The 60948-nt window shown below is 37.4% G+C and overlaps 1 protein-coding gene across 1 annotated transcript; it reads left to right on the top strand.

Moving 5' to 3' along the window:
- Positions 1–2839: 2839 nt before the first annotated feature.
- Positions 2840–58168, top strand: PALMD (palmdelphin). The gene is made up of 9 exons (XM_060090177.1): positions 2840–3072; positions 3594–3639; positions 27434–27514; positions 32624–32748; positions 50083–50197; positions 50335–50368; positions 50490–50603; positions 52508–53602; positions 57819–58168. Exons 1-9 carry the CDS (start codon positions 3026–3028, stop codon positions 57860–57862), a joined length of 1701 nt encoding a protein of 566 aa, XP_059946160.1. The 5' UTR covers positions 2840–3025; the 3' UTR covers positions 57863–58168.
- Positions 58169–60948: the final 2780 nt, after the last annotated feature.

The following is a 60948-nucleotide window of genomic DNA, read 5'->3' on the forward strand; positions in this document are numbered from 1 at the left end:
TCCAATTGTCTATTCAACATTTCCACATGATAACTAATCCACTTGTCCAACACTCAGCACTTGGTATCCACCCTCTTCCTCAAAAAAAATTATTTCACAACTTCTGTATCTCAATTGATGGCAACTTCCATTTGCTCAGTCCAAGGGTCTTAGAGTTATCATGAATCCTCTTTTTCTCTCAAACTCCGTATCCAATCTCAGGAAATACTGTGAGTTCTACTTTAAAATATATCCAGTTTAACCAGTTCCCACTACCCTCATTGTACCACTTTGGCTCAAGCTACCATCATTTCTCAGCTGAATTACTGCTGTAGCATCCTACCTAGTTCCCCTACTTCCATCCTTGCAAAACATGCTAGGTCATGTTACTTCTCTGCTCAGAACACCTCAATGGCTTCTTACCCCACACAGAGTAAAAGCCAAAGTCCTTACAATGGCCTAACAAGACCCGTTCATGGACCAAGACTAGTTGCAATTCCAATCACATCTCCTGTTATGCTTCCCTTCAGTCCCAGCTGTCTAACCATACTGGCCTTGCTCCTAAAACATGCTACATAAGAGTCCACCCAAGGCCCTTTGCACAGGCTTTCCCTGATCGGCTCTTCCCACTGATATCCTCATGGCTAAGTCTCACCCCTCCTTCAAGGCCTTGTTCAAATGCTCCTCTCTCATTGAGGCTACCTTAAGGGCCCAATTCTAAACTGCAACTTGCCACCCATTAGAGATCTTTATTCTCCTCCCTTGCTGTATTTTCTTTCCACAGCATTTATCACTGTGGCTGTCATGAGAATGTGCTGCTCAGACATCCAACTATGGGAATAAAATCGACCAGTGGTCCCAGCTGTTGTACTCTGAAATCCATCCCTGTATTTGCATCAAGACCGTGCCTCTCAGGGGTTACTCCCAGCCATTGATTGAGTCTAGCAGGAATGCTAAAATAGGCTCATTCCTCAGAGACACAGGACCTCTCTGGTAGCTGACTTTGGCTCCAGCACTCTCTGATGGCCTTGCCGATCCTCCTTACACTGCACTGCAGGTTGGGCTGTTTTCACCCAACTTTCCCTCCCTCTTGCCTTCAGTCTGGTCAAATATGCACCATGGTCTGACCACTCTCCCAGACCTTCCCAGCTCCAGCCCTTGCTGCCTACCTCCCCATTTTCTCCCATACTGTCATTCTCCTAATAAAATCAAACACATTTAATCCATCTTGGCATTTGTTTTTCAAAAGGACTCAGACCAACATAGTCATCTTCTCACCTCCTATATTTTGCTTGTTTATTATATTTATCTTTTACTGCCTACTAGAATATAAGTTCCAGCAGAGCAGGAATTTTGTTTAGCCATGTATCTCAAACATCTAGCACAGTACCTGACACATCATAGGTGCTCAACAAATATGTGCAGAATAAATGGATAACAAATGCTGAAAATTAGCAATTATTAGTATTATCATCTAAATAAATGAATAAACACATGATGATCCCAGTCAGTTATTACAGTTTTGCTCCCTCCTAAATTCCCTGATTCTCTTATTTAATCTAGTCCTCCCCTTACACTAGAAAACACTTGGGCTTTCCCATTACAGAAATGAGATTTAAGAGGTAAATTGGTTTTAGGAAAAGATCCAGACTAATAATTGGATGGCTGCCATCTGTTCTGAGCAGCAACTATGCAATTCTGACTGAGATGTTTATCACTACCACTCTCTTGTCTTTAATTTCAGCCAGGATCTGCAGATAAACAAAATCAAAAAGTTTAAAGGTTTGATCTTTTAAGCTTAAATATCCATCCAATAGCAATCAAGCTTGGCCCACACCTGGTCAATTCTCCCATTCTCTAGTCTCCCTAAATGTCTCTTGAGGATGTATGAGTAAAGACAAACTACACTCATGTACGACTTCAGACTGTGGAAACTGGTGAGTTTCACCTTAGGGTTCTATGGTAGGGTGACTTTAAATGACAATATGGGGAAATCTTTTCTCACTAGGGCCACAAAGCTTACCCGGAGGAGATCCCCACAGAGTTCTAACTAAGGGGTTTATACCCAGCTCTAAGTGTTCTGGGAGCTAGATGGAGGAGGAGGCTGGGGGCCCAACTCTTTCTCATAACAACTGATGTAACCTTCAGCCTGTGTTTCACCTTGCCCTGTTTCTTGGGCAGAACTGATGAATGGCTATTAGAAAGTCCAGGTTCCAATCCTGGCATTGCTACTTATTACCTGTGTGACAAATTACCTCTCTGAGCCTCAGTTCCCTCATTTTTAAAATAGGGCTAATATCTGCCAGCACCTTGTAAGATAAATCCAATGTAAAGCATTTGCCTATAGAGAGTACTGAACAAATGCTAGCCATTATTATTACTGATATCAATAATGCAAAGGAAATTAGAACATCTGTTCAATGTTTGGGGTATCCTTTTAATCTCTTCAACTGAATGTTGATATGAAGGTGCTTGATAGCATCTAAACATGTAACAATGAGGTAGATGGTAATTAGGATTTATTACATCAAAATTTAATTAAAGAAATGGTGGGGAAAAGAAAACAAAGTCAGTCATAAAGCTTCCCAGACTCTGCTTTGACCTAAGAGTTTCACTGGGCTTGACTTCTTCTTTCTAAAGGGCCAGGAAATACTCACATGGTGTTGGACTACATGAGTTACAGAATGTCTCATCACACTTTCAAAGTCTCATTCCTTTCTCTTGCATAACTGGTGAGGTCAAGATGGGCAACTTCCTGAGTGTCATTGCTGAATAGGATCCAAGAAAGAACTGCATTCCATAGAAATCCAAGACAAGAAATAAGGGAGGGTGGTACTTGACATTTAAACCACACTGAACACAGCTGGTGGACCAAGTTCTTAACAGAGTCACGTTAATGCCTTTGAGTTCTCCACGACCTAAAGATTCCAAAATTTGAAACAAACTGCTGAAGTAGGAGGGGAAGGGAAAGGCAAGGGCAGCCTGATGTAAATTTACCACTATATTAAATTCTAAAGTTACTCTAGAATTTTGTATTCTTATCTAAATGCAATTAAAGGAAGAAAGGCAAGCAAGTGACTTGACCCAGTCAAGGTAAGGCTTTGTCTTTGCAACTCTGGAGGACAGTACAGGTAAACAACTTTGTACAAATACACACAGACCCACAGATGCAGAGATTTGGTTGTGTGTGGCTAGAGCAGAGGCTGATTAAGCATTCAGTGCATGGGCTTCTAGTGCTACTCCTAGAAAAGAATGAATTGGGTAAGGAACAGTTAATAAGAAAATGTGCCTTGCTAACTGTGCACATTACAACAAAGAGCTGGCAGCTCCTGAAGGAAAAGGGCTTGTACGGCTGCCGTTCAAACTTGTCAGTCAGCCCGTGCTAGCAGCCTCAGCGTCTGCTTCCCCAGCATATCCTCATTACATGTGTCTGGCCTGATCTGTACATCTGCTCAGAGACGCTCCTGCCGAGCCGGGGATTTCTGCTTTTCTCCACCGCTGCCAAAGCGGATTTCTCCCTGCTTCTCTGTCACCTCCACTCCTCTCCCCAAGGAGGCTCCTGCTTTATGGTAGTTTTGGACTTCCCTCACTGGCTGCCTATCCTTGACTTCTAGAATGGAAGAAGCTGAGCTGGTGAAGGAGAGACTCCAGGCCATCACAGTAAGTTTTGCATACAGTTATAACTCATGGAGAAGGTTGTTCATACGAACAACAGACGCGTTGCTATCTGCCCCAGCCGCTGAGCCCCATAAGTGGAAAAACAGAACTGTCACCTTTCATGGACGACGGGTCTCTGCCACTCTCTTAACCCTGGTGACCCTCTGTAACTCTTGGTTTTCCGAACCTGAGTACAGGGCAAATGTTCTTGATTTCCACAAAAACTGTGCCTATGTTTTAAATAGCAGTCAGAAGCTTTTAAAGCAGATTGGTTAACCTTCTATGTACCTTAAAAAAATGCAGATTTTCCTTAAATTTATATTCGACAAACAATAGATCAAAAAACAGATTCCTAACTTGGAAACTTTTTTAAACAATTAATTCACCAAAAAGTTAAAATATTTTAAAAGGAGGAGAGAAAAAGAAATAAAACAAATGACTTGAAACTTTTTATTTGTAGTTGTGGAAGTGTGTCCAGAAAGCCTAACAAAATTAAAATGAATGTTGTCGTACTTAAGCTAAGCATTAAACAAGAGAAAAGTAGGTAAAAGCATGTATCAGATTAATTCTAAGATATCAGTTTCCAGCAGAGTCACAAACTGAATAAGATCCTGATAAAGGAATGCAATGCATGCAATGCAATGGATTTGGAAAATATTTCGTTAATACCGGGAAGGAGGATAGTGCATTTTTTATGTTTGTTCTGGGAAAGAGTCAAAGTGTGAAATGAATTACTTTCCTTAAATGATCCAGCTTTTTTTTTTTTAATTTTCCAAAATCCTCTATTTGGCAGTAACCTGGAAATCACTTATCATTAGCTATAATTTATAATTTTTTTAAAGAAAAAACACTTTGGAAATCAACATCCCAATTTTTCAGCATTTTCTGCCACTGAAATTAACCGTCAGGAGTACTTTTTAAAAACTGATGCATAATATCACAGATGCAGATTTATTAATTTCAATGTATATTGGACATTACTATCTATAAAAATAACTCTTCATTGCCTTGTGAAAAGAAAACTGATGCAAAATCAGGGTGGGTAGAAAGATATTACTCTTTGCTCTTCAAAGTCCCACAGCATAAATTATTACTATGCTAAGCCCAATTTAGAATTTTTATTAGAAGGATACAATGGTTCATTTCCACCCAGAAAGATGCAATAACTTGAAATATTTTCTCAGCCAATGGTTAGGAACCAAAAATCCACAGATAAAATTGGCACTTTTCCATAAGACAGTGTTCTCGAAATGTCCAACTTCTAATTAGTACATTTTCCTTTCAGAAAACCTTGGTTTGGATTATTGTTTGTTTTGCTTTGTTCTTTTTTGTTGTTAAACTCAGCCACCATTTCAGCTGTCCTGCTTTAAGGGACAGGAACTGGCCCTGCTCTGTTGTTTTTGGCGTGGGCCTTTTAGGTTACAGCTGTTGTCTAAAGGTTACTGTATTAGACTGTGTGAGTTGTGTGGGCACAAGCTCCGCTTTTCCTGATGCTTCCATATCCTAATTAACTAAATTAAATCATGTATCCAATGAAATCCACAAGTAGCCCCTTGTTCCACATTTTCCTTTTTGAATCACAGCCCACACTTGCTTCCACCCTTTTTACACCCAGTGCACCTTACAACTCGTACTAAAGAAGCATGTGTTCTAAAGGTATGACTGCATACAGTTATTCAGGAAAACTGGAATTTTCACTGAGGGCTCCAAATGCAAATAGAGCTAGAACAAAAGTCATAATGCCTTAAATGCCTTACAAGCAGACAAGAGAATAAATAGGTTCCTGAATATACTGGTGTGTGTTGTTATGATCATTTAAAAAATAAAATAAAATAACAACTACTTTTTGGAATATTTCATTAGCTTAACCATATCCCATTAGAAAGAATTAAGCAAATCTCCAAAGTAAAATCACAAAGTAATTCTATTTTGGAAGTAAGATACTTGTATAAAGATTGTAGAGAAAAAATTGAGAAGAGTTTGTGGGAGCAAATCTCCAATAGTGTATACCTCACCAGACTAAGTCCAGTCACATTGGTCACCACCTAAAAGGAAAAAATGGAGCAGTGGTGTGTCCATGGAAACCACACATCCACTCATCTCCCTCCTGGACACCCTGGGAAATGCCAGCTTTCTCCACCCTTGCCTTACGCAGGAAGCCACCTCAGCTATTGCCCTTCCCCCTGGGGAAATGAAAACACACAGTGTCCAGAGAGTTTGCAGGGATTGTTTCACTTTTGGAAGTACTTAAAATCTTCAAAATCTCTGACCTAGACTAAAACTCAGAGACAATATCCTCATTTTAACTGTTTTCCTATTTCCCTACACTGAAATAATTTTTGTATACTTTAAGAACAAAATCATAAGACAATTGCCCAATGTAACCCAACACAGCAACTCATAGGCACTTTGTTAGAAAAAATAAAAAACCTGTGACAGTCTAAGGAAGATCTATTTGATTATTATACTAAAATTCATCCCTCCAATTCCTGGCTGTGAAATGAAATAATCTTCACTGTTATATTTATTCCACATGATTTTGAGCGTCCAAAAAGTCATTATTTCCACTGCAAGGAATTTAAAAAACAAATGTATATGCCTATAACTTGACAGAATCAAGTGCCAGTCTTATTGTTCCTCTTTTTAAAAAATCAGATTAAGCATAGTAAGTAGATGGAATGTGACACCAGGCTCTCAAACTGAAAACTAAATTACTGTGATGGTGCCATTCATTTCTCATATCAGTAAGTTGAATTTTAGATTAGTCAGAAGTCCTTCTCAAAGACTTTAAGAGGGGGAATTCCCTGGCGGCCCAGTGGTGAGGACTCTGTGTTTTCACTGCTGAGGGGGCGGATTCGATCCCTGGTTGGGCAACTAAGATCCCGTAAGCCACAGGGCGAGGCCAAAAAAAAAAAAAAAAAAAAGACTTAAAGAAAATAAAGACAAAATTATGAAAGTACACAGAAATGATTGTTTAAAAGAAGGCACCTCATTTGGGTATACCAAATATGGGTTATATTTTGTACACTTACTCTCATGTTTCTCCTTCATTACTTTATCCATGTACAGGCATACCTTGGAGATACTGCAGGTTTGGTTCTAGGCCACTGCAATAAAGCAAATATCACAAAAAAGTGAGTCACACAAATGTTTTAGTTTCCCAGTAGAGATAAAACTTATGTTTGGACTGTATAACATAATGCAATAGTATTATGTCTAAAAAATAATGTACATACCTTAATTAAAAAAGACTTTATTGCTAAAAAATGCTAACCATCATTAGTCTTCAGCGAGTTGTAATCTTTTTGCCATAGTAACATCAAAGATCACTGATCGCAGACAAAGAAATACTGTATGTTTTCACTTATATGTGAAATCTAAAAAATAAAACAAACAAACAATTATAGCAAAACAGAAGCAGACTCACAGACACAGAGGAAAAACTAGTGGTTACCAGAGTAGGGGGAGGGGTGAGAGGCAAAATAGGCAAAGGGGATTAAAGGTACAAACTATTAGGTATAAAATAAATAAGTTACAAGGAGGTAATGTATGGCACAGGGAATACAGTCAGTATTTTATAATAAATTTGTATGGAGTGCAATCTATAAAAATATTGAATTGCTAGGTTGTGCACCTGAAACTAATATAATATTGTAAGTCAACTATACTTCAATTAAAAAAAAAGACTGCTCACAATGAAAAAAAAACAAACAAAAAGATCACTGATCACAGATCACCATAACAAATATAATAATAATGAAAAAGTTTGAAGCATTGTAACAATCAGCAAAATGTAAAAGTGATCAAATGTTGTTGAAAAAATGGCGCCAATAGACTTGCTCCGCGTCCGGTTGTCACAAACCTTCAAACTGTAAAAAAAAAAGAAAAAAGCAGTATCTATGGAACGAAATAAAAGTGAAGCACAATAAAATGAGGTACACCTGTACCAACTCTTCACTTACTAAATTAATGGTCAAAGTATATCTTAGCCAAAGAGTTTAGTTTCCAACTCTAAGTGGAAAACAGGGTACTTCAAACTAATTAAATATTACATTGATTAAAAAGTCTCCTGAGGTTTAAGTTAGTACATAGTGTTTTAACAAATAGCTGATTTTGCTACAAAAGGAGAGCTACTGAAGTAGGGTAGCGATTTGAAATGCGCTTTGAATATCACTGGAACTGACAATACCAATGTCTCCAGTGTTCTTGGGAAGGGTGAGATGAAGGACTGAAAGAGTTATCCCTACAGAGTTCCTCTCTGGAAGCAAACGTGGTCCACACCAAAGAATGATGAAAAGGCGCAGGTAAATTTCCCTCAGAAATAGCAAGATACCCTGTGACCAGTAATATCCTATACTGCTCACATCCTCCTCCAACAAGGAACATGTTTTCTTATCTCCACGCCGATGGTGACATTAGAAAATACTGTTACTAAATAACATGGGGAGACTCAGACTGGAAAACTCTTAGATCTTAAACTGGCTAGAGACCATAGATTCACAAAAATAGTACTGTTTGGGGTGAGGGGGGTGAGCTCAGAAGAATTCTGAGAACTAGAATCAATGTACAGAGAACAAACCAGCTGAGGAGAAAGGGGGTAAGAATAAAGCTGATATTTTTACTCTTTTCCAAGCTTAACCTTTAATGTTAGAAATGCATGTTATCCACTCATTCTCTCATTCCCTTTATTCAATTCATGGTTATTGAGCACTTACTGTGTGCCAAACCTCATGCATTCATATTAAAATAAGTGAAGAAAAGGGAATCAGGAGCATCAGGAGTGGTATGGGATGGGTTGCAATTTGCAGTAGCATGGTCAGGATGGGCCTCATGGAGAGGGTGACATTTGATCATAGATGAAGGAGGTGAGCTTGGTCAAAAGTTAGACAACAGCAATAATCACAAGGACAAGCACCTGCCTAGGACTGACTCCATTTGGTAATAAGCCACTTAAAGGCCTGATGCTGGAATCTGAGCAACAGATTTGCAGGCCAAACCTGCTCATGATGCAGAATTATCAAGAGCTCTCACATTTCCCCGGATCCACTCCCTATTTTGTTCCACTCCCAAGGAATTTTTTCTAGACTTGTAAACATAGGAATGTAGGCGGTTGAAATCTCTTTACATAAAACAGAAATCTACCCAATACAAAAGACCACTATTAAAACAATAACATAAATACACACATCTATTAATAGTTACTTCCTCAGTACATGTTTCCTCTCACTAGACACCCCACCTCATCTCGTTCTCTTTTTTTTTCAATATCTGGGATCTTCTAACAGTTAATAAAACAGTTAATGACCTCAAAGCAGGACCTGCTACATAATTTGTGAGGCCCTGTACACGATGAACACGTGGGGATCCCTGTTCAAAAAGTGTTCAGAATTTCAAGGTGGTAACAGCAGAAGTTTAAAAGCATTCAGACTAAGCACTGGGCCCTTCTGAGCATGGTGCCCTCATGTATGACTTCACAGGTCACATGTCCAAGAAGCCCAGGCTGCTGGCCAGGTACATTTTTTTCCCTGTTCATTCTTCCTGTACAAATGAGAGCGTGAAAACAAGTGCAAGCCAGCCTGGATCTTGACAGAAGTTAGACCTTAACATGTGTTTGGATCGCTGTGTTATTTAGAGCTCTAAGGACTCCTTAAAGTAATAATGACTAAAAGGAAGCATAATGAACCATTGTTCCACTGTACCTCGTGGTTAAGACAAAGTTATGGGAAGAGTTCCCAATTTGTCATGAGCATCACAAGACATTCACATAAAGATGGTATGTGGAGATACAGGAATCTCCTAAGTAAAGATGTCCTGTGCCACTATATTCAAACAATAAAGCCTCCGCACAGTTTTCCACAGTGCTATACTGAGATTACATGTTTCTTCCAGAGAGGGAAAGGTTTCTTCAAACAAAAGTACTATGCCACATTTCTTTGCCAAACATAATAGCCCACCCACAAAGGAGACCATGTGATGAGGTATAATAATTTTGATAGCTTATTAAGGAAACTGCCTTTTGATAACCAGGGGTGGTTTTTCCAGTGTGCTGCAGAGTGATAATGCTACTTTGCAAAGCCCTCTACTGACAAGGATCCCCATGAACTTTCTCAACATTACTAGATGGTGAAAAGGAAAAGCTGTGATTAAAACAAACCAGAGAGTTAGTCTAACAAGAGTCTAAACAAGTACAGCATAGTTCAGGCTAAAACCAAAACAGAGCTTCCACTTCCTAATCTAAAGTCTCAAACTACCTAGCTTCTCTTGAAATAAAATAAGAATATTTTAATTTTTTATTTATTTAAATGGCAGTGGTGTCATTCTGGGGAGCTCAAGAAGTTTCCTCACCAGGAACCCTGTGACATGTCTATTTTCCTAAAACACCATAGGAGCAGTTTGAGTGAGATCTGAACTTACGGTTTTTATGTAAAACCCCAGTGAATGGATTCACTCTAACCATTTCAGACATAGAGCCAGGTTATTTTCTGAACCTCTGGCTTCTGTCTTAAGCATCAAGTTTTCAATGTGTAACTGCATCAGTGATTGATATGGGGTGATACAACATGTTAAAAGGAGCTACAAGAGCTACTCAAAATCAATCTATGCTAACAAATATAGATATAAAGACATATTCTAAGCACAAGAATTCTGCAATTAAAAATAATAATAACACCAAACTCCCAGTCCATCCCTCCCCCATCCCCCTCTCCCTTGGTAACCACAAGTCTGTTCTCTGTCCATGAGTCTGTTTCTGTTTTGTAAATAAGTTCATTTGTGTCATATTTTAGATTCCACAAATAAGTGATATCCTATGGTATTTGTCTTTCTCTTTCTGACTTACTTTACTTAGTATGATAATATCTAGGTCCATCCATGCTGCTGCAAATGGCATTATTTCATTCCTTTTTATGGCTGAGTAATACTCCAAGGTATATATGTACCACATCTTCTTTATCCTTTCATCTATTGATGGACATTTAGGCTGTTTCCATGTCTTGGCTACTGTGAATAGTGCTGCTATGAACATAGGGGTGCATTATCTCTTTGAATTATAGTTTAGGAGTTTGGGGTTAGTAGATGCAAACTATTACATATAGAATGGATAAACAACAAGGTCCTACTATACAGCACAGGGAACTATATTCAACATCCTGAGATAAACCATAATGGAAAAGAATATTAAAATGAATATATATATATATATAGATATATAAACTGAATCACTTTTCTGTACAGAAGAAATTAACATAACATTATAAATCAACTGTACTTCAATTTTTTTTGTACTTCAATTTTTTTTAAAAAGATGGAAAAAATAATAACAGTTTGGGGTTTACATATACACATTATTATATATAAAATAGATAACCAACAAGGACCTATTCAGTTATATATATATATATATATATATATATATATATATATATATATATATATATATATATATATATATATATATATATATATAACTGAATCACTTTGCTGTACACTTGAAACGAACACATTGTAAATTATACTTCAATTTAAAAAAATAATAATAATAACCTATTCTTGCGTAGCATTTAGACTTTAAAAATAAAAACTTTCACATTCATTATCTGATTTGTCCAAACAGTCCTATGAGTATTTTCAAAAGCAGATGTTGCCATCCCCATTTTATAGGTGAAAAACCTAAGACCAAGGAAAGCTAAGGGATTAGTTAAATAGTAGAAAATGGCAGAGTCTCTGCTCATAACATCACAATAAATTCTAGTAACCTCACCCTTGTTCAGAACTTCCTCTGTTGTTCACTCTTAATAAAGTTTGAAGTGAAGCAAGGAGAAGAATCTATGGAGGTTCTGCTTCATGTAGTCCCCTTTTTTAACCCAAACCAGTCCTTCACACCCTGCAGTCTCCTCTCCTCTTCCCCAGGCTGATAGGAGTAGAAGTGGGAAAGGAAAGAATGTGATGCCTTTGCAGAAGCATTTGTTATTGCTTTAACAGGATTGGGACAGAATCATTTTTTGGAGCATCCCATATTCTAAGCCTCGGTTACCTTCTCCCCATCCCACTTCCATTACATAGTCTCTTCCCTTCCAGCCAGGATTTCTTAAGGCAAAGACATTGTTGCATCTCTCACAGCCCCCCAACACTGAGCTCCACACTAGCTGGAGCCCAAAAAACCCATCACGAATAAGTGAATGAGTGAATACCATCAAGCTGAAAGGAGGGAGACAGCTAATGATTGTCTGCCCAGCTAACAGATTTTTTTTTTTACTGAAGACATAGCCAAGTTTACCATCACCCTTTGATTATTCAAGAGTTTGTTCTGTGTTTGTTGTTTATCCTTGTTTTGTTTTGTCACAATTCATTAGAACAAACAGGAAAGTGTAGACAAAGGAATAAAAGAGTAGAACATAAACCAGATTCTATTTAGAGATCCGTCAGAATTTGTTGTAAAGCTGGGAAAGAAGACTAAATTTACTAAATAAAATGAGGTTTAGAAAATTTGTGCTTTTTAATTCACCCCATAAGTAGTAGTGATAACTACATCCAATTCCCATGGCTAACATAAGAATTAGGGTTTTTCAAAGCTAAATTCAGAAATAATCATAGGACCAGGAGAAAACTGAGGGATTTCTTCATCCACATTCCCATCCCCATTACATCATGCTCAAGTGATGCTCACCCAGTTTCTCCTTGAGCACTTCCAATATCAGGTGGATTAATACCTCCCAAAATACCCTATTCCATTTGAGAACAACTCTCTGTGTTAAGAGTTCTGACATAATGTGCCAGAATCTAGTTTCTTTTAACTGCTTCCCAATCATGACTCTAGCCATTGAAGCTGTACAGCTTTATTTTCTTGCCTTCAATCATTCCTCATATCACAGGCTCATTCTAGACACTCTTTTAAATGTCAGTGTCACTCTTAAAATTTGGTGCTGAGAGTTGAACAGAACACTCTGACCAGTACAGAGACCTTACTGCTATAATTTCCCTTGTTTGGCTAATCGTATTTCTACAGATATATTTGGGAAGTGATAAGGAGTAGTGTAAGGAACATTATCTTTGGAATTATAGAAAATTAGGCTCAATACCAATTCCAACACTAGACCAACTTCATGACTTGGGGAAGCTGATAAACTCTCTGGTCCTCACTTCAGTGTCTCTAAAATTAATAATGAATTAACTTGAAAGCTCAGTATTCAGATACACAATGAATATATAAAGATCAATAGTTTTCTGAAAAACAATAATTAGTCAGAAATTGTAATGTGAAAACATCCCATTCCTGATAGCTACATTTTTTTTAAACTGTTGAAACCTAAAAATAATCCTATTTAGAAAATGTGCAGAATTTATATGAAGAAACCTTTATGTTTTTATACCTACTAAGGAACTGTGCAGGATATATATAGTGAAACTTTACTAAGTGATATAATATATATGTCTAGAGAAGAACACCATTCCTTGAGGTAAAGTTTGAATACAAAAAAAGCTGTCATATATTTTCAAATTTATTTTAAGTTTAATGCAATTCCAATCAAAATCTCTAACAAGGCATTCTTGTTCACTTCTGATGGCACCATGAAATTGTTAAAACAGGATAATTTGGCAATTGGTAAAAGAAAACTCAAAAACTGTTTTACCCTTTGACCAAGAATTTCCTTAACAAGGAAATTTATACTAAGAGAAATAAGAGATGCATACAAGATGGATTCCTAAGATGTTCATAGCATAACAAAATCATTTCTTATAGTATATAGTACAAAAGTGGAAGCAAATTCAACGTCCAAAAATAGAGACTTAGAGAAAAGCAACAAAGGAAAACTTGCCCAATAAAATGTTAAATTATCTCATTGGTGCTACATAGTACGAAAACCTATAACTAAAGACACTATACAAATAACCTAGAGCCAGGCCCTAATGTACATTTTTTTGTGTGTAAATGATAAAAGTTAGTAAATGATAAAATTAGTAAACAAAAACGTAAACCAATAAGAAAGAATTATTTGACAAAACTTCAGACTTAGTTTAAAATTTGGGAAAAAAATATTAGACCCTCAGCATTTACCATAAATCAAAATTAAGTAGGCTGGATTTAAGAGTCTTTTTTAACTCTTTAGGAAACTGGAAGAAAATATGGGTGAATAATTACTGTATCTCAGATAGTAAAAGATATTAAAAACATAAAAGCAATAGGAAAAAACTTTCAGTACTCCTAGGAACACCATAAATAAAATTTAAAGGCAAATAGGAAAAATTATTTACAACTAGTATGGCAAACAAAAGGTTACTATTCCTAATTCAAAGAGTTCTTACAAATTGTTGATTAACTAATTAATAGGCTTTACCCAAAAATAGGTAGCCATCACAAACAGGAAATTTTTAAAAATAAATAATACAAATAGCCAAGAAAATTATGAAAAATATTTGACCACACTAATATCAGAAATCTGATTAAGACATCAAAATAAGACACTATTTTTGCTCTACTTATATTGCTAAAGGATCTTTTACTTATAATATTCCTAATTAGAGTGAGGTAATGGACACTGTTTTGCAGAAATATAAGTTAAAATAACTTTTCATTGAAGTCCTTTTACCAATCTGCATCAAGAATTTTTAAAACATCCCTACCCCTTGATGAGCTAACTAAATTCTAGGGACCAATAGTGAGGAAATAGTCAGACAAAAGTGGTCAAAATTTTATAAATAAGGAACTTTATCATACAACTACTTATAACAGCAAAAGATTCAAAACAACCTAAAAGGCAGAAAAAGGGAGACTGATTAAGCAAATTACAATATTCTGAATAAAATTCAATATTTTTATTAATAAAATTCAATTAAATGAGAAATGCTCATGACACAATATTAAGTGCAAAAGGTGGAATGCAAAACTGTGTGTATGGGCCTCCTTGCGTGGTTTACACATGTGTGTTTATATAAATTTGCATATCTGTGTTTTGGGTATACTGAAAAAATATTGTAATAAAATGCACCAAAATGTACATAGTAGTTATTTCTAAAGTAGTGGGAGTATAGGAGATTTTTATATTTTTCTTTAAAGTCATCTAGATTTTTCAACTGTTCTACAATTAACATATCCTATAAGTTTCATAGTGTACATTTATTAATAATAAAATTAATCATTAATTTGGGTCCATTTGTCCTACCAGACAAGATGTTTGAAATCTTGGCTTGGTCATCTTCTATTTCATTGGTTCCCAAACCTGGCTGTTCATTAACGTCTCCTGGAGCAGCTTCTAGCAACAAGTCTTCCAGTGCACACCCACTTCACTCTTGAAATTCTGGTTCAGAAAATTAGCTCAGTATGTTTATATTTACTTTTTTATTGGGCTTAGTTTCTTTTTTTTGTTTTTTTTTATACAGCAGGTTCTTATTAGTCATCAATTTTATACACATCAGTGTATACATGTCAATCCCAATCGCCCAATTCAGCACACCACCATCCCCACCCCACCGCAGTTTTCCCCCCTTGGTGACCATATGTTTGTTCTCTACATCTATGTCTCAACTTCTGCCCTGCAAACCGGTTCATCTGTACCCTTTTTCTAGGTTCCACATACAATCATTAATATACGATATTTGTTTTTCTCTTTCTGACTTACTTCACTCTGTATGACAGTCTCTAGATCCATCCATGTCTCAACAAATGACTCAGTTTCGTCCCTTTTTATGGCTGAGTAATATTCCATTGTATATATGTACCACAACTTCTTTATCCATTTGTCTGTCGATGAGCATTTAGGTTGTTTCCATGACCTGCCTAACGTAAAAAGTGCTCCAATGAACATTGGGATGCACCTGTCTTTTTGAATTATGGTTTTCTCTCGGTATATGCTCAGGAGTGGGATTACTGGATCATATGGTAATTCTATTTTTAGGTCTTTAAGGAACCTCCATACTGTTTGCCATAGTGGCTCTATCAATTTACATTCCCACCAACAGTGCAAGAGGGTTCCCTTTTCTCCACACCCTCTCCAGCATTTGTTGTTTGAAGATTTTCTGATGATGCCCATTCTAACTGGTGTGAGGTGATACCTCACTGTACTTTTGATTTGCATTTCTCTAATAATTAGTGATGTTGAGCAGCTTTTCATGTGCTTCCTGGCCATCTGTATGTCTTCTTTGGAGAAATGTCTATTTAGGTCCTCTGCCCAATTTTGGATTGGGTTGTTTGTTTCTTTAATATTGAGCTGCATGAGCTCTTTTTTTTTTTTTTTTTTTTTTTTTTTTTGCTGTACGTGGGCCTCTCACTGCTGTGGCCTCTCCCATTGCAGAGCACAGGCTCCAGATGCGCAGGCTCAACGCCATGGCCCACGGGCCCAGCCACTCCGCGGCATGTGGGATCTTCCTGGACCGGGGCATGAACCCATGTCCCCTGCATCGGCAGGCAGATTTTCAACCACTGCGCCACCAGGGAAGCCCCTGCATGAGCAATTCATATATTTTGGAGATTAATCCTTTGTCCATTGATTCGTTTGAAAATATTTTCTCCCATTCTGAGGGTTGTCTTTCCATCTTGTTTATGGTGTCCTTTGCTGTGCAATAGCTTTGAAGTTGCATTAGGTCTCATTTGTTTATTTTTGTTTTTATTTCCAGTACTCTAGGAGGTGGATCAAAAAAGGTCTTGCTGTGACTTATGTCAAAGAGTGTTCTTCCTATGTTTTCCTCTAAGAGTTTTATATCGTCCTGTCTCACATTTAGGTCTCTAATCCATTTTGAGTTTATTTTTGTGTATGGTGTTAGAGAGTGTTCTAATTTCATTCTTTTATGTGTAGCTGTCCAGTTTTCCCAGCACCACTTATTGAAGAGACTGTCTTTTCTCCATTGTATATCTTTGCCTCCTTTGTCATAGATTAGTTGACCATAGGTGCATGGGTTTATCTCTGGGTTTTCTATCTTGTTCCATTGATCTATGTTTCTGTTTTTGTGCCAGTGCCATATTGTCTTGATGACCGTAGCTTTGTAGTATAGTCTGAAGTCAGGGAGTCTGATTCTTCCAGCTCCATTTTTTTCCCTCAAGACTGCTTTGCCTATTCGGGGTCTTTTGTGTCTCCATACAGATTTTAAGATTATTTGTTCTAGTTCCATAAAACATGCCAATGGTAATTTGATAGGGATTGGGTTGAATCTGTAGATTGCTTTGGGTAGTATAGTCATTTTCACAATATTGATTCTTCCAATCCAAGAACATGGTATATCTCTCCATCTGTTGGTATCATCTTTAATTTCTTTCATCAGTGTCTTATAGTTTTCTGCATACAGGTCTTTTGTCTCCCTAGGTAGGTTTATTCCTAGGTATTTTATTCTTTTTGTTGCAATGGTAAATGGGAGTGTTTCCTTAATTTCTCTTTCAGATTTTTCATCATTAGTGTATAGGAATGCAAGAGATTTCTGTGCATTAATTTCGTATCCTGAAAATTTACCAAATTCATTGATTAAATCTAGTAGTTTTCTGGTGGCATTTTTAGGATTCTCTATGTATAGTATCATGTCATCTGCAAAGAGTGACAGTTTTACTTCTTCTTTTCCAATTTGGATTCCTTTTATTTCTTTTACTTCTCTGATTGCCATGGCTAAAAGTTTCAAGACTATGTTGAATAAGAGTGGTGAGAGTAGACATCCTTGTCTTGTTCCTGACCTTAGAAGAAATGCTTTCAGTTTTTCACCATTGAGAATGATGTTTGCTGTGGGTTTGTCATATATGGTCTTTATTATGTGGAGGTAGGTTCCTTGTATACCCACTTTCTGGAGAGTTTTTATCATAAATGGGTGTTGAATTTTGTCAAAAGCTTTTTCTGCATCTATTGAGATGATCATATGGTTTTTATTCTTCAATTTGTTAGTATGGTGTATCACATTGATTGATTTGCATATATTGAAGAATCCTTGCATCCCTGAGATAAATCCCACTTGATCATGGTGTATGATCCTTTTAATGTGCTGTTGGATTCTGTTTATTAGTATTTTGTTGAGGATTTTTGCAACTCTATTCACCAGTGATATTGGTCTTTAATTTTCTTTTTTTGGAGTAGCTTTGTCTGGTTTTGGTATCAAGGTGATGGTGGCCTCATAGAATGAGTTTGGGAGTGTTCCTTCCTCTGCAATTTTTTGGAAGAGTTTGAGAAGGATGGGTGTTAGCTCTTCTCTAAATGTTTGATAGAATTCACCTGTGAAGCCATCTGGTCCTGGACTTTTGTTTGTTGGAAGGATTTTAATCACAGTTTCAATTTCATTACTTGTGATTGGTCTGTTCATATTTTCTGTTTCTTCCTGGTTCAGTCTTGGAAGGTTATACCTTTCTAAGAATTTGTCCATTTCTTCCAGGTCGTCCATTTTATTGGCATAGAGTTGCTTGTAGTAGTCTCTTAGGATTCTTTGTATTTCTGCGGTGTCTGTCTTAACTTCTCCTTTTTCATTCCTAATTTTATTGATTTGAGTCCTCTCCCTCTTTTTCTTGATGAGTCTGACTAATGGTTTATCAATTTTGTTTATCTTCTCAAAGAAACAGCTTTTAGTTTTATTAACCTTTGCTATTGTTTTCTTTCTATTTCATTTATTTCTGCTCTGATCTTTATGATTTCTTTCCTTCTGCTAACTTTGGGTTTTGTTTGTTCTTCATTCTCTAGTTCCTTTAGGTGTAAGGTTAGATTTTGTATTTGAGATATTTCTTGTTTCTTGAGGTAGGCTAGTATAGCTATAAACTTCCCTCTTAAAACTGCTTTTGCTGCATCCCATAGGTTTTGGATCATCGTGTTTTCATTGTCATTTGTCTCTAGGTATTTTTTGACTTCCTCTTTGATTTCTTCAGTGATCTCTTGGTTATTTAGTAATGTATTGTTTAGCCTCCATTTGTTTGTATATTTTATGTTTTTTTCCCTGTAATTCATTTCTAATCTCATAGCATTGTAGTCAGAAAAGATGCTTGATATGATTTCAATTTTGTTAAATTTACTGATGCTTGATTTGTGACCCAAGATGTGATTTATCCTGGAGAATATTCTGTGCACACTTGAGAAGAAAGTGTAGTCTTCTGTTTTTGGATGGAATGTCCTATAAATATCAATTAAATCTATCTGGTCTATTGTGTCATTTAAAGCTTCTCTTTCCTTATTTATTTTCATTTTGGATGACCTGTCCAGTGGTGTAAGTGAGGTGTTAAAGTGCCCACTATTATCGTGTTACTGTCGATTTCCTCTTTTGTAGCTGTTAGCAGTTGCCTTATGTATTGAGGTGCTCCTATGTTGGGTACATATATATTTATAATTATTATATCTTCTTCTTGGATCGATCCCTTGATTGTTATGTAGTGTTCTTCCTTGTCTCTTGTAACATTCTTTATTTTAAAGTCTTTTTTCTGATATGAGTATTGTTACTCCAGCTTTCTTTTGATTTCCATTTGCATGGAATATGTTTTTCCATCCCCTCACTTTCAGTCTGTACGTGTCCTTAGGTCTGAAGTGGGTCTCTTGTAGACAGCATATATATGGGTCTTGTTTTTGTATCCATTCAGCAAGACCATGTCTTTTGGTTGGAGCATTTAATCCATTTACATTTAAGGTGATTATCAATATGCATGTTCCTATTGCCATTTTCTTAATTTTTCTGGGTTTGGTTTTGTAGGTCCTTTTGTTCTCTTGTGTTTCCCACTTAGAGAAGTTCCTTTAGCATTTGTTATGGAGCTGGTTTGGTGGTGCTGAATTCTCCTAGCTTTTGCTTGTCTGTAAAGCTTTTGATTTCTCCATCAAATCTGAATGAGATCCTTGCCAGGTAGAGTAATCTTGGTTGTAGGTCTTCCCTTTCATCACTTTAAGTATATCATGCCACTCCCTTCTGGACTGCAGAGTTTCTGCTGAGAAATCAGCTGTTAATCTTATGGGAGGTCCCTTGTGTGTTATTTGTCATTTTTCCCTTGGTACTTTCAATAATTTATCTTTGTCTTTAATTTTTGCCAGTTTGATTACTATGTGTCTCGGCATGTTTCTCCTTGGGTTTATCCTGTGTGGGACTTGCTGCTCTTCCTGGACTTGGATGGCTATTTCCTTTCCCATGTTAGGGAAGTTTTCAACTATAATCTCTTCAAATATTTTCTCTGGTCCTTTCTCTCTCTCTCTTCTCCTTCTGGGACCCCTATAATGTGAATGTTGTTGCATTTAATGTTGTCCCAGAGGTCTCTTAGGCTGCCTTCATTTCTTTTCATTCTTTTTTTTTTTATTCTGTTCTGTAGCAGTGAATTCCACCATTCTGTCTTCCAGGTCACTTATCCGTTCTTCTGCCTCAGTTATTCTGCTATTGATTCCTTCTAGTGTAGTGTTCTTTTCAGTTAATTGTATTGTTCATCTTTTTGTCTTTTTTTTCTTTAATTCGTCTAGGTCTTTGTTAGACATTTCTTGCATCTTCTCGATCTTTGCCTCCATTCTTTTTCCGAGGTCCTGGATCATCTTCACTATCATTATTCTGAATTCTTTTTCTGGAAGGTTGCCTATCTCCACTTCATTTAGTTGTTTTTCTGGGGTTTCTGTCTTGTTCCTTCATCTGGTACATAGCCCTCTGCCCTTTCATCTTGTCTATCTTTCTGTGAATGTGGTTTTTGTTCCATAGGCTGCAGGATTGTCATTCTTCTTGCTTCTGTTGTCTGCCCTCTGGTAGGGGCTTAGTTTTATTTTTCTATCCCTTATAGGGCATTGTTTTTTTAAAAAAACACATTAAGACAATCACTTTCAAATAAATATTCCTCTCTGTTCACATTTACACAAATTTCCAAGAGAAAAATAATAAGAAATTTTGTCAAAAGTCATACTAAAACCAAGATATACTGAATTCCCATGATCTAGAATCCTGTGCTCCTCAGTTTCTTTACCTCCATAAGGGGGATAAACGTGGTCCCTACTTCCTAGAGACTTGGGGAACATTAAATAAATTGATACATTTAAGTGCTCTAAGTAGTTCCTGACACATAAAAAGCTCTCAATAAATGTTAGCTATTGCTACAACCGTCATAATCGTCATCATCAGCAGATCTTAAAAAGTTAAGCAAAAGAAATAGTCTTCAATGCTTTGTTTTTAATAACTGAATGCTATCTCTTAGACATTCTTTGTCTAAATACAAGACTATTTAATAATTCATTCTACAACTTTGCCAGGTATTAACTAATATATTCACCAGTCATTAAATATTCATAATTCACCTTTTTCTCTCTTCAAAAAACTGGGTCATTTGCCACTTTCAGCCTTCTGGTGCCTCTTCACTTCACCCAAGATTCCAAGACTACTTGATAATATTTTCCTGTTGCGTCTATAAATTTTTCTGCTCCCTGAAATGAAACCCATCGGAGTCTGAGCAGTTCTGTCTTTGGTGCTTTATATCCTCTTGGGCTTTGATTTCCCTTTAAGCATATTTGTTCTACCCTTTCCAGGATCAAGATTATTCTCCTTAATCAAAAAAATGGAAGTAAAATAGGAGTGAATTAGTTCTAGTTTATCTCTGACATGTTGATATTACACTCTGTATCTCAGCAGTAGTTTTTTTGCTCTCAACATAACTTAAATATTGAATATATATATATATATATATTTACTTGTACACACATGCTTTTTGTGTCCTCAGTGTTTTTCACATGCTTCACATCTTGTCACCCTGAATTTGTACCTTATTTACATATTTGTACATATTTGTACTTATTTCAAATGGGTACCACCTGTTTATCTGTATTCTTGGTTTCACGAGCTTTGGGGAATCTCCCAGTGATATTAAGCTATTTAGTTTGGTTTTGTTTAGTTCTCTTTTCTTTTTACTTGAGATCATTTTTTAATTATGTATCAGTATTTCCATTCGTAAACTGCCCATGCTTCATGATCTATCTTCCTTCTTAAAATGTTTGCCTCTTTTTCAAGAAATTTTTAAAATAATTTTTCAAGAATTTTTTTCAAGAATTAAAAAAATCTACTTTCATTGAAATGTAGTAAACCTCTAAGTACACTCAGGATTCAATTCTAGGAGCATTGTGTTAGCACATCCCTTTCCTTCAAGGTTATCATTATATGCATTTCACCAGGAAGTTTTGTGTTGTTGGTAGTATTTAAATCCAAATAGTAGCTTCTATTATTGTTCTTTTGAGACCTTAAACAGTGAAAATATCAGCAAAGGTAGTCAAGAAGTCACAAGATACTTCTATCAGAATGAATCTGAAACCATTTGCCTAATTGAATTCACCAAGTTCTATTATCAGTAATGTCTAATTAATCCCAAAATAAATTTCCATATGGGTTTCCTTCCTCCAATACCTCTTAAATGTAGGTGTTTCATGAAGGCTCTGTCTTTAGCTCTCCTTTACATAAAAATGTCTCTTGTCATGCTCTGATGTAGTCTCCTGGCCTCAGCTATCCCTTCCAAAACTCTGGCATCTTTATCTCTAGCTCTGTCTTCCCTTCCGATCTACCTCCATCCAACATTTCAACTACCTGCCAGATTACTCCACCAGGTTGTGCCATAGACACCTCAACCTTGATGTGAATCACCATCTTCCCTCCCAAACTCCCTTTCTTCTCCTGAATTTCCTATTTCTATTAGTGATTCTGTTCTCCTCTCAGTTTACCTGGATATAAAAGCCTTATACCCCATTTGACCTCTTCCTCTCCTGCATCCATATGTCGTCAGTTGCCAAGTCCTGCTAATTTTAACTCCTTGGTATCTCTGACATCCACACCCTCTGTTACCTCTTGTTCAAGCTCTCTTGATCTTATGTATGAGTTGTAGCCTAACTGATTATCCCTTTCAAGTTGTCCTCCTTCAGTATCTATAAATCAGGCTATTTTAAACTTCTTAAAACATGGTTTGGGGGCTTCCCTGGTGGCGCAGTGGTTGAGAGTCCGCCTGCTGATGCAGGGGACACGGGTTCGTGCCCTGGTCTGGGAAGATCCCACATGCTGTGGAGTGGCTAGGCCCGTGAGCCATGGCCTCTGAGCCTGCACATCCGGAGCCTGGGCTCTGCAACGGGAGAGGCCACAACAGTGAGAGGCCTGCATACCGCAAAAAAAAAAAAACATGGTTTTAACTCTATTATTCCTCTCCCTCTGAAAACCTTTCATTGCTCCTTATCTCAATATATAAATAAATTCTAAACTCCTTTCCCTGCCTTTTAGTATTCTCTATTAAGGATTTATCCTCATCTCATTTTCTTATTTCATTTCCCACTACTCTCTGTATGACAACTCGGATTCCAGACTTGCTATTCCAAATAATGTCCCAATTTTCTACAACAGGCCTTTGCTCACAATGAGCTCTAGAGGTGAATGCCCTTCCTCCCTACCCCCAGCCCTCCAGCAACTACCCAACATACTCTAATTGGATGCTACTTGAAAGCCTCTCATAACCAGATCATCTAGAAACAACCACTCCCTTTCGCCCCTCAACTCTCACAAGACCTCACTTGTGCCTTAGTAATGACATTTATCACTTTATTTCTTAGACTATAGTTCCTTGCACAAATGATTTTCCTTCTTAAAGACAATGTAACCTCCTTGGTGAAAGTATCTACTTCTGAATAATTTTCAAACATAGCACAACTCTTAACATCACCTTAGCATAGCATTTATATAGAAGTCCTTAAGTGCTGAATAAATTAAAAATTAAATAACTCAGGATCAATCCTGCCTTCTTGATAGATTCAAGCATTTTAGAATATTAGCTAATCATTAATCAATAATATCTCTAAGGGCTTCCCTGGTGGCGCAGTGGTTGAGAGTCCGCCTGCCGATGCAGGGGACACGGGTTCGTGCCCCGATCCCGGAAGATCCCACATGCCGCGGAGCGGCTGGGCCCGCGAGCCATGGCCGCGGAGCCTGTGTGTCCGGAGCCTGTGCTCCGCAACGGGAGAGGCCACAGCAGTGAGAGGCCCGCGTACAGCAAAAAAAAAAAAAAAAAAAAAAAAAAAAAAAAAAAAAAAAATAATATCTCTAAAATACTCACACTCCTAAGTATTGTGCTTACTTTTATCAAGTATGTGATTGTAGTAATATCAGTGAATCATAGATGGTCACAATAGCTTTATAGTTGTACAAGTTTACTAAATTAATTTTCAAAACAATTAAGAGCTAGGCTTTTACAGAATTGGAATCTGTGGGTGTCAGCTGCTAAAATATTCCAAGTCAGACAGCTGAAAATCTAGGCAATTGTTCAGTGAACAAAACGTCTTTACTACTTGAACACTGAAGAAGTAAACAGGACTTCTCTGGTGGCGCAGTGGTTAAGAATCCGCCTGCTAATGCAAGGGACACAGGCTCGAACCCTGGTCGGGGAAGATCCCACATGCCGAGCAACTAAGCCCATGCGCCACAACTACTGAGCCTATGCTCTAGAGCCCGCAAGCCACAACTACTGAAGCCTGCGTGTCTAGAGCCTGTGCTCGGCAACAAGAGAAGCCACCGCAATGAGAAGCCTGCGCACCGCAACGAAGAGTAGCTCCCGCTCACCGCAACTAGAGAAAGCCCGCGCATAGTGACGAAGACCCTATGCAGTCAAAAATAAATAAATTTATTTTTTAAAAAAGAAGTAAACAGAAATATATGTTATTACAAAGTGAGAGAGTGGCATGGACATATATACACTACCAAATGTAAAATCAATAGCTAGTGGGAAGCAGCCACTTAGCACCGGGAGATCAGCTCAGTGCTTTGTGTCCACATAGAGGGGTGGGATAGGGAGGGTGGGAGGGAGACACAAGAGGGAGAAGATATGGGGATATACGTATATGTATAGCTGATTCACTTTGTTATAAAGCAGAAACTAACACACCACTGTAGAGCAATTATACTCCAATAAAGATGTTGAAAAAAAAAAGAAATATATGTTCTTCATAATGGTTAACATTAATAAATATCTGACGTGCTGGATTATGACAGGTGTATATAGAGATGCTCAAGCTTCTGGGGAAATTCTGGGAAGCAGATGGCATTTCACATCCATTTATTCCATGATAATTGGGAAGGAAGTAGCTGGCTATGATAACTTTCGGTATACTAGCAATAGAACTACATGTAAAACTTATAATTTATTCTGTCATAATGAAACTAAATTGTTGCCATATATTTTTCAGTAATGCTTATAGATCTTTATGAAATTTGGCAAAAGGATAATAACTTGCTGCTGATGATATCTTATGAGGAAAAGTACTTCTATCTTAAAATAGAGTCATGCCCATAACATTATAAAATTACCTTCTTAACTACCTCGACTGATATGAGAGAGGCATCACGTTACCTCTGAGTGACAAAACATTGGTATTCCTTAGCAAGCCTTCGATAAGCATCGTGTTGCCAAAACACTTAGATGCCCTGCCTCTACCCACAGCTTTCATTACCTTATTACTAACCTCAGATGAAACAAACAACCCAAACTGGTTACCGGCAGTGGTGGGGAAGCATTGTTGGGTTCAGCAGTCACGGTCACACATAAATAACGTGCTCTTTTCTATGGGCTGTCCACGGAGAGAGATGGGCGGTTGCATGCCAGCACGCAGGGAACTAAAAATGTGCTCCTTTCTAATGAGGGGCCCTCCTCCGGCGTTGGTTGTGCTGGCCTCCAGACCTCAGTACTTCCCGATAGACAGGGCAATGGGGAAGATGTGAGAAGCTGGACTAATTTCCCACTCAAGGAAATGGTATAGTGAATTGGCTAAGAGGCTGAACTCAGATTGCCTGGCTTCAAATCCTGGTTCTTCCACTTACTAGTTGTGAGAACCTGGACTGGTTAGTTAATCTCCGGAAATTTCCATTTCCTCTTCTATAAAATGAAAATACTACAATATCTCTTTGTTATCATGACTATTAAGTGTAATATTATTATATCTCTGTTATTATGACTGTTAAGTTAAATAGTGCCTGAAAAATACTTACCAAAATGTTTGGCACAATAAGGTTAAAATATTACCAATATTTGCTCGGTAACAGTTTTTTGTTTTTGTTTTTGTTTTGTTTGTTTGTTTTGTTTTGTTTTGTTTTGCGGTACGTGGGCCTCTCACTGTTGTGGCCTCTCCCGTTGTGGAGCACAGGCTCCGGACGCACAGGCTCAGCGGCCACGGCTCACGGGCCTAGCCACTCCACGGCATGTGGGATCTTCCCGGACCGGGGCACGAACCCGTGTCCCCTGCATCGGCAGGCGGACTCTCAACCACTGCACTACCAACCAGGGAAGCCCTCAGTAACAGTTTTGAGATATAATGGAGAACTGACTCACAGAGGTCTTCATAGTTTTTATTCCTAATGACCAGATTTCAGCCAAACAAACAAGTGAATCTGAATATCAATGCTTGTTGCCTAGCTCTTTTTTTTTCAAAGAGCTGTTTATGAAAGTTAAAAAACAATACAGATGAGGTCATATACACTTCTTACACACAAAGAGAAACATTACATAAATTTGGACAGCAATGTATGTTCAAATGAATGCTGTTACATTCAACAAATATACCTGAATTTATACATCAAAAAGGAGATTTACCTTCAAAGGAGTCACATCAGGAAGCCATGCATTTGTTTCAATAATGCTGCCAAATATTTTTGGAACTCTTCCTTCTAAATTACCTCCTGAGCCTGCTTCAAATTCTTTTAGATGTCTTCATTGGAAACAAATGTTTACTTTTGGGAGTTTTCAATTTTGAAAGCAGATTTAAAAACAACTCATAAATAAGATGGAGGATAATGTAACCTCTGGTCAAAAAATAAGGAAATAAGGGCCTTTTTCATGGCTTGTAAAATGTCTCAAACAACTCCAGACAGGGAATCTCTAAAACATTTCAGACCAATGGAACCATTATCAGAATTAGTGTGTTGCTTTCTGTGTGATTAACAGATTATGTGTTTACTTACTTAATTGTATTAAACAAATACTTGTAGAGCACTATGTGTCAAGCACTGTTCTAGGAGCCTTTGCATATATTAGCTAATTTAATGCTCATCTTATGAGGTAGATGCCCTTATTACTTCCATTTTACAGATGAGGTAATGAGGCACAAAGTTAAGGATTTTGTCCCAGGACACACAGCTAGTTAATGGCAGAGCCAGAAATTGAAACCAGGCTTTCTATATAGTATACAGGCTATATTTTCTAAAAAGTACAACTTCTGTGTATCGATAGTTATGCTATCTGGGATTTTAAGGTATTGCAATTTAAACTTGGTGAAAGATACTATACTTCTCCATGAATTTTTTTAACCTCTGCTAGAAGCCCTCTTAGTGTTAACATGCATTATCTGATCCCTCTTTTTTCTCTCTCTCTCTGCCCATAGCAAGGTTTACAGGAGGAAACAGTCTCACTTTCTAGTTTCCTCGTGTTCTAACGCTCTGTAGGCTATCCTGTTTTCCCACATAAGCAGATCTTTTACCCAGTAGTTTCTTCAGCCTTATGCCAGGAACAGTCTCTCTCCTCACAATGTTTCTTCATGCCTATTTCAAAACTCCCTCCTTAAAATTCACATTTTCCATTGCATCTCTAAGGAGCTCAATCTTGTTAGACTTAATGGGGAAGATAGAAAAGATGAGGGGGGAAGGAAAGACATTAAAATATTTTTAAATTCTCTTTGAAAAAGCACCTTATATCATTTTCCATCAGTAAAACGCTTTGAATGTCTCACTTTGCTCTCCTTTGCCTTGAAATAGGAGTTTCCAAAGCAGCTTCATACCAATGCCAAGAGCATACCACTGGCCAGCCATTCGATAATGACAGCTTCCCCAAGGAAACATACTTAAGCAAATTGAAAAAAAATAGATTATGCTGGAACACTTTTTATTTCAGGATAAAAGAAAAATACAGGAAGAAATCTCACGAAAGCGTTTGAAAATAGAGGAAGAAAAACTAAAGCATCAGCATTTGAAGGTAACTTATGACTTTAATTTCATTTCAATGATTTTGCATTCAAATATTCTATTTGCACTCAAATTTCAGTAGTAAAGATGCTTTAGGAAGGAAAAAATTCCAACAGTTATACTAACACCCTAATAACCATAAGGGAAGCCAATAAGCTAGTAATATTTGCATATGAGACTAATACCTCCTGGCAAACATGTGGAAAATTGAAAACATGGTTTTATTACTTTTATCCTTTATTACTGAATTTCCTCACTTTCTTGGGTAACCTTGAGAATTCAGTCTTGATAGTTTGGCCCTGAATACAGTCTTGCTTAACATCCCTTGGGAGTGGATCCTGCTGGGAAGTCCCTTTTGAAATCAATGAAAAGCCAGCCCTTACCCAGGGCCTGCAAAGCAGACAGTGTCTGGCCTGCTCAAGGATGCTCGTATTTAAAAGCTCAGTGCAATGAATTCAATGTTGTTTGAGTGTGGTTCAAGGTTCTGTTTTATTTTGTTTTGACAGAACATGAGATCATAACCAAAAATAAACCTCCATTTTTAAAACCAGACTTTACATCTTTCATAGGTGTGGTCATTTTGTAATTTAAGCACACTGAGTCTCACATTTTATTATGTAGCTTAGACACAGGGTGCAACCAAATGACAAACAGGAGCTCCTTGTGAACAGGCCCGAGCAGGAAACTACTTACATGGCAGGGCTTCTATCGATAGATGTAATAAATCCCTCAGTGAAACAATGCCGCACACTCGTGGGGTCTACAATCTTTTGGTAAACTTGCTGAATTCAGCTAAATCCATCTTTCTGATGGATCAAGTAACCACCTCTTGAGAGAAAAAAGACACAGTTTAGGATTCCAATTAGCCTCAGTTCTCTGGATTCTGTTTGCTTCTTTCCTCCTATACAAATTGACATTTCCAATGTTTGATGAATAATTTCAATGTGTAGTCAGCCTGCTATCCTTACAGTTTGTCACACTGAATTTACATGAGTAGGAGACATAGCCAAGAAATGCAGTGTGTACTCCCAGAAAAATCAATGAAATAACAAATTTTACCAAGTCATTTTGATACAAGTCAAATGAAGTCAAAAGTAAGTCTACAACAATTTTTGAGATAGGCAATTTCTAACTCCAAAATCACTCTCTCTCTCTCTCTCTCTGTCTCTCCCTCTCTCTCTCTTTCACACACAAACATACACACACACACAATTTGGATCTCACAGTGAACTAATTACTGCTTCTGAGTAATTGCTATCCTTGCAGAATGAGTAGCCAAACAACATTAGAGTTCACAGTAGGAGAAAAGTTTTATATATCCTCTCTGTTCATTCTAGGAAGTAAGTTTCACACAGGAAAATTCTAACACACTGAGAGGTCCATTTCTGAGGTGACACCTCATTTCAATACTTAACAAAAACAGTCCGAAAAGTAATATATACTGTTCCCTATAGGTTTGCTTTCTGGATCCCAGAAGACCTCTTCTAATCCAATCCAGTCAAAGCATGTATCATGCTTTGGACTGCAGTACACAGTTGTGCAGATGGTATACTGCGTAAAGTTACCTGAGAGAGGGGGATGCTGAAATCCTGCCCATACTCCCTTGGAACTGTGCACTCTGGCACAGGGCTGCTTCTGTCTGGAGGACAAAGTTTCTTTCTCTCTGCACAAAAGTGCTGTCCACCTTCCCAAGCTGTGCACTGACCTGAAGGAGTAGGAGTGGGGAACTGTACCTTTTCCTAATTTGCATATTAATGCCTTAGAGATTAGCAGTGGCCTTGAGAGTTGTAGCCCTTCTGCTTGCAACCTAGTGGGAAATACAAGGCTAAGTAAATAATTAGTACACGTTAAAGGATGATTTTTTTTAAATTTAAGCATAAGTGTAAACATTAGTAATTCTTTAATCTGGGGTGGTCAAAAAAGTTTCTGTTAAAGGTGTGAGATTGAACCTGAGTCTTCACTGATAAGTAGAAAACCTTCAGTCAATAAACATTTATTAAGCACCTATTATGTGCAAGGTACTAAGCTGGACATTAAGAATATAAAATAAGTTTGATCTGTGCCCTTAAATGGTAACTGACACATAAACTTATAATGACATTTATACTGTGATGAACACTATATTCAAGGCATCAACTGCAAAGGGAACATAGAGGAGAGAATGGCTGTTTCAGTAAGTACATTCTTCTAAGTCCTGCAGAAAATGGTTGGCTATTCCAACAGCAACTAGGCACAATTCCAAAACAGGGTTCAAAAATGTGCAGAAGTGTTCTAAAAATTGATTCCAAAATATCTTCACCAAGTCAAAAAAGCTCTGTTGGCTTCTGCAATTACCAGCCTTTCTTTTTATTTTCTTCTTCATCCATTTGTCTCCATTCCAGTGACTATCCTCACCACTTTCCGGATCGCAAATTATTTCATTACATGTCAATGACTCACTTTAAACAACACAAACGTAAATATTTACAAAGTGCTCCTTCTGTGTGAGCAGTACACACACTTCAAGATAGTTGTGGTAACTCACTCTAACATCCTTTAGCTCTGGAAGCTGACATTCATACCAATGACATCCTGGAAAGGGAGTTTCCACGGCCATTAACAGCATTCTTACATTCAAACATTCTGAGACTTGTCCACTCTTGATCTTTTTGCCTAGTACTCAACCTAGAAAACTTTTCTGGACGTCCATTTAAATCATGGTATGAAAAACTAATTTATTCTTAACGTCTCCTGTAACTGCTGTGCAGAATATAGAAGTGCTTCAGGAAAACCTTTCCCTAAAAAACTTCCAAAAGATCTTCTACCTGCGTATCACTTATATTTTTATTTAGTTACTATGGCTTTTGATTCTGAATGTCATTGTTGTGAAATAGATTTTATTCTATTCCTCAATCTCATAGACCAAAGCATAAGTCTAAACTGTGACATAAAAGCAAAATAACTGTCTTGTGGTTACCACAATATGTAATTATACCATATCATTCTGATTGCACGTCCAAATTATATATTTTATATTTAGAGGCAAAAAGTTCTCTGCCAGAGTTAAATGACAATTCCTGAACTATGAACAAAGCTTATAAGGCTAAAATTAAAATTATTCTTAGTCCTAACCAGACTAAGAACCAAGAATGAAGCCCCAAGATAATTTATGTCACAGGAGCCATTCTCCACCCTCTACAACTCAGCATCATAAGACCATCCCATCTGAGTGTTTCTTACAGTGATACGGATGTAATTAACTGAAACTATCCTTGTAGGTGGTTTGTAAGAACTGTAATTTACTTTGATGGATGTCATCTATATTCTTTACTGTGCATTAGCTATCATCATATTCCATCAAATAAAAATAAACTAAAATCAAGGTAAATTCTTAAATGCTGATATATTGAGATTTTCTTGGCATATTATCAAGAAATAAATCTTGATCTTTATTAATAATATTTACTGTGTCTGTGGGAACACATTTTTACAAACAACTGAACAGCTATAACTAAGGGAAAAGATAATATTGTGGGAAGGAATCTGGCTACAAACTGGAATAATACAAACTGCTTTTATGGGGTGTGTTGTCCACATGCAATTTCTTGAAACTCTGAAAAAAACCAACACAAATATGATGATCTGGGTTGAGATAATTACTGACTTAATCTAGTGGTGTTCAAACTGTGTCCTGTGCACCTTTAGGCTTCCAGGCCCCCTCATTGCTTCAACTAGAGCAGGCCACATTTCATCTATTCTACAAGTTGTAATCCCAAATAACATTTATTTGTAATCAGTGTAATATTCTTAATGATTTGAAAAAAAAATTGCCTTAGTTAAAATAAACTTCCTTTGGTAATTATCTAGCCCAATCAACCTTATTTAAATTTATTTTAAATTCAGAGGTATTTACATTCCAGTTGTATTAATTCTGTTTTAAAAAAACAAGCATGTTTTTTAAAAAAGACAAATATTCCTCTTACTTGCTTTCATTCTAATCATGGTGTTAGAGAGAGAAGTGTCAAAAAAATAAGGAAAATTCCCATTCTTCTCTCCTCACCATTTTAGAAACAGTAAATTCCCAGGAAATAATTACTGAACAAATAATTTACAAAGGTAGATAGATATATAGTGACAGTACTTTTCTTCAGGAAGAAAAGAAGAAACTCAAACACTTTGAAAATAATATCGAACAGTTCTCCCCTGAGACACGGACAGGATGCTAGCTAAAGCCCCCTGAAGTTTACAGGTCTTCTTCATTTGCTTTGTCTTCTTAGGCTCAAGTCCAGGAATGTAATTATTTCATGCAAATTCGAGGGGATTTTTTTTCCACCTGATGAAACATAAATCTTTTTTGTTTTATTAAAGTTGACAAAAATTCAACTCACAAATATTTAGACAGATCAGTGAATTTTATGTATCATATGATTGGGATGAGTAGGGAGCTGCACGTAAAGGATATCTAGAACCAAGGAGGCTCTCAGAAGAAAGAAGGGGTACCGGGTGGGCAAAACAATAAATGCCAACCACAGAGCCTAAGACTGTCATTGAATTAGTTTAAGATACAATAGTAATCTCTTGTTTTGCCCACCATTCCAATTAATCCCACAAAAGATTTTTTTTTTTGGAGGGGTCACTATGTACTGTCATGGGATGAATAGCAAATGGCTTCAAGGAGCTTGTTACTTTGACACAAGATATACACCCATCAACCCAACAAATCATAGAAAGGCATCATCATGATGAGGTCCCTACATGACTGTTAAAAATACAGTAAACATACAGTATAGGTAAACATACACTGCTGTGTGATTCTGAAGAAGGAGAGTTCCCTAGGGGTGAAGTGAGGCTGGGGGGGGGTGGGGGAAGATGCAGAGGTAGGACAGAGATCTTCATAGAGAAGGAGGACCTGAACTAGACCTTAGGATATACATAGGATCCAGATACATAAACCCTGGCTTTAGAAGGGGGTGAAGAAGGGTGCAAAGTAGGAAACTATCAGATTTATTCAGGCAAGACAGTGAGAGAAAACAATATCTATTTAATATTTCCACTATTGAAATTAATAAGATTTGAAAGCATTCAGATTTTGGAATTTTCAATTGATATAAGAACATATATTTATGTTTCCTGACATCAGAAAAAGGCCTTGAGGGAGAAATGGCTTCTAGATGGAATCAGCAGTGGAAAAGAACAGGAAGAGATGAAGAAACAAAATCAACAAGACCAGCACCAGATCCAGGTTCTAGAACAAAGTATCCTCAGGTATGGCCCTCTCTGAGATACTCCATAACTACCTTTATTTTGACTTTGTCCCATGTTGAATGTACAAAGGCCATTCTCCTTTTTAGGGGCACAATCAGATCTTCCATTTGGATTTCTAAGACTAAGAAAACACACCAGAAAGCAACAACAGAAATCTTGCTGTAAAGGTCCCCAAAACATAGCAACAAGAGACTCATTTTTAAAATACGTATGGGTGACTTACCCATAGCTCTCTGAGCCCATTTCCTCATCTACAAAATGGTAGTAACAATATCTATCTTTCAGAGTTGTTGAACAGATTAATAAATGCACGTGCTAAACTACTAGCACCTACCTGGCATTTGGCAAGAGAGCAAAAGCAGTTCTTCACTGCCTCAACCTCCTCTCTCATCTTAGGACAGGTGACAGTTATAAGGGTGTGTGCGTACTCTCCCCCATCACACCTCTTCCCAGGCCCTCCTTAGCCTCAGCCATGATATTTTGGAAGAGAAGACACTATAGGACTACTTCACTAACATTTTCTCTCTTCTACTTCTCTGATTGGTCACAGGGGTTGACTTCACTTCTCAGTGTCCTTTCCTGACCATCATACACAATTAGTACAGACTCAGCAACATCGGATATAGCAAGTAAAGTTTTTTAATTGCCTTGGCTTAAAATGAGGTGTTGGACCTGAAAAAAGTTGGAAAGCTCAAATATAAGATAGGATTATTAATATTATCACAAAGTATAGATAGCACAGAAGAAAAAGATGTGAGAAATGTCAGAATCATTTTCTAGCCCACACATGGAAAAAAGATGGAATTTTTTGTGGTATAATAATGACAATAATTTAAAGCCTACACATCTTTGAAACATAGGTAACTTTCAAAGCCTCACTCACTGCAAATTTGTTATCTTTTGTGAGGACCATAGGAAAGACCGGGAAGATAAAAATATCCAATAGCTGTGCTATGACCACATTTTGTCCATACTCACCACACTACGTAAACAGATTGCATTAGGCCTTAAATTGACAACATGGGAAAAAAAACTTTCTTTTTTTCAACTAATTTTTATTTTACTAGCTTAATTTCATACACTTGTATATTTAATAGTTAAAATCATTGACTGCTCATTCTTATTTAGATGTTTTTAAATTAACCATTCTTTTAAAGTTATATTTTATAACTGAAATGTTTATATTTATAAACTCCTCAATTGTTTGTTCAAAGATATGAACTGCTGATGAATGGCAGATAGTAAATACTTTTAAAATAACTCAATACATCAACTCTACAGTTTGGAAAACTTGATTATTCATAAGGCATCCCTTAGCAAAAGCTTCCTAACAAAGTCTGGTTTAGCTGAAGATTGCTTTCCTCACCCTTCCACACACAATCCTTATCTCTCAAGGAGCTCTGAATTTAATCCCTGTAAACCCTTGCCCTGCACAGACACCTCCTTTCTTCCCCTCAGAGCCCCTTCTTTGGAGTCTTTCCACATACTGAACACCTACAACTTTCTCTGCATCTGATGATAAATGAAGTAGTTACATATACTCAAAGTCCATCAACGAGTTTGGGCTGCTTTCTGGGTAATCCAAGAGAATTTTCTAGGACTATACTGATTGCTTTCAGGCCTTGCCTGAATGCTCTGAGAATCACATAAGCTTCTAGTAGTTTTGGTAGTGGCTTGCCTAGTTAGAGCTCCTATGTGATGAAAGAGAGAGAAAAAGAGGGAGGGAGGGAGGAAGGAGGGAAGGGACAAAGGGAGGAAGAAAGAAGAACAAAAACAAGGAAGAGGAAGAAGAGGAGAAATAAGAGGGAGAGGAGGAAACCTATTTGCTGAGCCGTATTATGCACCAGGCACTTTGCATATATCATCCCATTTAATCTTCATAACCCTATAAGGCAGGTGTTATGATCTTCAATTTTTGCAGAGAGATTAAAGAATTCACACTGTTAGGAAGTGGCAGATCAGAGACTACTTAATTTGACTATCCAATGCTGCCTATAAAATAATGGCACACGGCAACCTCTGTGGACTGAAAAGTCATTATCTTGTAAGAAGTCTTTGAAGCATGTTCTGTCCCTTGGTTTTGCTTTCTCCAAACAGCCTTTACCACAATCAGGATCTTCTTCCACTTGCAATAAGTCTTTGTTAAACTACCAATTAAATGTCTATTCATTACCCAATTTCTGGCATCTCACTACGACTTTATTTTAGATCTTTAGGATGTCATTATCCCATCAGTGCTCCTTTATTAACACCAAACGATTTTAATCCCCAAATATAAATAATAATAACAGTAATGGTTCATTTTTAAATGGCCTTGTGCAATTTACAAAGCACTTGCACTTCCATTGTCATTCATTACAGCAACCCTAAAAGAAAGCATCAACACCTCCATTTCATAGATGAAGAAATATGCTCAAAGAGGATAAGGGACTTCATTAAGATCACAGAGCCAGTAAAGGATAGATTTGGGTCTCAAAGTCAGTCAAATTCAATGCTCTCCAGCTGTAAAATTAATAGAGAGCTATAGGTGTAAATGCTCTGGAACTAGAAAAATACCTGACACCTAACAGCAAACTACATTGTTTAAGGAGTAGTCCTAAAAAGATGTATTTGCAAAGAGCTAGTAAAGAATTTGCACCATCATGACCCATAAAGGCATGTTTATCTCATTAAAAATGTGCAGGGAACAGAACATTCTAAAGCAACATACGGAGACAAAAAATAACCGTGCCTTGTCAGTATTAAGCAGCCTCCACTACTGCCTAGCATTATAGAAATCACGTTGTCAAAGCAGCTTTATCTGATAACTGAACATTTTTTCCTCAGATATTTCTAAAGCTGCTAAATAATCAGGTACATGTTTTTAAATTCATTCTTTTTCAGAAACAACTACCCACAGTGCTTAAGAAGCTTTTATTACCAGCTAAATACAGTGCATTTTCCTGTAAGCTCTGAATGGCAACCAAACCAACTGATGAGGTTGAAGTAGGCAGAGCCATCCTCCTTCCCTAAGCAGAGAAAGTATCCTAATCCCTGAATGTGATTTATCACCCTACTTAGGTGCCTGCTCAAGGGTAACATTTGCCATCTGCCAGGCCTCTCAGCTACAGGATAAGATTTTAATAGGCACATCAAAATAGAAATGTTGCTATTACCTCAGAGTCTGCAGCAAGGCCAGACTGCCCATGAAGTTTGAATTCCTTTTACTTCCACAGTTTCATGCGATGAACTGAAAAAGCATGGTCTTTGGCATTCAAATCCCTGTTCTGCCGACCATAGTTCATAAGCCTAGCCATGTTCTTTCATCTCTTTGGGCCTCAATTTCCTTGTCTGTAATAGTGGACCATCATAAGCCACTTCAAGGGACTGGGATGAGTGAAACAACTTCATGAGTGTCTGACACATGGTAGGTGTTCAGAAAACATTAAATACGATTTCTTATAAGGAAGCAAAAATAATTAAAAGAAGGACACTGCCTAGAGCTTTATCTGGAGATTTTAATCTTTTGGCTAAGATCTCTCATTTATTTATGCTAGTACAAAGAATCTTTTTCTTTGAGTAATCTGAGGTTATCCGCCAACTAAGATTCTTTCCACATGGAAAATAATTGATGGATTTTCTTTATGGTTTGAAGACTAAAATGTTAATAATATCAGTTAATTTTTACAGAGCATTTGGTGTATACCAGGCACTGTACTAAACACTTCATATATATTATTTCGTGAATTCTCACAACCATCTTATGAGGGAGATAACATTTAACAGGTGAGAAAACTGACATTTATAGAGGTTAATTTGCCCTATGTCATACAGCTAAAAAATTAAGAGCCAGAATTTAAAATCGAATTAAAAGTCCTAAGCATAAAAATAAATTGTGTCTTGGATCCATAGCAAAATTTTACAAAAGTTAAATCCTATAAAAGCTATCCTCTACAGCATTTTAAATTTCCAATCCATGCTATAATTTCACTCTTATATGCATCATTTTATAGAGACATTCATGTGACTCTTTATCATATTAAAAACACTCAGAGTTTCCCTGACTCACACATAACCTTTAAGTAAAGTATGTCTTCATATTTATCCTCTCATTTTTCCTTTCAAAGAGAGGCAACATTTCAGAAACTAAGTGGGTTTCCATAGTTATTTTTTCTGAGTCACATGTTAGCTCTGGAACAATATTAGTGAGCACTTTGACTTGTGCCCTGATTAATACCTTAGGAGAAAATATTCCCAGGGGGAAAACTGTATTGAACATCTTCTGAATCATTTTGCTCAAATTAGAGTTTCAATTTGCCTCCCAAATGAGCCCTGCTCTTAGTGTGGCCACTGAACCCTTTACTTCCTGATTGTAGGCACAGGTGAAAATCCAGCACTGACTTCTCAATCCAAATATCCACGTGCACAGATTTATAGGCTGAATTAGAAATCCTGTTCTATCACTTCTGCTGCTTTCCTCCATCCAATACCTACAGTCAAAAGACACCCCAAGCACCCTAAGAAGTGTCCAAGGGAGCTATGTAATTCACTTGCTAGGTTCCTCTTTGCTATCTAGCTACCCTGCAGTTCTCCATGACTCCCTCTGCCAAACTGCCTTGCATCAAGATCCCTTCCAGATACTTGCTACTTTTTGTACTGCGTCCAAAGACCTCTGACTTCAATTGGAGCACACAGAGTGCCTGAAAGAAATGTCATAAGCTTAAAATGCAAAAGGTTAACTGCCAAGGAGAATGATGCAAATACACTGCATTCCCTTTGAGAAAGATTATCTACTTCTGATTAAATGTTCCCTAGTAAGAATTTTTTTTAATATTCCAAAGTACCCTTCTGACCTTCTGCCTTTCTTTAATGCACTTTCATTCATCTCCAAATAGGCAGAAACTGCCTTCCACGTATCATACTCAGGGGAAGGTGCATGTGAAGCTTGGATTTCTATGTGATTGTATGTCATGAGAAAAGCTGGATAGTGGGCTGTTATAGCAGCTGTAGCTAACTCACATCACTTAAGGGAAATCCCTCCCCAAGTGGAGATGGACAACTAGAAAATGCACTCTGCTCAACAGCATGTAGAGCAATAAACTACTCAGTTAACTCAAAAGATAGCAGGCAAGATTCAATTTCAAAAAGGAACCCAAAGTGCTGATGTAGAAATATAAAGGTTAAATGACTTTGTCCCTGGTTATGGTTTATCAAAGTTTAGCTCATTATTATTTCTATCCAAGTTTAACCACTACCTAATGTTCTTATCTACCTGTACAAGCCAATTGTACCTTAGTGAAAATAATGTCTCATCAAACACAGTGGCACATGCTGCATGGAAAATATCACAGGCTAAATGTTTCTGTCTTCCTGCTCTAACCCAACCAGCCACATCTAACATCACATTGCATGGAGATAGACAAGCTGCTCTTCTGTGACAACATAAGAGAAGATAAAGAGGGAAAAGGCAAAAAGGGAGAAAAAAACCCCACCATTTGTTTCTTCTTAAATTTGCTGTTGCCTAGAAACACACAAGAAATTATTCTGAGGCAATTATCTGAGTCAAAATCATTCCAAGCATGTTTTTCACTGCCCGTATTTGACTAACTGGTTTACCAGATTTGTAATAGTTCATCTGTGGTTATTTTTAATTTCCCAGATATTCTGATTATTTTTAATTCAGGAGCTTTTTTAATTTAACAAAAAGAGCTAAGTTAACCAAACTTCCAGCATAAGGAAAGGGGGGAAATGTATCTCCCCCCCACAAAAAAATACAATTCCTAGCACATAGTAGAAATATCTATGACTACATAGCTTAATAAATGAATGAATGATGGATGGATGGATGGATGAATGGACTTGAAAATACCACATATTTAAGGAGACCAGATGAAGATTAGACAGTGATTTGAATGTTAATAAACTACAAAGGAATGTCTTGAAATTTTTTTTAAATAAAAAATAAACACCCAACTATCTTGAGTCAAGGGCAAAGTTACGTGGCTATAGTGCCCCTGGTTTTTGAGGCAATTGTTGATAGCATGTTTTACCATCTCATCATTTTACTTTCTCACTTTTCTCCTTCTTCCTATGCTCTTTTATTTCCTTATCCCTGCCTTCCAGCATTCTCTCTTGCTCATACCTGCCAATCTCGTTTATATGTTAGTAGAAATAAGGATTAAATGGTTAACTAGAATAAACACTCCCCCACCACAATGGTAAGCTGAAAGGTAGATTAGAATAACCTCTGAGAGTCCTCTCCTCACCCGACTGCAATTCAGTAACAACAGCTATCCTTTACAGAGTATATATTATGTACTAAGCATTATTTTGAGAATGACAGTTCTCTGAGGGGAGTCTAATTAGCCTTGTTTTACACATACAGACACTAAAGCACAGAAAGCTATGAACCTTTTAACAACTGACCTATAAGTCACACACAGATCTTTCTGACTCCAGACCCTTTCCATCATGCTTCACCCTGCTTATTTTTGATTCATTTCAATGAACATTTATTAAGAACCTGCCTCATATAAGTCTTTGTTCTTCTAGAGGACATTTAAGAATCATAAACTCCTCAAAGCAAATTTTTATTTGTTTACCTCTCTTTACATCCTTTAACTTTTCAATGTACTTTTACATTAAATATCTCATTCAAAACAATATTCGGTAACTTGAAACACAAGTTTAAAGCCGTTAACAGGGATGTCATAGATCTTTGGCTGTATTGGCATGAGTAAAGAAGGAAAAAAGGAACAACTGAACAATCCAGAAAGTGGGAGAAGTGTTTGTTTCAGTGATCCATCTTCCAGGTGGCGGTCATGTTCAAAAGCAGAGACTCATTGTGTTAGAGAAAGGGTCTGTGCTGCCATAGGGCCTTGGCTTCCCCATTCCCCAGGAGAGTCCCCAGACACTAAATTTATAGCTCAGAAAACTTCCACACCACCCTCCTTGCAATGCATCTTTTGTCTGACATAAAGCAAATGTCACTTAGTTCATTTAGACCACCCCAGGCTAACTGGTCTTTGTTGGTTATTCTGTGTTATACTGAGGTTGGAATTTATATTTTTGGTGTTCAAATAATAAGAGTTCTGTTCTTGGCATCAAATATGAACAATTAACACTAAGCACAAAGTCAAAATGAAGTGGATAGAAAGTAGAAAATATAGTGACTGCTCTATAATACTGTTAGACATAAATGTTAAGGGTTACAAGACACTAAGTCAGTAATTATTTCTGAATGGAGAGAGTCACTGGCTGTATACATCACTGAATATGTTTTGTCATTTCATAATATGGTTACAAGTAGTATATTCACTAAAAATAGTTTTCCCCTACAATTTTTTTTAAGAAAAAAAGCTTTCCAAAATCATGGGTAAGCATATCTGCAGTTAACTTGCCATGACCTGGCTACGACAGTATTTGAAGGTCACTGGCAAAACATCTGAGAAGCCCATAACTAACCAATTTGCTATATCACACCAACCTCCTGGGTGTACGTTTATTTGTGTTCATTTGAAAATCACGTTTGTAACTTGCACATAAAAATAGCTTATTCTCTGAAAACCGGTTTGGATTCTTGTTTTTCATGGAAAATGCATACCTTAATTTACAAAATATTATTCTGAATGAGAGGGTTTGGTTTTCTACTAAATCACTCTCTTGAATGCCTACCAGGCAGTTTCAAATCATGATAGTATTGTCTGCCCATAAGGTAATTGTTAATATTTACAGTTATATTAGGAGATGTGTAAAATCTGCTCACATGTAACTATAAATTATTCAGCTCTTCTAAACATCTGCTCTGTTCCCAATTATCAGAGCAAACTGGCACTTGTTTCAATGTCACTCTTGGGCCAGCTCTCTGCTTCTAGTTATCATGAAGCTACTGTGCTGTATTGCTTGTCCTGTTCTTCAGTGCTCAGGGTTAAAGGCAGTAGATCTGACTCGGGGCAAACTTAGTGTTTGTTGTATGCCAAATGCCCTTTAATTCTCTGGCAGGCTTACCATGGCATGTGATTATTTGCGCTTGTGGGTTAGAGCTTTCTTATTATACATGCTCTTCGGCAAGGGCCGATTGAAATGCAATTCTTGTCCTATGTCCATGCATAGGAGCATTCTTCATCTTTTTTGATATACTTTTATTTCAGTTTGGTGAAAAAATGTGTCTGACATGTAGTAGGTGCTTAATAAAAGTTTGTTAAATGTTTGATGAAAGTTATTGGACCCCAACTTTAAAAATAAAACAGAACAGCCTACCTTCTACCTGATTACATACTCCCAATTTTATTTCGAAAATATAGTTTGACATTCCCATTGGCCACATTATCTGTTAAAGTAAAATATCTATAACATCTGACCCATTAGTAATAATGTATCTGCCCATTACATGTGATCAATACACAACAGTCAATAATACCTAATTAAAGTCATCAACTATGTGTATTCAATAGTATCCATTGCAATTTCAGAGCAAATTTTTTAGATGAGTTATGATTAAAAAATAAAATGACTCCCTTTTTTCATTGCAAACCTTAGCCATTCAATATTAACTAGCTTATGTCAACACAAACGATGTCAGGTTTGATATATCATTTAGAAACATGTAAATTCTTTAACCACTTGGAGCAAAAACTGATTTATTATTCTATTGTTACTGGTGAACTGCCTGAAGTGCAAGATACTAATAATTAATTCTGCAAATCAACAAAAAAAATTATGAAAAAATTTCATAAAATTTGTCACACCAAGACTCATCTTCCATAAGGTTATACAATAATTAACATACTGGATTTTTTGCTTTAAAAGCCTCCAGAAGAACAGTGGCTTAAACAAGATTAGAAAGGTTCATTTTCCTCCTACACATAACAATCCTAGCTGGGAGAAATTCAAGCGAGGGGAGCAGCAACATTACATGAGATGATCAAGAGACCCTGTTTCTTGCTGTGTTATTGCTTTGCTACCCCCTAAGGGATGCCCTTGGTTGTAAGGTTAAAGGCAGCTGACCATCACCACATCCTCATTTCAGCTTAGGAAGGGGAAGATAAATGGAGGGCAAACAGCTCTAGTTTAAGGATATGACCTGAAAATTGCAGAGGTTACGCTTGCTAATACCCTATTGGCCAGAATTTAGTCACATGACATCATTTCAATGCAAATAAGACTGGGAAACAGTAGTCTGTAGGAGGGCAGCAGGGAGACACATAAAACTCAGGGAGTTCTATTACTAAAAAGAACAGGAGGAATGGATTTGGGGAGAAATCAGTGGGTTGTCAAAGCAAACTAGCATATTCTTTCTTTAATTAAATAGACATCGTTTATTAAATCACATTTATTAAATAGACACTATCCCCATAAATGTTATGAAAATTCTAATAATGCTGGAGCACTGCTTTTTGTGTTCTGTCTAGAACAGTATTTTCAAGGACGGGTGTGTTTCTTTTTTTTTTTTTTTGGAGTGGAGCACATTTTATTTTATTTTATTTTATTTTTGGGGGGGTGTTATACATGTTTATTATCTTTTTTTTAACCTCTTTATTGGAGTATAATTGCTCCACAATGGTGTGCCAGTTTCTGCTTTATAAAAAAGTGAATCAGCGATACATACACATATATCCCCACATCTCCTCCCTCCTGAGTCTCCCTCCCACCCTCCCTATCCCACCTCTCTAGGTGTTTCTGATGCTATATTAGCACCATGCTTGCTCTAAAATCATTGATATCAAGGTTGAAGATCAAATCCAAAAATGGACCCGGTAGATTTTCTCTTTCACTGGAGTTGTCAGAGAGGGCCCTCCTCTCCCTAGAAAACTGAGGAAGAGAAAGGAGTAACTAATCATTATTTAGGAATTCCTCTATGTCAAGCCCTGTGCTAGAGACTTACAAACATTATCTCATTTACCCCCTTAAAAAAACCCTTTGTGAATATTATTCCTCAAATGAGAAAACTGAAGCTTGGAGGGAGTCAATAATTATGCCAAGTGAGTTAGCTTTGATATGAGCTTACTTTCTGTTTCCATGGGTAGAGCTGGGGAAAAAAAAGTGGACCTCCCCCCGCAAAAAAAAAAAAAAAAACCCTCTCAAAACATAGGTAAACCACCAGCCACCTCCTGTTCTCCCAAGATTCAGTGGGGAAGAAAAGAAAGAATCTCTGGCCCAAGGGAAGAGTCAGGGATTACAACTGCTTACAACTCCATGTTGAATTCAACACCCTGTTGGAGGCAAACATATCTGAGAGCCTGTAAGTCCCAAAAAGAAACTGGGTCCTTCTTTGTCTAGCCTGGGGTGGGCTTGGAGAGGTGGTCCTAGCACTTCCATCAACTGGTCTCAGAGGTACATCAATAGTGGCACAGCCTGGGTCTAAGACCTGCTGACTCAGGCCATCCCAGAGAAGTGACCATTTGGCACTCTCTTTATGTAGTCCTGGCTTTTAATAAGAGAGCTTGAGTTACCAAGACATAAGTGTTAATTCATCAGTCCTTTCAACGTATACAGCTAAAGCCAGTCATAAATTTAATTTCAAACATAGCATTGGTGGTTACATTCAAATTGTGGAGTTGTAATCAAATTGTATAACCAGCTTTATATTTAAGACCTAAAGCTTCCATTATTTTGAACAATAATCTTGTGTCCAAGCAAAGAAAATCTCTCTATAAAGTAGCACTAGGTTAGAAAACCTCAGACTCTTTGAAAAAGACTATGCTAAGAACTCCTACCAAAAACCAAACTCAAGCAGCCAAAGTGAAAAATGACAAAGCCTGGACTTTAATCCTGGTCATACTGACTAGACCACTAAGCAGAGAAATTCTCTGCACAAAAAAATCACTCTAATGAAGATCAGAAGAGAAATATTAGCTTTACAGGTAATGAGTCAGCACTGTTACATTGTGGTAGACCCCAGCTAGCATGTCAATCTTCACTTTATTATCATAGAAAGTAAAAAAAATCCTTTTTTACTGTTGAGCAAGTGAATGTTGTTTGTAAGTTCATAAGAATCTATTTTTTAAAGTTTTGTTCCCATGGTGGCTAATCAGCAAGGAGTTCAGAGCTCAGTCTCTATTGGCAGAGACTTGATTTCAAATTCCATCCTGTCACAGGCTACCTGTAAGCCTCTGGACCAGTTGTCTTTCTAGGTGCCCAGTTTGCTCACCTGTTGAAGAGAACTAATAACAGTACTCATGGGGGTTGTTGTGAGGACTAATTAGGCCAGTGCCTGGTACGGTGTAAATACGCAGTACATATTAAATGTTGTTATAATCGCTAACAAGTGAAGTACTGTAAGGTAGGGCATAAACTTTTGAATTTTTTTCTCCTGATTTCTCATTTGTTTGGCACCTAATAGCAAACCCCGTCAGGTTGTTAATCCTTGTTAACACCACCAAAAACTGAAAGAGATAAATGGACCCTTAGCAGCAGAAAAATTGCCTTCTGAAATAACCCTTTCTTGGCGCATGCAGCGTTAATGTGCTGTTCTTTTTCTAAGACAATAACTTGCGTGTTGGAATTGGATTGGGGATATTATCTCATGATGATTAAGGAAAATTATTACTAGAACAGTGCATGAAATGAAAGCTACCTGCTTTCAACTAGGGAGCTCTTGTAAATAACCCTCTTTTTCTCCAGCAAATAAGCAAGGAGAAGAAAGATTCCAATAATGGATAGCATTACAAATCCTTTTTCATGTACTTTGCTTATCTAAATTGGCACATGATGCCTGCTCACCATCTCTCAGAAACTGAGAGAGGTACTAACTCATCCATCAGACCCCGCCTAACAGCCCAGGAGGCACCAGGAAGGATATTTCTCTTTCTCTGCTGCCTGTTTCTCACCAAACTGAATCAGCATTTCTAGGAGCTTAATTCCCATTCGGGAAGGTAATACCTTCTAGAGGTGGGGGTGGTAGCACTTATGGAAATTCTAACCCATCAGCTGAGAGATAAGTAGGTGAAAGTTAGAGAGTTATCCCCCAGCGACCTACCCGAAGCTTTCCAAGTAAAACAAATTTAGTTTTACATATGCATGTATATACACATAAATTTATATTTTTATATGTAAAACTAAAATTTTATATATGCACACACAAAAATACAGACATACATATATACATATATGTGTATACATGAATGTACCTACACACACATACAGATATATAGTTATATATTTCCCCAATTCTTCACTTAACACTTGCTAAATTTTCTCTCCACCCAAAACCTTTGGAAAAGGATTGGATATGAGGCCCTAATTTAAGCCCTGCATTTTTTGGTTTTGTTTTCTTTTGGGCTGCACCACACGGCTTGTGGGATCTTAGTTTCCCAACCAGGTATTGAACCTGGGCCCTCAGCAGTGAGAGCACGGAGTCTTAACCACTGGACCGCCAGGGAATTCCCTGCATTTTTGGAGCTTCAAATCAGGGCTAAGTATACTCTCAATTATGAATGGTCACTGAGCCAAGAAATAAATATATATTTATATATAGAGAGAGAGTGATTTGAAAATCAACTGAACCCAAATGATAATTTTAAATAAAAATAGGATGATCAAATTCTATTCAAAAAATAATAATTTTGGATTCTATATTACAGCTAAATGGAAGAGAGAAATAATGAGGAAAAAGTAAAAATATACCAGAGGTAGATATATCAAAATCCCTTGTAAAGGGGCCTCCCTGGTGGCGCAGTGGTTGAGAGTCCGCCTGCCGATGCAGGGGATACGGGTTCGTGCCCCGGTCTGGGAGAATCCCATATGCCGCGGAGCGGCTGGGCCCGTGAGCCATGGCCGCTGGGCCTGCGCATCCGGAGCCTGTGCTCCGCAACGGGAGAGGCCACAACAGTGAGAGGCCCGCATACCAAAAAAAAAAAAAAAAATCCCTTGTAAAGCATGTATCAAGCACCTGTACTACACCAGGCACTGTATTAGGTGCCCAGCGTTTCTCCACTTCAGCACTATTGACAGTTTGAACCAGACAAGTCTTTGTTGTGGGGGACTGTGCCGTGCATTCAGAATGTTTAGCAGCAGCCCCAGCCTCTACCCACTAGATGCCAGTAGCACTTCTCAAGCTGTGATAACCAAAAATGTGTCCAGACATTGCCAAATGACCTCAGAGAAGAAACTGCCATCAGTTGAGACCCACTGTACTAACTATACAAAGATAATACCTGCCTACCAGTTGTAATTTTTGTTTTATGTTCCTTAAGAATCCTCATTCCCCCAAAACTTGATACATCATATGGTATAGAGGTTGTGAGGCCTCTTCTTCTACTGCTGGGCTACCACAGTGCCTGCCCCTCTGAGTTCTGGTCTTTTGAGGGAGTAGGCTAGAGAGAAGCCAGTTCCTTATCTTCAATTACTATTTCCTAGGTCTCCCATTACTTCCACTGACATTCTAATCTTTTAGAAATCTCTGTCAGAACAAAAAACGTCTAACGTTTTTCTCTTAATAATATTTATGTTATCCACAAATAATATACAGAAGTATCAAATCAACATATAAAAATAGCATATTGAAGTGAGAATTTTAAGAAATGCTCTATATCTGTAAGCATCTCCTGGAAGAATTTTGCAATTCTAAGTAATTAGCACCAAGATACTTCCTTATTAACCTATTTAATGGAGAGTTGTTTGTAATTGTTATAAAGAAGAGAAAAGGGGTGTGTGTTTGTTTCTATTTGGTTTTCACAAACATATCATGATGTGTCATTTGACGACAACCTCATATTAATTCAGCTTTCACTGAGGACTTGAAAACCTTCAAAAACATTCATTAGCAGATACTCTGATGAGGTTAGCAGGCTTTCAACCTCATATTCTTACCATATTAGTCTAAAGATATTCATGAGAACTACATGACATTACGTTATGCATGGGCCTCTCTACAGAGGAAAACAACTACCAATACCAGTGCATTTCATACTTCCCTGAGATGTAATTGCCCAGGCAGATCAAGAGCTCTATCTCTGTGCCCCAGGAATAGAAAAGGGCAGAGACAGGAGGAAACTAGCATTTGCCAAGTGTTCGCTATTTCTTTTATTTTATTCCTTATTAAGTCCTACGAAGTAGATAACATTGCCCAGACCTCTAAATGCTTAATTGCCCCAGGATTCAGTCCTTGGAATCTCTAACTTTCTAGGAAATCTTGTCCACTCCTATGGCTATAAATACCAACTTCCAACTTTATATCTTCAAACCCAGACTTCACTGAGCTCCCAACTTTTATATCTGTCCTCTCCATATCACCATTTGACTGTCTCACATTTAACACTTCCCCACCAAGCTCCTTCCTTCTCCTTCCCAGTTTAGCTTGGTCAATTGCATTCACATTTTTTTCAATTATTCAGATTACAAACATTGGAATCACCTTTGACATCTCTCTTTCCCTCACTTCTCATATGTAATCTATCGACATAACCTGGCAGCTCTTCCTTTGAAATATTTCCAGAATCCAATCACTTCTCACTCTTCTACCAGCAAGGACCCTGGATTAAGCCATCTTCATCCGAATTATTTCAACAACTGAGACTTCCATGTTTGTCCCCCTCCAGTCTATTTTCAACACCGCAGCCAATGTAACTGTTTAAATTTCATGTCTTGGCATGTTTCTCCTCTGCTCAGAATTCCCAGAGGCTCCCCAAAGGCCTTACCATGCAGAAGGTCCCCTATGATCTGGTGGCTACCCCCTCTCTGACTTTATTTCTCACCACTCACCTCCTTATTCCCTTGCCTCTCATTTCAAGTTTTGAAATTACTCTTCCTTCTCTATGAAGCACACTCTCCCGACACCCTTGTGTGTCCCTCCCTCATTTCCTTCAATCTCTACTCAAATGACACATTGTCAGAAAGACTCCCCATCACCACACTCTGTAAAAAAGAGCCCCCTCCCCAGGCACTCTCCGTCTCCCTTATTCTTCTGTTTATAGTCCTTATGCTACTTTTTTCATGGAAACATTTTTCTTCATAAATAAATGTATATATGTGTGCATATACACATATTTGTTTATTATGTATATATATTTGCATATATGTGTGTTTATAAGTATATATATGAGATGTGTATATGTATATATCCGTATATGTATATACATATATATCCGTATATGTATATACGGATATATCCGTATATGTATATATATAAAGTCCAGGGCTAGATTTGATCCTGGGTCATACACACACAACATTTACAGGAGTTGGCAAATCTAGCCCTGGCCTACTTTTTATATAGCCATGAGCTAGAAATTGTTTTTATATTACTAAAATGTTATAAAAGGGAAAATATGAAAGATGAATATGCAACAGAAACCAAATGTGGCCTGCAAAGCCTAAAGTACTTACTATTTGCCAGCCCCTGTGTTAGTGTGTTGTCCACTAGAATGTAAACTTCTTGAGGACAGGAACTCTGTTTTGTTCACTGTTATAACCCAGCAAATAGGATAGTGCCTGGTATAAAGTAGATGCTAAACAAACATTTTGAATGAATGAATTAAAACAATGAGACTTAGCAAGGTCTGGTGACTTGTCTAGGGTCACCCAGGAACTTGACAGATGAACCAGAGTTCAAACCCAGGTCCGCCTGTTTCCACAGCTGGATCCTAAGGTCCCAGAGCTTTATACAGCAATGACTTGAACCTTCTTGTTTTCTACCCAAAAGCCCCTCATTAGACTGTCTCTAACATGCTGTCAGGTAAAGGACCCTGCAGAACAGGACATGGAATAGACATGGTGTATTGCAGAAAACCTTTGATAATTATACCATAATAACATTTACATCTGATATCAATTATATGTAATGTGCTTTCAAATACATCACTGCTTCTTAGCTTCACCGTGTTTCTGTATGAAGTAAGGCAGGTGCTATATTCTCATTGTACATGTTACAAAACTGAGTTTCAGGCAAGTTAAAAGAATTGGCTCTCACAAGTAGTGAGTAGCAGAAACAGAATAATCCAGATATATCACTTTCAGTACAGAACTTTCTACTGTACCAACCAACATATATCCCCACAACTCTACTGATGGGCAAATGTGCTCCATGGATGTGGAGGGAATTTATTAGAATGGCGTCACATCTCAGTAACTTCTAAGAAACCAGAGGTACTGCATTTTACTTGGAGTTCTATGATATGCAAGAAAACCTCCTCAGCTATAAACAGCCAACTACCAACAGCTAGAGGCAGGAGGAAAGTCAGAATTTTGAAACGAAAGCAATAAGTAGGAGAATGATCTGTTTGACCACAGCTTGGACTCTTATTGGTATGACAGTAGCACAGGCATTTTGAGCTGCCAGATGCATGACCATCTCAAAGAAGGAAGTCAAAAAACTGACAATTATTTTAGCTGACACTAATACCCACAGCTGTCATCTCCTGAACTAGCTGCTATATCTAAGCAGCCATCTTTGAGGCAGCTGATTTGAGAGCTCGGAGTATTTGGCTGAGAAACTACATGTGTTTCATGGCTGCCCAGGGCCAACTTTACTAACTTTGTGAATGCTAATGGTTGTGTGTTTTTATCCAGGATAGAGGTCACGATGCCACACCCTGGAATTAAATTGAATCTGACATGCAGCTCTAAACTAGTCTAGATACCAGCTCAGAAAGCAACAATCTAATTTCAAATGTCTGTTTCTGTCCCTATGAGTTCCCTTATACTTTGTCAGGCCATGTGATAACATTTTTTTTTTCTAGGAAACGTAGTCTCCATAAACAGTAGCAGCTGAGGCCACTGTACTAGATTTTGTCCATTTCTCACCTCTTCACTCTACTCTGTATAATATGGTACAACTTTTAGAGAACTGTGAAATTAAAATGAAGTGTCATTCTCAATGTTAGGATATGCAGGGTTTTTAAGTGTTAAATAGCTATGATTTTAAATCAAATTTAATAATTATAATGTTACAAAGTGTTGCTTGGCTAGAAAACCAAATTATAATGTTTCCTCCAAACAATTTATATGAAAACTTGTGTAAGAAAAATTAGCAATCTACAGGATAATGACAGATGGACCATCCCTTTTGGTCCAACTTTAAACTTAAGTCTCTTTGTAAAAGAAATCTCTGTTTCATGTGGAAGTAACATTAGTAGTTGCAATGAAGAAAATGGGACCAAGGGTCAAATATTTTACCTAAGAATCCCCTTTGTCAAAAATAAAAAATAAAAAACTTTAATTGAAAATTGTTAAGCCAAAGTCAGGTATTGGATATCTTCTATGTACTTAATGTGATGTTTGGTGTGATGCTAAGTTCTGAGAAGGTATCTGGATACTTACATTCAATATTCCAAGTAAAGTTTGTATATGGGGAATATATATTTGAGAGCTCTGTATTTGTACTGTCTTAAGTAATATAAAGTATATCTTTTTGTTCAGACTTGAGAAAGAGATCCAAGATCTTGAAAAAGCCGAACTGCAAATCTCAACCAATGAAGAGGCAATTTTAAAGAAACTAAAATCAGTTGAGAGGACAACAGAAGACATAATACGGGTAGGCATTAGCTAATTTTAAAACTGAATCCCTCCCAAAGTGATTCCACAAATAGTATATAATTCTTCAAAATATATCCATATTTAGAATTTATTTTTTAAACTGTATTAATCATGGAGAATTCTTTTTTCTTATAGTCTGTGAAGGTGGAAAAGGAAGAAACATCAGGAGGTATGTTTTTGAGCAGTCTATGTTATGTCTAACTGAGATATTTTTTGACAAGCCCACTGAAATTTTTCCCTTTATGGTAAATATATTCTAAATATATTTTAAATTAATATTGATTTTACAGAGTCAATTGAAGACATCTATGCTAGTATCCCTGACCTTCCAAAATCCTACATACTTTCCAGATTAAGGAAGGAAAGAAATGAAGGAGTAGAAGATGATGAACAAAATAGAAAAGGTATACGAAAAATCTGTCTTCAATGGTAGGTTCTCAAATTCAGATTTTACAACATCAGATATTAGCAACTTGCTGTGACATTCTATCCTTCCAGGTTAAGCAATGGCCCATTTTACAAAGTTCCATGAGGTATGTGAGTCACTTACAAAGGTAGGGATAATGAGGTTACAATATTTATTCCACGCATTTCATTCCCCAGCAAACTAGGTAAGAACAGGGAAGATAAAGGCCTGAAGGAGACAAGAAGCTCTTAAAGCAAAGCTCCCCTGCTCAAAAATGTCTCTCCCAACATATTCCATGTAGTAGACACTAGAATAAAATGAAATGAAATGAATGAAGTGAAAATATTCCCCTTGAGAAGGCTCGGCATTATTTATCCCCATGTGGGAATGATTTGCATGACACTAACACTTCAAAGCCCCAGGGAAAATGAAGGCTTGTATTGGGGCAGAGAGGGAACCTTTGAATTTTAGAGCGAAAAGAGAAGCTACGCTCTATCTGCAGGAAGTAGTCATTCATTCATCCATTCATTCATTCATTCATTCATTCATTCAACAAATATTCAGTGAACCCCCTACTCTATGCCAAGCTCAGTTCTCACACTAAGAATTCAGTAATGAATAAAACACAAAAAATCTTTGCCCTCATAGAGCTGACATTCTAAAGGAGAAAATAGATTAAAAATTAGGTAAACAAATAAAATATATCATATTAGGAAGTGAAAATGCTAAAGAGAAGAATAAAACAGAGAAGGGGGATAGGGCAAGTGTGGGAGAAGGTGTTGCAGTTTTATTTGGGTAGCCAGGGAAGGCCAAGAACCACTGGGCTACGGAGGAGAGATGACATGCAAGATGCATTCAAAGAGGAAGGCGAGAGCACACAATAAAGCAGGCAGTACAACGTTGTAATTTTGCCCAAGATTCCATTAGCTTTGCTCTGCCAGTTAAAATCACAGCCCTCAGGATCTTGCCAGGGACATGAAGCAGATTTCAACTTCCTTAAAATCAACCAGTTCTCCCCAGTTCAGTTGTTTTAGTATAACTGATATTGCTCTATTTTTAGCCCTTCTTAAAAATGGGAGTGAAAATGAAAAGAAACATAAGGCAAAATGAGAAGCATGTGATTCTAGCCTACTCCCTCCCTCTTCTATACCAGTTCTACATTTAACAACCTCCCAGTTGGGAAAATTTTAGAACACTCCTCTCTAATTTCAACAGGCTGCTGGCCTGTGCAGCAAGGCTGTAACAATAAAATATACAGTGCTTGGCCTCTTATCTATAGTAATGCACAGAGTGACATATTCTTCCTCACTAAAAAAAAGATCTGATTCCTGAGCAATGTAAAGAATGTAAATCTGTTGTGTTGGATTTATTCATTAGAAAGGGGCTATCTTTTGGTTCCCCAATGAAAATCCTTACCATTAGGAACCATCAGTTTCTCTTCTCCAATCAGCTTCTCTTCTTCAGTCCTTTCCATTTTTTCAGTAATTTCATACATCCTTATATAAAAACCCATGTCATTAAACTATTAGTCATTATATCATTAATGAATAAAATCAAAATTTAAAAAGACATCTCATAAAAGAACACAAAGGGGATACTTAATATAAAAATAAACACTGTGGGGCTTCCCTGGTGGCGCAGTGGTTGAGAGTCCGCTTGCCGATGCCGGGGACACGGGTTCGTGCCCTGGTCCGGGAAGATCCCACATGCCGCAGAGTGGCTAGGCCTGTGAGCCATGACCGCTGAGCCTGCGCGTCCGGAGCCTGTGCTCCGCAACGGGAGAGGCCGCAGCAGTGAGAGACCCACGTACCGCAAGAAAAAAAATAATAAACACTGTGAAAGCTAGCTAGTTTACAAGAGAAAAAGTTAACTAAATCAGGGATCAAATTTGTCTCTCAACAGCTTTGTATGCCATGGAAATCAAAGTTGAAAAAGACTTGAAGACTGGAGAAAGCACAGTCCTGTCTTCAATACCTCTCCCATCAGATGACTTTAAAGGTACAGGGATAAAAGTTTATGACGATGGGCAAAAGTCAGTATATGCAGTAAGCTCTAATCACAGTGCAGCATACAACGGCACCGATGGCCTGGCACCAGTTGAAGTAGAGGAACTTTTAAGACAAGCTTCAGAGAGAAATTCTAAATCCCCAACAGAGTATCATGAGCCTGTATATGCCAATCCATTTTGCAGACCTACAACTCCACAGAGAGAAAAGGTAACTCCTGGACCAAACTTTCAAGGAAGGATAAAGATTAAAGCTAATGGACTGGGTAATGATGTGAATAGATCCACACTCAACATGGACAATGGACTTTCAGAGGAGAGCGTCAACAGCTTCAGTCACATCAGTCCCGTTCGGCCAATACCTCAACCCCGATCAATGACTCAACAAGCAGAGGAGACACCCCACACCCAGCAAAAGAGGCTGATGACTCCTTGGGAAGAATCAAATGTAATGCAGGACAGGTATGCTCCCTCTCCAAAGGCGGGACTGAGTCCCAGCGAAGCAATAGTTGGGAAGTCAGAACGCCAGCATTCTTCACCTACTTGCCAGGAGGATGAGGAAGACATTAGATATAATATTGTTCATTCCCTGCCTTCTGACATGGATGAGAAAGAACCCGTGACGATGATTTTCATGGGTTATCAGCAGGCAGAAGACAATGAGGAAGAAAAGAAGCTTCTGACGGGATATGATGGGGTCATCCATGCTGAGCTGGTTGTGATTGATGATGAGGAGGAGGGTGAAGGAGAAGCTGAGAAACTATCCTACCATCCCATAGCCCCCTACAGTCAGGTTTTCCAGCCTGCCAAACCAACACCACTTCCAAGAAAGAGATCAGAAGTTGATCCCCATGAAAACACAAACCATAAATCTCCCCACAAAAATTCCATATCCCTGAAAGAGCAAGAAGAAAGCTTAGGCAGCCCTGTCCACCATTCTCCACTTGACGTTCAGATAGCAGGAGATGGGACTGAGGATCCCTCCTTAACAGGTAACAAAAATGACAAGGTTTGTCACTGCTGTCTAGTCCTGTGATAATCTTCTCTGTGTTGTTACCAAACCCTCGTGCTTTCAGCTTTTTTTGACCACTTCATAAACTAATACATGCTAAGATTTTTTTATTAATGTTGATATGAACTGTTATCATCATAAGCAAAGTGATTAAGTCAGTTCAAAAGATAAAGAAAGTGAAACAAAAATTTGTTGCCTTATTTGGGTACTGCATTGATTGACCTTAGTAACTTGAAATTCATCTTCTGGCATGGTATGGGTGTGAATGTATTTGAATTACTATCATGTTGGATCATGAATATTAGATCTTTTCCCATAAGAATCGAAGCCAGCTCTTCTTTTGTGTCTCTCTGTGATTTAAACTTCCTACATAAGTTAATAAATTGCCTTAATTTTGCAAGGAAAAACAAATTTTATTTTCAATGTGATATTTTATTACTTTGTTATATCTTGTTTCTCTATACTTTTATAATTTTATTAACTTTATTTCCTTAATTTTTCTACATTTTAAAAAAGAATATCAGTTTATTCTACATTATCTATAACATTTAATGTCACATAGTCTTCCCTAACTTAGAAATTTTATTTTTTTATTTTCTAAATATTTTCATTCCACATATTCTCATTCTCTGTAAAGTTTTATAGCTATCTAGCTTTTCTAGCATTGAATAGAAAATAACACTTTTTCTATAAAACTGATAGCTCATCAATTTTAGATTCTTTATTATCACTTGAATATTGTATTCTACTTATTTATAAACAATAAATAAGAATATGATAAAATTAATTATAATAGCTGATAAAATTAATTATAATAGCTAAAGACATAAATCAAATTTCCCAACATACGTACTAGATCTGTGAAAGGAACAGTAATTTTAAATGTTCTAATAGAAGAATTTTCATTTAAAAGCAATAACTATTGAGTCCCAGCTAATCCAGCAATCAAACAACCTGATAATTCTACAGAACTTTTGGTAGTACCTGCACCATTCAGGAAGGATTCTTCCTCTGCAACCAAGAAACCCAGTCTTAGGTTGCCAATAACACGATAAAATGGACCTCTTCCATTTTTTAAGTAGTTAATTAGACATACCTATCGTAAATTTAATTATCTGAAGAATTTCTAAGCTTTTGGTAAGTGTGCACTTATATTATCTTCCTAAATCAGAGTTGAATGGTGTGTCCCCACAACGGAAACCTGATAAAACTAAAAGCTCCTTTCTGTTATGAGAATGATCAAACTTTGCAGCTTAAATTCATTTTTTAAACAACAACAGCGAAGACTTAGAAAAGAGGAGCATGCTGTTTATGGTCAAGAGCAGTGACATTACACACTATAAAACCTCCCGTTTTTTAACTTGGATGTTAGCCAGCTCCTCCCGAACACCCTTATTCCTTCTCCCTTACCCATGTCAACACATATATCCCAGAGAAAAAGACAGGAAGTGACTAATGTTTCCAGACAACACTAATCATGCCACTGAACTAAAATAATGAAAACAGGAAGACCTTTTCCAGACAAAGTAACAATACAAATGTTGTACTATCAATCAAATCATCTTATAAACAGAATGCTCCAAATTCCTTGCCTTCTGTTATGATATCATTTTACATTCCCATTTTCCAATTCACCACGTGGATTACAGAACTGATATTTTTAATGGGTTTTTTAAAATAAGTACATCATATTGACATATGCCCTCAGGGTATGTCCATATTCATAGAATATATAGCCACCTATGCATTTCAATTTCACAAGCACCAACTAGGTTGAGCTTCTCCCTCTAAACGCCTCTCCCCCCAAAAAATGCATATTGATACTTGAAAATCCACCATTTCAGTCCATTCCTTTATTTATGGTATAGGTGCCCTACTAAATATAAATATTCCTAGTATATTAATAGCATAATAGTTAATAAGTGTAAGTCTCTTTTCTCTTAGTGTAAATGCTGTTATCAAAACCTGACCTAATAGCAATTTTTAACTTGGAAAAGAACATGAAGGAGGAAGAAAGATGGAAAAAGGTGGAGTCTGGAGACCCTAAAGATCAGATTTTTTAGCCAAAACTTTGAAAAGGATAAGACACAACAAGAAAATTTAGGCAAATTTATGTCCATTTATTTATGTATCAATAAATATAACAGGATCATGTTCAAAGTATCTGGCTCAATGCCAGATGCATCCAACGAGTGGCCCCTGTAAGCTTTTACTGGGACTCCCCTACTATCCCCACCAACCAGACAGTTGACTCCCTTTTGTAATCCTCACCAACCTACTTTTGTACTTCTTTTAGCTCTGTTCTCCCCTCTTACAGATGTCAGTGGCATTTCAGGATGAAGAGGTAGGGAAACTCAGCTCCGGGGGATTCAAAAGCTATTGGTGCCAAAATTGCTAACCTGTGGCAACCATTAGAAGCCAAGGGATACCGAGAGTAAGGAGGCAAGCTCTGTTCCCTCAAGTTAAAACCAGTCAAGACTATGCGTCTGAATTGCTATGAGGAGAGGAGATAGAGAACAGAGAAGAACAGAAAGGAGAAGTAAAAAGGAGAGCTGATGACTCAGGTCTTTTAGCTGCTACACCAAGGGGCCTTCCCATTGCCAAAAACTGTGTCCCCACACATCTACTTGGAACTCACACCATCTACTTACCATAGGCCTAAAGAAAGGAAGAGCAGACTCTAACAATCTAGAATTCTTTTTTCCCCCTTAAGAAACGGGACAGTGAGTTACTGGATTACCCCACTCCTGAGGATGCAGACATCCAAGATGTCCTTTAAGAACTTCACTGAAAATCCACAGCACACTGGCTATGCCTGATTTACTGAATCTAAGTTAAGGAGTAGCTGTAGGGAGGAGGATTTTGCCCCAGCCTTAAAAGAGACCTTCAAAAGTCCCTTAAGATGAACGTTTCCTCTGCTTTCGTTTTTGGTATGGGCAAGATAGAGGTCCAAAGATCCCAAAGTAAAACCTATAAAGACTTGCCTTCTGCCTTCTTGCTGTGGAAGCACAGTCCTATCCTTCAGTTTCACCATCCGACATCTCCCAGCAATCGACACCATCCTCCTGGCTACAGAGCAAAGGAAATTCTCTCAGCTCGTCCTGAATTCAAGGGAATATTCTTGATCCTGCCATTGGAAATAATCATTTCCCTTAAAATTCCAAGGGAAATAAAGCTCTTTGACTTCATTTAAATGAAAACATTCATATAAGTAGAGTGAAAATAAAAATGACCATGGCCTTCTTACAATATTAGATCCCCAACCTTCTCGTATTTGTGAAAAAGAGCTGCTTAGAAATAGGGTCATTTCATTTGTTGATAGACAACTAATATATGGCTGTGAAATAAGAAAACATGATTTCCCTTTTTGATTTTTTTTAATTAAACAAAATTTTGCAAACAGTTAAATGGCTGGTTCTTGGGCCATATTACATATGATTGTAATGATCAGTGCCTTGAAAGCATCTCTCAACTTTTGGAACATGACTGAGACAGCTATACTCTTAAATATTAATGGCATGATACCAGAACATCAGAGAAATGTTATGAATTTTAAATCTACATTTTTAAAATGGTTTCTACATCCAATATACCATTAGCAGTGAAATATTCTTAAAAAGATAAATTTGCCCTTTGAAAGTACTTATAACATATCTTGACAAAGACATTTTATCATGACTTCAACTCCTAAATACTGGTTCGTAATGTTTTGTTATTAAAAAAATTTGTTCTTGCCATTCTATACCCAAGGATGAAGCCCCTTGGGATAACCAAGTTTGATGAGTTAAAAGATAACCCAACCATCATGAATTAAGGTTTATGTCAATGCTTTTTTCTCTTTAGTAGTACATAGCTCAGAAATATGCACAAAACAGTCATTGACCCATAGCTGTTTATCTATGGCTAATAGTGATACTGTGCACTAATCCTGTATTTACTCAATTTATGCTGTGTTTGCTCTTTTAATTTTTATAGAAATAGGTTCCTTCTAGTTCTGAACCTGCTTCTTCCCTAAGTTAACCATAGCTTATTATTTCTACTATCTTTTTATGCTACTAAAACAATGCTCACATTGTTGGATAAAATCATCTGAGGTATGTTTCAAACTTTCCTGCAATCTATGTAATGGTCATTTAGAGTGAAAAGTAAAGCTTTTTTTTCCATAACTCTCTCTCTATTTTTTCTTTATTTTGCAGCCTTAAGGATGAGAATGGCAAAGCTGGGGAAAAAAGTTATCTGAGAGGTGTACCATCTATGTAAACACCCTTTGAAGAAGAAACTAAGAAACATTTGCAAATTTCTCTTCCGGATATTTTGTTTCTTTTTCCTGAGATACAAAAAATTATAATTATACCCATTTTAAGCCATGTGAATAAGCAGTAGTCATTATTTGAAACAAATTCCAAAAAAGCTGGGGAGAACAAACTCTTAACTTTTCCAGTTGACATGATTCAGTGGGGGGGAAACCAACATATTTTTATTGTATTGATACCAAAGCATTTCTAATAATAGCTTGTTAAATTTAAGAATAAAGTTATTTAAAATAGCCCGACTATATTTTATTAACTGACCTTGTAATTTTGCTGACACAAAGATTGAAAGATCAAAGGAAGCCACTGCACCTCATCACAGAAATATTCATCTTCAACTTTGACAAGTAAACATGCCATCCCAAGTCAACAAGGCTCTAAGACAACTACATCCTCCTGCTAAGGACCAATTCAATTGAGACTTAAAACTCTTTGCATACATTTTAAAGGTGCATGCAATAATTATCCTCATATTTGGGGACTGGATTTGGATTATCTTAATAGCATACATGACTTTACAGTTGATAACCAATATGTTCAGTCTTCTTGAAATACCATCTTTTCTTTCATTCAGTTCAATGTGAATTCCAGGGTACAATGATTATGACCCAAGACTGTTGGATGGAGGACTTCCCAAATTCTCAACACAAATCTGATCTAATGTTTGACCAATTCTTATAAACAAGTTAGAATCCTAATATTAAAACATAATAAGAAAGTGTACAACATTTCATTCCTAAGTATTCTTGCCAGGATGTTAAATCATGATTTGAAGGAGAATACTCCCATACCAATTATTTCCTGCCTTACCTTGTTATACTGCCCTCCATCCAACACCCTCAAAATCCACTCAAATACATCTTCCCCTGGATCGTGCCAGTGCTAATTACCCAGGTCCTGACAAGTCTTTCAGTGAATGGTCTGTTTTCTCTTGGGAAAACACAGAATTGCCCTGGTAAGACCATGATGAAATTATCTTAGCTACTAGTGTGGAGGCAATGAGAAGTAAAAGAAGCAGATCCTGATGAGGGCAAGCATTACCTGGAGAGCATCGGCCTCAGATGAGTTGTCTGCAAGGGGAAGTTGTTCTCTAGGAGGAAAGAGCTCCTCTGCTGGCCTGGAATGTTCCAGGAAATCTGGAAGGTCAAATTTCAGAGCACTTTAATACAAACACCCCATCCCAGGTCCAAGGATCCCATTCCTTCCTTTTCATGCTTCTGACTTTACATAAGTGACTTGTCAAATCTGCACATTCTTTTGTAGCTCTGCCATCCTTGTGATTAAATCACTGGGTTTGGGTTTGGGTTTTTGTACACAAAAGTTTATTAGAACACTGCCTGGCACCTAGTAAGTGATCAATAAGCAAATGAATGAATAAGTGGTTCAGAAGGGGAAAGATGTAGTCTGCAAGGGGAGGCTGTGTAACACCAGTTGGGTTCAAGCAACATAAGCCTGAATCTGTCTGTCAGATCATGAGGCATGGACCAGGGCTTGTATGCAGAAGTAGCCCAGCATGGCCAGGTGTGGGAAGTGGGAACTGGTCTTTTGCCTGGGGGTAAAGCAGGCACTGCTGCAGAATTGGCTGCCAGGTGGGCAGAATGGGGTCTGAGTGCAAAGCTGGAGCCGGTCAGTCAGGGCTGCTGAGGTGAGTCTGGACCATCCACACACCAATCCACTGGCTCCTGTGCTCAGGGAAAAGGAAGGAAAGATGGAAAACGGAAGTGAGGTGCCTTCTTGCTGCTATTGCCATGCAGCATCCCTCCAGTACCCTCTACTGGCAAAGGCTAACATTGCTCCAGCTGGCAAAGAAGAAATGTTTGCATCACAAAGCAGGGCAAAGAAGGGTGGATTTGGAGATGAAGCATTAAATGATGAAGATAAAGATGAAGCATTAAACTGGCACTGTCCACTCATTTTTCTACCCAGCTTCCGTGTTTATCTTTCTACATACTGTTGACCATTCAAGCAACTAAAAGACAACTGTTTCCATCTAATAAGATGCAGCTATCCTTTAATAAAAAAAGATCTCACCTTCTCCCCCAAATGAGGAGACACACACTCCCAAGTTATGCTACCCACAGCTAACTATATTCAACATTAAAGAACAGTTTTAGATTAAGAGAAAAATCCAAAAGATAATACAAAGTTCCCATATACTCCACACCCAGTTTCCCCTATTATTAACATCTTACATTAGTGTGGTACATTTGTTATAATTAATGAACCAATAGTGATACATTATTATCAATTAAGGTCTTATAGTTTATTCACATTTCCTTAGTTTTTACCTAATGTCCTTTTTTCAGTTGCAGTATCTCATACAGAAAACCACATTACTTTTAGTTGTCATGTATTCTTAGGCTCCACTTGGCTGTGACTGCTTTTCAGACTTTCCTTGTTTTTGACAATCTTGACAGTTTTGAAAATTACTGGCCAAGTATTGTGTAAGATGTCCCTCTATTGCAAATTGTCTGATGTTTCTTTCATGATTAGACTGAGGTCATAAGTTTGGGAAAGGAAGACAAAAGAGGTAAATTGCCATTTTCATCACATCATATCAAGGGTACATACTTTCAACATGAAAGTACATACTGTTAATGTTGACCTTGATAACCTGGCTGATACAGTTTAGTCAGATTACTTCACTGTAAAATTATTCTTTTTTGCTGTATGCTTTGGCAAGAACTCACTATGCACAGCCCATACTTAAGGAGTAGGGAGTTAGGCTCACTCTCCTTGAGGATAGAGTATCTACATCAACTATTTCAAATTCTTCTGCACAGGAGATTTGTCTATTCTCCCCCATTTGTTTATTCAATCATTAATTTAAATCAGTGTAGACTCATGGGTGTTTACACTACACTTGAGTTATAATCCAACACAATTTGTTGCTCAAATAGCTCCAGCTCTGGCCACTGCAAGCTCTTTGTTTGTTCCTATGCACCTTTGACATACACCCATAAATGTTTTGAACATGAAATGACTTTCCATTTCATCAGATCTTCTTTAGTTTCTT

The sequence above is a fragment of the Mesoplodon densirostris genome, chromosome 2 (genome assembly GCF_025265405.1).
Source record: "Mesoplodon densirostris isolate mMesDen1 chromosome 2, mMesDen1 primary haplotype, whole genome shotgun sequence".
Taxonomy (NCBI): domain Eukaryota; kingdom Metazoa; phylum Chordata; class Mammalia; order Artiodactyla; family Ziphiidae; genus Mesoplodon; species Mesoplodon densirostris.

Bases quoted from the DNA above. Each gene is read 5' to 3' on its own strand.
- PALMD (XM_060090177.1), top strand. From the start codon at position 3,026: ATGCAATTAAAGGAAGAAAGGCAAGCAAGTGACTTGACCCAGTCAAG. The intron at 27,515-32,623 runs GTAACTTATGAC...TCCTGACATCAG, and splicing joins TAAAGCATCAGCATTTGAAG to AAAAAGGCCTTGAGGGAGAA. The intron at 50,198-50,334 runs GTAGGCATTAGC...TTTTTCTTATAG, and splicing joins CAACAGAAGACATAATACGG to TCTGTGAAGGTGGAAAAGGA.